Below are 72089 nucleotides of genomic sequence, written 5' to 3'. Positions count from 1 at the left end.
TATTCTATGTAAGCTATATAAGAAAATAAAAATAACATTGCTATTGTGAAAGGCAGTTTTATGCACAAAAGCTTAAACTTTATCACAAGCCTAACGGTTTCCGCTAGGCTACACATATAACTTTATTTGATGGTCAAAGTAAAGTTTCAAAACTCAAATCTGTTGTATATAAAACCATTTGAGACAAAACCTGGTCAAATTCTACTAATTATAGGTTTACTGTGAATTTTTTATGTTTTCATTCTATAATTACGATTCTTGAATGAAAAGATGCACATAATAATGAAGTTGATTTTAAAGCAGACAGATTGAATTGGCATTAAGCCAGCCTACTACTTCACTGTATTATGCTTTTGAGTTCTATTTACTATACTTTAAATAAGAATAGCTTGCTAGTGGTATGATACATACTGCAAGCAAAAATAATTTGTGGGAGGTAAGCAACAAGCACCACATATTGGTACACAAAGTAGGGCAATTTATAAGAACTAAAGTTGGATAAAAACACTAGCAAAACCACAACAATTTCAGTCTGGTTTCCTAAGCTTACTCCAATTGTGTCATTTTGATTTCTTCCTTCTAGCCCATATATATATATATATATTTTTAATTTTAAATTCCAGTTTCAATGATACCTTACAGTGGATGTGAGATCACAAAGACAAATAAGTTTGTATGTGTTTTCTATAATATTGGTGACAATGTAGGCAAGACTGATGTATATGTAAGTATATGTGGAGATAAAAGCTTATAAAAACTCAGATGTTATGAATTTTAAATTATTAAGTCATACATTAACAGAAGATATATATATTTGAAATTCATCATTGAGAGTTTCCAGAGGTCAGAGAGGTGATTATGGAAATTTTAGAACTGTGAAAACAAAAGAGGATAAAAATTTGGTGGGAAAAATCTTTCTTTTCTTAATTAACTTAGAATTTTGGAAACTTTCAAATGCTACTAAATGTCCATTCTAGTTACTTTTGTAAAAACCTTTTTGAGTTGTTCTGGGTCTTGGCCTTTAATGGGTTTTAAAAACTCTATGAAGCCCTACATGGACATTTGCAAGGCAAGATATAGAGGCCTTTTTGTGCACATTGTGGCTTAGGTCAGCCTCTATCAATCAAAAGTTTTTCTCAGAAGCTGGAAATCATATTTCCCATAGGAATGTTGTGATAACAGAATATGGTGTCTGTGCCATAGAGGAGTTCCCAGTTACCCTTTGGAGATATAAAGATGATCTTCTTTAGGAAAAGGTGTCTAAATTCCTGCTATGGCATCTGTAGTCTAGTTTTCCAGAGAATCTCTGTTTTAAAAGCAAAACAAAGCAGATAATGCTTTAGAGGCCCATCATCCTGTGGCAACTTACCCAGAGAGTATATATCAAATAAGTTCTACTGAATTTTCAATTTCAATTTTGTGACCTTTTTTTTTAAAGTACTGCCAGATTTTTTCCACTTTATGAGAAAGAACAGGTTTGAAGTCTGCCTTTGTTTCCAGAAAGCAATTTAGCAAACAACTTTTATCTTTTTGAACAAACACTGAGAACTACCAAAAGCTTTTGGTCCCGAGAACAAAAATGACACAAGTGAGACACTGTCAGATATTTTTGAAGCGAGTTTTCATCTATTACTTTAAATACTTCAGCATAAATTACTGAGCCCAGTGAGCCTCTATCTTTTTTCTTTATAAAGATATTGACCTTAATAGACTACATCCAGACTCATGCTATTGTAAGTGTAAAAAGCAAATAATTAAAATGAAGGGAAACTGAAATGCCTGTATTTTCTGGCTACATAAAATGTTCTAAGAAGAACATTGTTTATAAGGATTTAATATGTAAATTGAAATTACTCCAGATAAACTGAAGAGCTACAGATAAAGTCAAGATGGTGAAATAGTTACAAAGACAGCTATTAAATCTAAGTGTCTGCTTTTAAGGAACCTTCACCTGGAAATCCAGAAACATCCAATGAAAAAATAGTAATAATTAAACCAGAAAAATGTCATCTTCACCCCATGTTACATTCTCAGTATTCTCAATGATAGTGATATATCTTGCAAAAATATGCTTTCTCATTTCTTCTTGGCATGCTTGCATTAAGTATATTGTAGTAAAGAAGAATGATAGAGTGGTAAAATATAGTGGTAAAGAGGAGTGTCAAAACAAAATATTTTGAAAATAACTTCACAGAAGTTATAAAGCAATATTCAAAACCTATGGTATTTGTCATTTTTGTACATACTTTATCTACCTTACTATAATGTTTCTTGTATATAACTCCATGAAGTCTGGACAGAGTGCTTGACATATCTGTTGTGCAGCAAGAGTTCTTTCACCTTTCCCTAAGAGACCCAGAATATGGTTTAATATTTGATAACAAAAAAATATTAATCGTCTTACAAAGCAAACCACTTGAAAATAGAGGGGAAAAAATCAGAATTTTTGCAGAATGTGATAAATGTAATTTATGGTTCTTTGCATGTAATTCCACAAAAGTGAATCTAAAGTGCAATCACACTGTTGTATCCAGTTTCTAGCTTCCTCATATCTCCTGTTCTTCCAATAGCTGAATTTTTCTTAACGCAAGCTTTAAAAAAACTGTTCCACTATTCAAGATCACACCTGTTTCCCTAGAGGAAAGGAGGGCGTGTGTGTGTGTTGGTGGGGGGGGGCGGGGGAGGTAGGGGGGAAGTTCAATAGATTTAGATTACAGAAATTTCCCTTTCCTTCTCCTTAACCTCTTTCTGTCAGTCCTACAAAGCTCCCTTGGGGGTTTTAAAGTTTTGAGATAGAAGTGGATGGAGTTATAAAAAGAATTCAAATGTTCCAGTAAGGTTTCGGCTGTGTTCTGCAGTAGCCTCACAAGCGTCGTACGGGAGCTCCCTTTTCTGCCTATAGAAAATGACTCCCAAAGGCAGCATGCTGGATCTATTTCTCATCTTCTGAATATTTTCATGAACAGATTTCGAAGTCATTCTAAACATTGCCTTTAAACCACTCTTAATATATTTTTGCTTCACTCAAGTGAAATAGAACATGATATAAATAAATATTTTATGTTGCTCCATTTTTCATCATTAAGGTGTCATATCAATAAAAAAACAACCCTCATGCAGAACTCATTTTTGTTATGGAAAGGACTGTTGTGTACTGTCATTCTTTGCTTTCTGTAAGCCCAGGACATAAAGTTTTCAAAACAGAAGAAATCTAGTCCCTTAACAACCTTGTCCTTGAAAATATAAGAATGTAAGACAAAACAGAACTTAAAATAATTTATCCCAATTTCAAAAAAAAGCTGGAGCAGAGGCAAATTCTTGTTCTTTTAGCTACTACAAAAATGAAGAGCAAAAGGGTAAAATGGGACAAAATTCACACTAGAATGTCATATACTAGTGTATTAACTTTCAAACTTCTGAAATGTATTTTGTAAGGGAAACTTTCCTTTGAAAGGTTGAAATTTAACTGCCTCTGGAACACTTAGGGTGAATTTAGCTGTTAAAATTTGCTGATAAATGGTTTGACATGAAATCTGATATCACTTTCCACTAGATTTTGCTGTTATATTGATTTTTTTCTTAGTTATAATAAAGACTTATTACAGTTATAAATAACAGCTCACAGCTTTCTCTACTTGCCACCTAAAAATATGCCACATCTGGAAAGGAATTACACTGAAAGAGCTGATTAAATTTTAATAAAAAGTTTTTGTCAAGATTGCCAATTTATTGAAAGGAAATGTTTCTTGAGATACCATTGTAATTACACAATGCAGACATTGCTGTGATGGAAACGTAACTTATTTGTCCCTGTCAGCCCTTCCAATTACTCAGATGCCTGGTATATGGGTGTCATAAGACATCTGCTGTTTCTTGAGTGAACCATTTCAAAAGCCATAGCGTAAGCATGGCTAGGGAATCATGAACCCAGTTTCAGAAGAGATCAACAACTTCACTGTATGACAATCAGTACATTCAGGAGGTGAAATCACTAAAAAATCAGTCCAACCAGGCTTTGAAAATCCCACAACCACTGTGTGAATTTATGAGTTTTCTTGTTCTGTGTCAGTGAACAGAAGTACTAAAAATTATATAAATAACTGAACTCATTCAGCCATTGCAAGACACACAGAGTGCATTTCATTCCAGAAATAAATATCAACATTTTCAGCACCAGAGGATTTCTGTTTTGTGTTATTTTGGGTGCAGAAGAGCATTGGTCTGAATTAAAATTTCATATTCAAATCCAAGTTCTGAAATAGCAAAAGAACCACAAAACCTAAGTTTCAGCTTTGTCTACTGGCAATAATTATTCCAGAGAATAGAGTAAATAGGAAAGAAGAGAGGCAAAACCTTGTTTAAATTTTCTTTTGTCAAACTCCCGTCAGAACATTTGAGTCAGCCGGTAAAAGCAAAAAATTTTACCAAGGTATCTAAAAGAATTATTTTGAGATCAGCTTTCATAGTTCAGGTAAGTTTCATTTGGTTTAAGAGATATATGAGCTGTATTAAATTTAGTTTAATTCACAACAAAAAATATCCATTCTAAATTGAGTTGTCTCCCATCTGCTATGCTATGGGATATCAACATGCTAAGCACAAAACCTTATATAAAGAATGCAGACTCATTAAATTGCTAGGAAATTTTATCAGCCCTCTAAGTCCTGGAGGTATTTTAAAGCACAGACAGAATACAGATCATATTCTATAAATTAAAATACTTATCAGATAAATGTATTTTTAATATAAAATAAATATCCCTGCTTCAGGAAGGATTTGTCTCTATGATCCTGCCCATATATGAGGCTCCAGTCTTTATTTTTACTGATTATGTGAATAGTTTCTGTTAATATTTCAGGATTTATCCTGTCACACTAGCCAAACAAGTGAACTGTGATGGCACATTTTCAGTCTAGGAAGTGTCTCCAAAATAAAACTGTCTCAGTCCTCTATGATTTATGGATGTTGAATCTCACAAAATTTTGTATTTATCTACAGAGGAAATGCTATTGAAGAAACCTGAACACATTAACTATTGCATATTACTTAGTGGCTACGCCCATAAAGCCAGCTGGCTCTCACCACTAGACACAAAGAAGAAAAGCTTCTTCATTTTGTGTTCATCACTGTGGGATCATATGCCAAACTCCTTAGCTAGTCTTTTGGCCTTTAGTAATCTGCAGGATGTAACAGAATACCAGCTGGAAATGGGACCTAGGATTAAACCCTCAGAAATTCCTACCTGGCACATTTTTCAAGCTGCTATAGCAACAAATAACAGTGCTCCCTGCTAGGATGCTGTTGTAGCAAATAAGCAGCAGTTTGTATTCAGCAGTTTGCTGCCAGCCAGCTCCAGTTGGCTGAATAGTTTGTGCAGCTGTTTTCACAACAGCATCAGCAGTTATGCCACCCCAGCTGCACCAGGAGGAAATGGCAGCAACTTAAATCAGCTGCTACTGAAGGGTCTTAGATGTGCTGTACTTGTTAAAGCACTGTTGATGGACTCACAAAATAATTATCAACATGTCTTCTGGAATCTTCCTTAGCTAGGATGGCCTGGGAAATGGGGTAAAAATAAATAGCCAGAAATACAAGGAGGAAAATGCTGTCTAGTAAACGTAGATATTGGGCCCTGTATAATTATTTTTTTTCAGAATAAGTTGATGTATGAGAAAGTTTTGTAGTCAGATCAGCATGGGTGGATTGCTGTACTGATTTTGGCTGGGGTAGAGTTAAATTTCTTTATAGTTGTTTTTATGGTGTTATGTTTTGGGTTTGTGATGAAATAGTGTTGTTAATGCAGAGACATTTTTGTTATTCCTAAGCAGTGCTTATACAGAGCCAAGGCCTTTTTTCCGTCTTACCCCACTCCACCAGTGAGCAGGCTGGGGGGGCACAAGAAGTTGGGAGGGGACACAGCTGCGACAGCTGACCCCAATGGACCAAAGGAATATTCCATACCATATCATGTCATGCTTTGCAGTAACAGCTGGGTGAGAAGGAAGGTCATTTAAAGTGTTTGTTTTCTCAAGTAACTGTTACATGTGATGGAACCCTGTTTTTTCTGGAGATGGATGAACACCTGCCTGCTGATGGGAAGTGGTGAGTTAATTCCTTGTTTTGCTTTGCTTCTGTACCTGATATTTGTTTTACCGATTAAACTATCTTCATTTCAGCCAATGAATTTTCTCACTTTTACTCTTCTGATTCTCTCTCCTATCCCACTGTAGCAGGGAATGAATGAGAGGTTGTGTGAGGCTGAGCTGCTGGCTGGTGTTAAAACATGACTTATCCAGGAGAAGTTACGGTAGTGGCTCATTAACCAGAGAGGAAAAAACCAAGATCAGAGTATTATCCTTTTCTTTTCTTTTTTTTCCTTCTTTTTTTCCCCTTTTCATCTTCTTTCTTTTCTTTTCCTTTTTGGTTAAGTGTTTCTTGCTGGATTCCTTGAGAATAAAGATAGCTGAAATAATAACAAAGTAATGGCAGTAAGATAGGATGTTCCAGCAGAGATTTAAGGGAGCTTGTAAAAATATGTTTTATGTCTTAATGATATTAGATGGAGATACAAACTACAAATATTTTTTTTAAATAAGATTATGGAAAAAAGTGTATAAAATGTTTGAGGACATTGTTCTTGAACTTTTGTTCACACACTTCTCGCTTTGCTATTCCTGTAGCGTTAAGAATCCTGAACTAGTTTTATCTTATTGTATTGTTTCATTTCATGGTGGAAGAAAATTGTTACATGTTAAATAATAAAAGACTAATTCACTTCTCATTCTGGTTTAATATCTATAAAACATTTATGATTTACTTCAATACTTTTAGTGTCAGAGAAAAGTTATCTAGAAAGACAATAAATCAATTCTGCCTACAAAAGCATCAGCCTCTTGCTCTCATCTTTTTCTAGGAACTACATGTTCTACTCCTAAGCATTTTTAGAAATAACTCCAATGTTTTCTGTTCTGTAGAATAATACTGAACTCATCACTAGGGCCAAAGAGAGCACGTTTACTTCCTGAATGCCTGTCCTTCTATTCCCTGTAAGAACATATCAGGAAGTATTTAGCAGTACATAATTAACATCCTTCATTAATTCTGAAACTGAAGTATACTCCCCCCACTCCCTGCTTTTTGATTGCAACCTGTTCAGGAGATCTTTATATTTCATTTATATATATATATATATATATGTAATCCTTAACAGAAACATTTTTCAAAATATGCCTATAAACCTAGGAAATTTAGAGAGTTAGGACTTCAGAATGCTGATAACGTATCTATATCTATATGTGAGATCATTACAATCTTATGGGATCCGTGCCTTGTGCTGCCTGTTTATAGCACTTTGAAAATAGCATTGAGTATATTTATTGAGCATTGGAAAATTAATAAATAAAGCTATTTTTTAAGAATAGGCTTTAAGCACTTAATTATATTCCAATTCAGTCTAATGCTTCTACTAGTCATCCATTATAAGAATTTTGGTTCATAGCATATAGAATCTCTTGTATCAAGATAAATACCATAGGTCCAGAGGGCTCATTTTTACAAACAGTGGTTAAAACACATACTTTTGTGCAATGGTTATAATTTTAATTCCCACCTCTTCTTAATTGTAAATCTATTGATATTTGCAAGGAATTATTTTTATATATATAGCTATTATAATAATGATTACAAAAATATGCTTCTATACAGTAACATAGTACAAGACATTAATACATGAAGAGATTATAAAGTCTGAAGTTACCAACACAATCGTTTTTACTGAGCTATAATTACTGGTGCTGGTTTTGGCTGGGATAGAGTTAATGTTCTTCATAGCAGCTACTATGAGGCCATGTTTTGGATTTGCGATGAAAACAGTGTTGATAATTCAGAGATGTTTTAGCTGTTGCTGAGCAGCGCTTACACAGAGCCAAGGCCTTTTCTGCTCATCACCCCACCCCACTAGTGAGTAGGCCGGAGGGGGCACAAGTTGGGAGGGGACACAGCTGGGACAGCTGACCCCAATGGACCAAGGGGGTATTCCATGCCATATCATGTCATGAATAGCATATAAAGCTTAGGGAAAAAGAATGAAGTGGGGAGGACAGGTTTGGAGTTAAAGTGTTTGTCTTCCCAAGTCACTGTGTCACGTGATGGAGCCCGGCTTTCCTGGAGGCGGCTGAACACCTCCCTGCTGATGGGAAGTGGTGAGATAATTCCTTGTTTTGCTTTGCTTCAGTACATGATATTTGTTTTGCCTATTAAACTGTATTTATTTCAACCAATGACTTTTTTCACTGTTACTCTTCTGATTCTCTCTCCCATCCCACTGTGGAGGGAGTGAGCAAACAGCTGTGTGGTGCTTAGCTGCTGGCTGGGTTAAACCATGACAATACTATATGAGTCCTTGAAAATTAAGCTCTGTTTGAACTGAAAAAAATCTCAAAATAACTATTTGTGAAGAAATTTTTGTCATCTTTCAAGGTTAATTGTTCTGAAGTGTCTCACCCACAATATGATGGGTGAAAAACTGGCTAAAAAATCAGACTTGGCCCAATTTTAGGGCCAGTTCTTTTCAAAACCAGACAAAGGGATACAGTGCACAAAAAGTTTGCCAGCTGGTAACCAAGTACCACGCAGCCGCTCTCTAAGTCCTCCCATGGCCAGAGGGATGGGGAGGAGAATCGGAAAAGAATGTGAAGCTCAAGGGTTGAGATAAGAGCAATTTAATAACTGAAATGAAATAAAAAAAATCTAATAACTTTTATAATGAAAAGGAGGGAACAGGGAAGAGAAATGAAATCCAAAGGGAAGGATGGAAAGAAAATAGGTGATGCACAATACAGCTCCTCACCACCCACTGACCGATGCCCAGCCAGTCCCTGAGCAACAATCCACAGGCCCCAGCAAACCTATCTCCCAGCTTATGTACTCAGCATGATGTCCTATGGTATGGTATACCTCTTTGGCTAGTGGGGGTCACTGTGTCCTGGCTGTGTCCCCTCACAGTTTCCCATGCCCCTCCAGCCCTCTCGCTGGCAGGGGCCAAGAAACTGAAAAGTCCTTGACTGAGTATGAACATCACCCAGCAACAACCAAACCCATCGGTGTGCTATCAATATTGTTCTCACATCAGAGCCAAAACACAGCACTGCACCAGCTACTAAGAAGAAAATTAACTCTGTCCCAGCTGAAACCAGGTCACCAATAAGTACTAAATTAGGAGGACCTGTTAATTCCCTTAAGTGTGGAGAGGTCTTATACAAAGATCCTGACATGTTAGAGCACTGGACAATTACCACCTGTATGAGATTTAAGAGAGATAAGTGCCAGATTCTGTACCTGGGTCAGTATAATCCTTGATGTACATATAGACTGGGGGACAAGAGGCTAGAATGCAGACCTGCAGAAAGGGATCTGGAGGTTTTGGTTGATTAGAAGCTCAATATGAGTCTGCAATGTACCCTGGCAGCCAATCACATCCTGGGGTACATTAAGCACAATGTGTGTAGCCAACCGGTCTAAAGAATTAATTGTTCCACTATACTGAACATTGGCATGGCCTCAGCTTGGGTACTGTGTGTAGTTTTGGTTTCCACAATATAAGAATAATTTAAAATATTTGAATGTGTCCAAAGGAGGGCAACAAAGATGGTGAACAGGGTAGAGGACGTGACTTATAAGAAGAGACCGAAGATACTAGGTTTGTTTAGCATAGTGGAGAATGAGGGGGTGGCCTTACAGCTGTCTACATCCCCCTCATAAAGGGGGCTGGGGAGTGAGGTGTTGATCTCTTCTTTCTGGTGTTCAGTCATAGGATGTGAGGGAACGGCTTAAGTTCAGATTGGATATTAGGAAAACATTCTTCCCTGACAGGGTAGTCAGCCACTGGAACAAATTTTCCATGGAAGTGATTGTGGCCCCAAGCCTGTTGGCAGGTGTTCAAGAAGCATTTGGACAACATTCTTAGATATATGATTTAACTTTTAGGTTGCCCTGTGTGGAGTCAGGGGTTGGACTCAATGATCCTTGTGGGTCCCTTCCAACTCAGGATGTTCTATGATTAGTATTATTCTGAACAGGTTCAGGTTTAGCTTCAGTTCCATCTGAATTTTTAATACCTTTATCTGATAGGCTAAAGAAGTCTCTGTTATCAGAGTTCAGTTTTCCATGTAGACACTTAAAACTGCTTGAAATTACCCACTAACCTTGTTTTTTATCCAGTTATCAAGCCAATATCTTTGAGCCTTTCATTATGTATTCAGTTTATGCTTTAAATACGGGAATGTTGTAATGGATTGGAAAGTCAAGAATGAGGTGTTAACTTTTCTTATGACAAATTAAATTACATGATGTGATTATTTTGGAGCTTGTTTGTGAACTTTCTGTGCAGGTTTGCTGCACACTGTCAAGAAGTCAAAGTCAGCTCTTCTCTGGAAGCCATGTACCGACCTTGCTAGAGTATCCAGTACTTCTGCAAACATAAAGCAGGTAAACTTGGTCATGAATAAGACTGGTTCATCCTCAGCAGACAATGCAATTGCAACACATTAACTCAAAGATTCACCATGAGTAAAAACAATAGGGAAAAACTACTTATAGAAGAAAGGAGCCATACCACTGTAGATAATCCAAGTGAGATAACAGGCTATAATGATAAAATACCAGATATTTAGTATCAGTACTAAGTATCATTATTAACAACAGTCCCATAATACATTAATGGATTATAGCTTAAATTTTTTATCACGGATTTGGTTTTTTGATGGGATACTGAAATATTCTAGTAAAAGATTACGGATATGAATCCATATTAATCAAAGGCAAGAAATTCGAAGACCTCCTTAAGTCGGCATTTCTGAGTGACTGTACTGCTGAATTAATTAATCTAGCATTGTAAGAATGCAAGATCATGAGATAGATTGTACAGCTTTTCTAATTTATTTCAGCTATTTTTACCCAATACCATAAATGACAATGGCAAGCTTAGGGTTAAATAATTCCTTTCTCATATTTGTGCGTATAAAGGACACATGACAAGCAGTTGTCCAGTTATACGCTACTGGAACAGGAACACTTCAAAAGACTTATTTAAAGGATAGAGGGAAGCTGTATATTACTGCTGCTTTTTTTCCTAGATGCTTCAAGGCTAATGAGTGTGACTGGTAGATAAAGGCATCTTGATGGTTATGATTTTATTTACTCTGTTTTCCTAACAGCAAGAGTATAAGCTATCCATTGTTTTCCTGTTAAGAGATGTCTTTAGAAGCTATGAGTAGATACATTGTAATATTGAACACTGACAACTTCAGTGCCATCATCACATGACATTTTTACCTCCCTTCTTCTGCTGTTTTGTTGCCCCACATCCATACAGTCTGCCATGCTCTGTGCATATTTCTTATTTTTATTGCAAATTCTACAATCTAATTTATGGGATAACTACATTTTCTGATATCTGTAATGCTTTCCTGGCTGTGAGAACTATGTAGTTGAATTCTTAGTTTACATCCAAACTTGCAACCTACACAAGACCAAGACATGGAGTCAGAAGTTTATATGTTATTATGCCAACTCTTTAATAATAACACACCTTAACTTGGTTTTCACCCATGCCAGTTAACTCAAAGACAAAACCTGAGCACTATCCAGAGAATAATATGGCCTGGAGACTTTCCCAATAAGAAAGCAGCCAGTCTGTTCTGGAGGAGAATCCATACATGCTATATAGATGTCAGCTGTGCCATTAATTTTGCCCTCATGTCTGAAGAACACTTATTGCTCATGTCCGTGAACTACCATAGCTGTAGGTTTTACTCTCAGATGAAGTACAGCCCAAAACTCAAGTTTTTCTTTTCCTAAATGAGTTCTCTACTACCAAATGCCTGTGCAATATAACTTTCTGCCTCATAAGATACCCAGTTCAGAAAGAATGCTTGGTAGTGAGAATTAAAAGCAAGGTATTTAGTTTTTCCTATAATTTTGATGTACTAGAGTAATCCTGGAATCAACCATCCTCTCTTCCAGCATAACCTTGAAATACTCAGATTATGGTTAATGAGTTGTTACTCTGTGTGGAAGTTAATATTATTTGGCATACCCCATTTCTCCAGGAATATGAGGTTACAAAATGTTTTTGTGTACAAATTTGATGTAATCCTGAATAAATATGAAGACCTGTACCATACTGAATACTGCATCTCAATAGTTTTCCGCTTATTTTTATTTTGCCCTATACATTTTCTTAGCAATAATCCATGACAAGCAACCCTGAAACTTTGATGACCTGCTTGAATATGACAGAGAAGGCTTACAGAAACAGATGTTGATGTTGTCAATGTGTTGTTAAGGGAATTGCTTAGCACTTAAATCTGGATTGTTTAATTATTTATGATTAAAGAAATTTTATTGTAGATACTGAGTGCTGAGAAAAGAAATAATACTGACTGACCAGTTATTATTGATAGCTATCAGTGCTCCAGAACTCTTCACATAGTGAGCAGAAAAACTGGTGTAAGGTATTTTGATAAAGATCTTTGAAATCTTGTCATACAGGGTATTGGTAATGAGAAGTTCAGAAAACTTATGTTTATGCTCAAAGCCACTGCAGCAGTCCTTATCAGAGGTAGTACATTGATACAAAAGAGTAACTTAAGAGGTGGCTTTAGGAAGGACATGTGAAAATCACACCTAGGGGCTGACGTACAAACAGGAATCAGTGATCATAACATTTTGAACATGTTTTGGTAAATGTTTCTTTACAGTTGTTTGGCAGCCATTCACAGATGTTACTGTATGAGGAAAAGCTTCAGCAGAACTTTGAATGTTCTGTGAAAGACACTGTAAAAGAGTATTAGAAGACAAATGTTAAGAACCATTAAAAAAAAAGCCCTTCTTCCACCCCCTAATCTATGACTTCATATCGTATCTTGGAACCTGAACTCATGAAAACAGAAACTTTTTTGTGGCAAAAGATGACGTGACAGGGAATTGTGTAGCAAAGTGTTACACACATCAATAGACTGTCTTTTTGATGTCTGAACAGATATATTGCTTCTGGTACACTACGTAGTACTAAAAAGAAATCACCATTAATGATTATTTCAAGTTAAAAATAGCTGCTATTCAAGATTTTATGTAGACTTTTCCATACATGTTGTCTATTTTTATTTTCTTGCTTGATATAGCATTTTTAAGTTTACCTATATAAATCACATACTGACATTTGAGACATCCTGTCATGTAAAAACCCATATTGAACCATATCACTTTTAGCTACACATTTTTCAAAAACATGAAGTCTTTCAGTTGGTATAAAACATTCTAGGTCTACCAGGTACAAATCTGACCCAGGGTGTGAATATCTAAATGTTTAATGTTAAAAATGTTGTCTTGTTAATAGGAAATTTAGATAAGATTTTTAACAGTGTAAATAAAAGTGATTACATGATTTGAAAAAAAAAAATCTAAAGTATTTTGGGCAATTGGACATAAATCTACTTCTTACCAATGCCTTTTTGGAATCTAGATAGTTATATTTCATTGTACTTTCATTGTACCATTTCACAAAATGCCTAATATTTAGGCATAGATTAGGTGGCCAGAACCTCACTGTACAGAATAGAAAGGCTGAGCTGTAAGCCTTAAAAGATCATATTGGAATTCCTGGACAAGTGCATCATAAATTGTTCTATATGTAATTATATACAATATAAATAATTTTAACTATATAGAATATACACTTAAAATTCCTTGTAATACAAAATAAGAATGGAGTAAAGATGGTCCTATTACAACAATCCTGTGTGTGTATATGTGTGTGTGTGTATATGTATGTATATGTGTGTATTTGTGTATATATATATCTCCCCCTCAGGGATAGGGGAAGGAAGGAAGAAGAGGAGTTGGGAATGAAGAAATGAAGTTGAGCCTAGGAAAAGGGGGAAGGTGCAGGGAAGGTGACTCTAGTTTTGCCTTTGTTTCTCAATATACAAAACTATTTAAAGTGGGGAAAAAATTAAACTAAGTCAACTTTGCTTTGCCCATGATGGCAACTGATAATTGATCTCCCTGTCTTCACCTATCTGGACCCTTGAGCTTTCTCATGTTATTTTCTTCCCCTGTCCTGTTGGGGAGGGAGTATGAGAGTGACTGGGTCAGTATTTAGCAGCCAGTCAAGATCAATCCACTATACCTTAACAAAAAATAGTTATACAGAGTAAACTATAAAGTACATTATATAAAGGGCAAACAAATTTGTGCTCTACTATAAGCAAAATTATTCACAATAAATAGACTATATTTGAATTACAGGAAAATATTAATAAGGTTTTCTAAAAGAAATAATACATGCATTTAAAATAAACTATTATAATAATAAAATTAAAAATGAGAAAAACAGCTATTTTATGTGCAAATTATTAATCAGGCAAAACATTATATATATTATTATATATATAGTAAGAGGAAACATTTCTGGGGTATTAAAATCTTCAGGCAAAAATTTAATTCAGGATGCAAATATTGTGGGTTTTTTCCTTTCTTTCTTTGCTTTCCCTTGCCTTCAATTCATTATTGATGCTTTGATGGCAGCTGTTTGGGAGATAGAATTAATATAATTTTAATGCAATACTACTCCAGCACTCCTTTCCTTTTACTAGCAATTTAGATTTAAATGATCCTTTAAAAAATAAATGGAATCCTTTAAAGATCTATTTTTCTTCAATATACTTGAACAGTTTTCATTAGTGTTGACAGTAGGAGTATCAGAGAAATGTTTTAGTCTTAAATATCAAAGAGGAAACATCTCCAAGTTTGTATATAAGATGCTGTTGAGTGCACTGTCCAGGGCTTGTTCTTGCATGTCTGTTTTGCTGCCTTAGCTATTTTAATTGCTGTACTTCATCTATATTGTCATTTTAAGACCACCACGATTAGAGATCACTACTTTGAATTTTTCTTTCTATTTCATATATGTTATATCTTTCAGATCAAACTTCACTGTACCTGTATGTACATTCATAAATCATACCAGGATATATACCATGGAATTTACTACCAGTGGTGCAAGATCCTAGACAAGAGTCAGGGCAATCGTAATTGTCAGTACAGACTGGGGGATGAATGGATTGAAAGCATCCTTGTGGAGAATGAAGTGGGGATATTGGTGGATGAAAAATTGGACATAAGAGGCAATGTGTGCTCACAGCCATAAAAGGCAGTTGTATCCCTGTCTGCCTAAGAACCGTTGTGGCCAACAGGTCTAGGGAGGTGCTTCTGCCCTTCTACTGCACTCTGGTGAGACCCCATCTGGATTACTGCATCCAGCTCTGGGGTCTACAGCACAGGACAGACATGGACCTGTTAGAATGAGTCCAGAGGAGGGCCACAGAAATGGTCAAAGGGCTGGAACACCTCTCCTGTGAAGAAAGGCTGAAAGTTTGGGTTGTTCAGCCTAGAGAAGAGAAGGTTCTGGGGAGACCTTATCGCTGCCTTTCAATAATTAAAGGATGTTTATAAGAACGATGGGGACATACTTTCTATTAGGCCCTGTAGCAATAGGACAAGAGGTCATGGTTTTAAACTGAAAGTGGGTGGATTTAGGTTGGACATAATTATGAGGGGGTGGTGAGAGGTGGTGGAAGAGGTTTCTCAGAGATGGATGCTTCATTGTTGGATGTGTTCAAGGTCAGGTTGGATGGTGCTTTGAGCAACCTGATCTAGTGAAAGATGTCCTTGCCCATGGCAGGGGGTAAAGATCCCTTCCATCCCAAACCATTCTACGACTATGAGTCTACAGTTCTAATTTCAGGAAATCATCTCAAAACAAGTCTTAAGTTATTATAAGTGTCAAATTTATTGGTTTAAAAATTTATTCCTGCTGGGAATGTTCTGGTGGTTAGGAAATGGTGGTCTTAAATTAAGGATCGAAACTCCTGATAACAATGAAATTATAAAGTTCCAGGGGAAATAGAAAGTGCTGGGGGAAACTGACTTGCTAAATGTCTGTGCCTACACTCCTTTTATCTTTTTTGTCCCTCACTGAGCCGTTAAAGTCCTGAAAAGCCTTGAATGTCAACATTTGAGAAAGATGTAAAAAGTTATGTTCTTAATAACTTATAACTTGATATCTTAATCAGTTAAGATTGATAAACAGAGAAGTAAGTAGGGCTGTGAACATGGCTGAGTGTACCAGTGAAGGTGCAAATGAGACAAGACTGGCCAGACTTGCTGCCCTGGCTGTGTACAAGGCAGTGGAAAGCTCTTGAGGTATCAGCATTCTCACTGAAACATTTTGGACTGTATAACTGCTGGAGCTCCTGATGCCAGTTGCTTCCCCATGCAACATCCTGAAAGTTCTAATGCTTAATAGATGAACTAGACTTTTACTTCTAGTATCCTGACTTATACCTGTAGTTAGGCTGCATAAGAGTAGGCTGAACAATCCAGACTGAATATTCCAGGTATGTGAGCACCAATACTGTGAGCTCACCAAGCGTTTCCAAGAAGGATTACAGTTAAAAAGTGCAAACATGTCTACTTGGGCCAATTCTGGGACAAGTGAAGATTTCTGTGCTCATTGAAGAAGCCCATCAACTTCAATGAATTTTGTATTACACCCTTTTATGTAACCTTAGGCTTGCTTTAAATAGGGTTAATGATCACAGATGAAACAGTTAATTTGGGCTTCTGGTATTCGTAGATGGATAAGCAGTTACACATTCTTTAGTGTAGCTAATTCATTAAACATACTGCAAGGCAATAATTTTCATTTGAATGATGCTGAATAGTGTCTGATAATTGACTAAAAGGTCTTTTATTAAAATACCCTTCAGGTACACTTTAATTTTCTTAAATGAGCCTGAAAAATTATTCTGGGTAAGAACATGCTAAAAAAAAAAAAAATAATCCTGCTTGCTCTTTTTAATGAACTCTAAATGAACTAACTTAAAATTCATTTGTTTTCATTTTAAGACTGCATAGCAAAATAACAGGCAAAGGTGCTTGCCATTTGTATATATCGTCAGCCATAAAATTAAACTGTAACAAAGTTGAGTACATGCTGAGAAGCTATGGAATTTTACAGTGAATAACCAAAAACTGTTCTCTATCAAGTCAAAGATATCTCTAATTAAGATACTTCTGTGTTCTCTGATAACAGCTATAACTCTTCAATGTCTTTAATTATGACCAATGCCATGTGAGACAAATGTTAAACAGATTTTGTTACGTGTTTAGTGTAAGGACATTGCACTTCATCCTTATGTTTTACCACTTTCTGGATGAACAAAAAGAGAAGGTTTGGCTGCTGTGGTATTCAGGAGTAATAGATCTCTTAGGCTGACATGACACTGATGTTTTGCTGCTTTTCAAGAAATTTTTCATTCAATGGAATTATTTCAGTGATGTCACAATGTGTGATGCAACAGCAGTAGATGCACTGAAGCAACACCAAAATCAGGTATGTTTCTCTGCTCCTGGATCAGGGTACTCTGTTCAGTTGTTCAAGTAATGGCTATGCTTGATCTTATGTAAGTGTACAAAACTCAAGTAGAATCTAGTTCTTGGCCTGCACCAAAGGCCAAATATCTTTTCATCAATTTTATCAGGATGCGAAGTATCTCCAGAGGGTATTAAAACTTGAAGTTTGCAATGAGTTCTGGAGTTACCCCCTTTCTTTTTTAATAGCAGCACATCTTATAGTGACAAGAAGAAATGACTCATTATTTAACTTCCATAATCTTGGAAAGAATACGTTTAAGCTGGTGTTTATATTCCTTCAATAAACAAAAGAAGGAAAGCCCTTCCTTTTCGGATGACGATTCCTATCCAAATGCATTCTATGATATTACTGAGTGAGGAGATGGTAGATAGGCGAAAATCAGCATATGTGTATGAACTATGAATACATAGTTTGGCAAAGAATGCTGTAATGAAAATCCAAAAGTTCACAGAAGTTCCTTAAGCATATTATACCTTAGGTTAGTTAAAATTGCAATACTTTCATTGGAAAGCTGTGCTTAAATAGAGTAATTAATTGATTTATTTTTTTTAATCCATGTTAATCACTGCTAACAATTGGTTAGGAGATGTGTTAATGAATTTCATCATATTGGATAAATGTAAAAAGTTTATCATGACTATCAACATTCTACTGCTAGTTGTCATTTTTGTGTACCTTCCTTTTGTGTACACTAGATAGTAGCAGCTTTAGTAGAAATGAAAATATGTTCAGAGTACTTTTGAATTCTAAATGGTCCATTGGCTAATATTTAAAGGTATAAGTAGACACCTCTTCCTGTAGTCAAAAGAGGTGCCATATAAAGTTAAATGCCTTCCATGAGCTGGGTTATAACCAAACCAGCATTGTCAATTTATAACTTGTGTATCTAGGATACTCTGTGCTTATCCAAATTGTGTGATTTTATTAGTCAAATATTTTACTCAGGGTAATGTAGCTTTAGAATTATTACTTCTTAGTACAAAGCTGCACTTCAAATAAATGATCTAATACCTGCCAAAATACTTTTTGTGCCATGATAAAAGGTGTGTATGATTTGCCACGGTGTATTGCTCTCTGATTTGAATGGCAAGTCTTTGAGTTTGGCTGAGTGTGGCATCTGAACAATCAAAGAAAACATGTGTGTAATTTCTTTTGGATGTAAATTATGTTTCTGGATGAGGATTTGATTAACAGAAACAAAATAATGATAAGTATAATAAGTAACGGAAGAATAACAGCAAGACTATCCTCTGTGATCTAGAATCTCACTCATCAGAATTAACAGAAGAAAAGAAAGTTTCAAGGATGTCTAATCAATTACAGGAAGGATATATGTAAAAGTAAAGGGTGATCCTAGTGTGTGTCACTGAAAGCATACATAGTAAAAGTATAAATTTCAGTCTATAAAGCCTTGATAGAAGCTTATTATGCTTTGTTTTGATTACCTCTATTTAACTAGATTAAATTTAATTTTTAACAGATGTAAAGGGAAGCTGCAAATATAAATAAAGATAGCTTAATATAAACAAACAAAAACACTTCAGAAAAGCAAAATTAAAGATTAAGCTCAAGTCCAATGCCAGCAAAAAAATAAACAGGTGTAAAACATCTGTAAATAAGTTTGGGCTGAAAATTTAGAAAGGATTCCAATCAGCAAAACAATGAGAGGCTGATAATATTTTCCTGTTAGAAAACCAAGGATGAAAACAAAAGCCCTGTTCTAAAAGTAAGTTTTCTGAATCTCTGAAGAAGAATATGAGGTAGTAACCTGTTCTCAATGACCCTGGAAACTACTATGAGTTATAATTCATTCTTTTTCAGTAAACACAGCTGTGCTTCGAAATACAATTTTTTGTACTTCAGGATCTCCAAAGCTTTCATGACGATGAATTCAAGATAAAAATAATTCAAAAAAGAACAGAAAGTTATTTTTAGTCTTTTAGACTCCTTGGAGCTGTCAAAAGTTGTTTTTAAGAGGAATATTTCAATGAGGATTTTAAAATGTATCCTGATTTATTTTCATAATGTTATTTATAATTAACTTTTTGATGGCTGCACCTATTAATTGACAAGTTTTTTTAGATCAGCAAGTAGAAATGTTTCCTAATGTCCAGTCTGAACCTCCCCTTATGCAAATTTGAAGTATTCCCACACATCCTGTCACTGGATACCAGGGAGAAGAGCTCAGTACCTCCCTCCCCACTCCCCCTCCTCAGGAAGCTGCAGAGAGCAATGAGGTCACCCCTCGGACTCCTTTTCTCCAAACTAGACAAGCCCAAAGTCCTTAGCCACTCCCCATGGGACATGCCTTCCAGCCCTTCACCAGCTTTGTTGCTCTCTCTGGACACATTCAAGGACCTTCACATCCTTCTTAAATTGTGGGGCCCAGAAATGCGCATAGGACTCATGGTGAGGCCACACCAGCGCTGAACACAGCAGGATAATCACCTCTCTGACCGGCTGGTTGTGCTGTGTTTGATGCACCCCAGGATGCGGGTTGCCCCCTTGGCTGCCAGGGCACACTGCTGGCTCGCACTGAGCCTGCTGTTGACCCCTTTCTGCAGGGCTGCTCTCCAGCCCCCTCTCCTCCAGTTTATACTTGTGCCCAGCATTACTCCATCCCAGGTACAGAATCCAGCATATGGACATGTTAGATTTCATCCCATTAATCATTACCCAGTGTTCCAATCTATCTAGATCCCTCTGCAAGGCCTCTCATCCCTCAGGGCAGTCAACAGCACCTCCCAGTTTGGTATCATCAACAAATTTGCTAATGGTGCCTTCAACTCCTGCGTCTAGCTCATTGATAAATATATTGAACAGAACCAGTCCTACAATTGAGCCCTAAGGAACACTGCTGGTAATCGCTCAGTCGTTCCCCTCAAGAAGCTAAATCTGGAACTTGCCAGTGATAATCAAAACAGAAACAGAAACTTGTCATAAGTATTAACATATTTATTATTTTAAAACTAAGAGTTATTTGTTAGAATACACTAGAGGAGGGACTCTTCCTCCTATTAGCCTTTTAGTCAAGGACTTTATGAGGCTATTGCTAGTAGATATTGACTTCTGGTCAGTTACTTACCATTTCTTCCCCCGCCCTGAGTTAGTGAGGTTTTTTAGGCGGCTTTTTTTTTTGACCTAATGTAATTTATTTGAAGGAGTTGAACCCTTTCTCTCTAGCTTACACGTTATACATGTCAGTGCTCTCGAAGTGCCTCACTGCTATTCATGTTTATAGTATCACTTTCTGCAGTGAGTCTGCTTTAAAGTCAGCCTTTCCTTTTATCTTTTCTAAGCTTGGAAGTAGTTAGTATCTTCAAGGACCTTATCTTCATTCCCTCTGCTCTTACTGTCTCCTGTTCAGGTCGATTACTTTTTCTTTCTTTTTCTTTTTCTTTCTCTAGTTTTTTTTTTTTTTTTTTTTTTTTTTTTTTTTAAGTATGTGTCCTCTAGAGACCGGGAGAGCTATCCACACTGAATTTTTGAACTTTGCTTCTTCTAAATTGAGTGAATTTTATCTGTAAGCTTCAAGGATTTCTTTTTATTTGAAACAGATTGTATAGATATAGACTCTACCAGAGGTCCATTCCATGCAGCTTGCGTCTGTCTAAGAGGCATGGGGAGATGAAGGGAGCAATAACCATCTTTATACTGTACCCGCCAAGCAGCAGGTGAGCAGTGTCAGCCAGGAATGTGTCAGTGAGCAATGATTCTTGCCTGCTTCTCTTATCCTCATCCATTAGCATTCAAAATCTTTTTCTTATCACTCATTACGTTATTACCCCTTCCCTAGTAGCCACCCAACATAAAACATCAATGTAAGAAGTCTTACTTAAAGGTCATTTCACAGCAATCACAAACTAGATATAGGAACAGATGTTCCAGCACCAGCACTTCTATCCAAGCAGGCTACTTTGGGCCTTGGGGTGAAAAAGAGGAAGACAAGGACCAGGGCAAGGGAGTACTGAGATGACACCAGCAATTACCTGTGAGTTAAGCTGTGTCTACCTGCCTTGTATAGGCTTATACTGCATCCTTAGGTGACTCTATAAGAAAGACTTTTAGGAATTCCTTCTCTACAATTCTTGGGATAGAAATGCCTAGAGACTAGGAAAGCATAGGAAAATAACTTTGTCACAATATAGTACTGAAATAGCAGGACTGAAGGTGTTGAAAGTGAAAATTTTGGAAATAGAGTTGAAGTATGACGTGATGTCATATCTTCCTACCTAGAGATTGTCACCAGATGTGCTGATCCATTGGGCCTCCTCAGGTCTGTGCGATCATACATACTCCTCAGGGTGAACTGCTTCTATGCTTCGGTCAGTGCTTGAACATGTATTTGAGTTACTAGAGTTGCTGCTGGTACTAATTACTACTAGTTGCTGCTTAGTACTAATCTTTCAGTGAATAATCTATAGGCCTTGAATTCTTTTTTCTCTTTATTGCTGTAATTCATTTCTCAGCACAGCACCTCTTTTCCCCTTTCCCAGTCTCTCTTCCAGTATCATGCTGATTCCTGGGATAGCACAGTATCTTAATCGCATTCTATTGACAGAAATTAACAAATCTGTGGTTTACACTTCCAGGAATATATGGTAGCAAAGCAGTAAGAAGCAAAGATGCATTCTAGTTAGATATATGATTTGTCCTTGGTCAAAAGAAGTACATAAATATGATGTGTATATTTCCCTGTTGTACTTTCTTACAACACTTTCTGGGACTTCTTCAGAGTTAATAACCTAGTTTTCAAGTCAATAAAAAGAAAGGATCCAGTTGGTTTTCAGCTCTTGTCTTTTGGCAATAACGCTAAATAAAAATGTGGCTTGGGTAAAGCTGTGCTCCATTAAGTTAACCTGTAATGTAACAATTTTATGAGATGCACCTTAATTCATTTATATTTTGTTACTTTCCAGATTGCAATTAAGAATTATATCTCTGCACACAATGACTTATAATCCCCTAAAGTAATGATCTAAACTATGTTTTCTCTCAAAAACAGGAACCCATTTTGCAGTTCTAGCAGTAAATTAAACATGGTTCTGGCATAGCTTTGATAGTAGTCTTCAGTAATTCCCTGCAATGATTAAGGTCATCTTTCCAGTTGTTTTTTATTTACAGAGTGGACAATAGCTCAAGGAACTAATTAGAAATGTGTGATAAAGAGAACCAAAACCTTGGCTATAAAGTCATTCCTATTCTAATAAATCGTGCTGGTATATGGAAAGGATTGGCCTAACCTCTACACTAAAATTATTATCATGTGTACAACAACATTCAGCTTGGTCCAAAATCTGCTTTGTATGTTATAAGTATTGCTAAATATATTAGGTTTAGAGAGTTCCTGATCTGCTTGTTACGTTGTGGAGACTGGTACGTGTCCATATTGCTCATGTGGACACTTCTAGAGTGGACTGTCTTCATCACAGCACTTGTCCACAGGTCCCATACCGAGCTCCTGAATTTCTGTGTCTTAATTACTACTTTTGTGAGTTGTTCACTTAGGAGTATTTAAATACTTTGAAGCTGTCACAGCCCAGCTGAGTGTGGCTTTTATGAAATTACATTGAGGGCATGTTGTTTATGGATGTGTCATGAGAGCAAGAGGGTGCAAAGTCTGCTGGAATAGTGCTGGACGACTGTGGAAAGAAAGTGAAAACACTTCCTTCTGGGAGCAGCTTCTGGTATGAAGCATTGCCAGAATCACACAAACTGGACATTGTCTCGAAGAGAACTAACTAGAATGAGACAAAACTAGAAGATGGAGCTATCTAAAAATTAAGCAGTGTGTATGCTCACAGAACTCAATTTTCAAAACTGCTTCCTTGTCCTATCTTGTAAATCAATGCCTTCAAAGTCTGAACAATATCTTCAAGCCAGTATTAACTGTATTAACAGTATTGAAAGAAACCTAATCTGTTTTCTTAGAATTCTAAAACTGTTTCTGTGAAATTCTGATATTTGCATTATTAGCTCTCCTATAAACATTACTGCTTTTGAAGAAAAATGGCTTCAGGACATGGCACCACATGATTTATATCCTCAAAAGTACAATTTTGCTTCATGGGCTGTAGTTCTAAAGACAACTCACAAAGTCTTCTAATGCTTACCCAAAGCAAAAATAAAAACACCGTATGAATCATGTAAATGGAACTGCATTAACGTGACTACAAAATAGAACAACATATTTTACAACTTTGATTATAATTTCTTGAAATTATTCTGAGACTATTCTGAGATTAATTATACTTTCTTCATGGTATCAAAGTCCAGATAAAATTTGGCTATTGACTTAGGAGAAGAAATAAAGATGTATACTGATTAAGAATCATGTAATTTTTGTTGGCATAAGTGTTTGAAAACACATTCCTAATGGAACTCAGTTTTCACACCTCTGTCACTATTCATGTTTCCTGAGAGGAGAATGTGATGTGTGATTGATATTCTGGACAGACATATAACCATTCTCTTTGGTTATTTCACTGTGTCCAAATTACTTAATAGTTTTTTTACTGCCAGACCATAGGTTTTTCTGGTGCTGATTTGCAACAATTTATTCTTCTTGAGAGGAAAGAGACATGCATTTTAAAAATACTTTATATGAAAATTGCACAATGTTTCTTGTCCATACCATCTCTGATTAGGGATGAGTGGACAAATGTATTATGGAAGATTTTGTCTAGTTTGTTTTCCTGTTTCTTAGACAGTGAATTCCAACATTCATTTAGAAAGTCTGTAGTTTCATTAAGACATGTACACTAATAGTTCTGTGTTCCTTAGAGGCAAATATAAAACCCCAGAAGCAGTAAATATGAGAGGGTATATCTTCCTTTCAATCGTTGCTAGGTGAAGGCCCACCAAGATCTTTCTCTGGGGATTATAATTAATTTAGTGATATTTTTTACACATTTACAAAGCTCTATTTCTTCTTGCATATTACCTTACCAATCTTTAATAATGAACTTGAGATTTTACACATAATATGATAAATGTAGGCAATCAAGTGTGGAAATATTCTGCAAAAAATAAATCACTAATTTTAGAGAATGTAGCTAAAAGAAGGTATGCGGGTTTGCTATTGAAAAAAACCCCTACACACACACACTTTTAATGATAGCTTTGCTTCTGAAGTACTAATAGTTCTTTACTTTGGGGTAAGGGCATTGGAATTTCTGGGAAAAATAGTGAAGTGTTGAAATTAAAGACTGCATTATAACATCTGTGAACACATAAGCCAATCTACTTTGTACAGAAATACTTAGTTTTTAAACTATGATTTCTGAGTGCTTTGTAACATTGTTTTTCTCATGGTTCTAATGAGGCTCCCATTGAAGACATGAAGTTGTCTTCATTTGAAATTGCAATACAAATTCTTACAAATGTTATTCTAACAATGAAAAATCTGAAAACATTTAATTCTGAAACAGACATACCATAAGATTCCACAAACTGTGCTCTCAGCTTAAACTTCGACATCTATAGTACCAGAGAAGCAATACAGCAGTGTTTTCCTTTATGACTATTTAAAAGGTTATCTATAAAATCAAAGGCAGGGGGAGAAGCTAGATTCTGCTGAACTGAAATGCTAAGCAGGAAACATATTAATCAAACAGGGCAGATCAAAGTCAGAAGTTGTTTAGCATCTTTTTTTCTGATAGCTGATGTGAAGGCAGGAGAAAATAATGGCTCATAAGCTCATGAGCATACTCAAAATCAAATTTAAGGAGGAAGAAACTCAGGAAGAAACTAAGAAAAATGTTTTGAATGAAGAATTAGAAGTATCCTTTATTTGTTTGATTTTTCACCCGAAGATAAGTACTTCCTATAACACTTTGGTTGGTCTTAGTCTACTACAGTTGACTACCAGGAAAATTAATATTCTTAGCTGTATACAATGCTTCATAATGTTGAGTATAGTATAATAATCCAAGTATGTAGCTTATTAATACAGTGCTAAAAATTAGAATAACATACCATACATATATAAAGAATTATTATGGAGTATGAATCGTTTGTGTAATTTATTAAAATTAAAACTGAAAATATAATTTCAAATGTATATTGCTCTTGCTTGCTCTAACAAACCATATGTTACACTCACGTGATCACAGTACTTTTATAAGGGTTGTTTAACCCTAGTCAGTGAGGCTAGGCACAGACTGAAGTCTTTTCACATGTATGTACATACAAGAGCTTGCTGAAAAATTTAGCATTGCAGAAAGTGACAATTGAACAATAAACATGATGAAGCCTTTACTCAATCATAATTCTTACAAATGCTTAGTTTGGTGGGACACCTCTTTCTTACCATGTTGCCTCACTTTTGAGCCATAAGTGCATTTCCAGGAAGTATGACAGAACCCACAAGTATAGATACATTTTACCACACAATTAATTTGTTAAATGGCAAAATTCTTTAAATAAATTGCTATGTTTCTAAATTCACATGTCTTGTCAAGTGGGGGCTTGCAGTGTATTTTATGTATTATTAGAGCTAGTTACTTGGTGATAAATACAGAGTCACAACAGCTTTAAATAGACATTTAACTTGTAATTGAGAATATAATAATGAAATGCAATGCTTGACAGAGTTTATTTAAATAATTAGAATCTTCTGGGTCAAGTGTGTATTACAGGAAATGTGATTGTTTTTACAAACGTCTAAATTTGCTCAAAACCGTCATTATCTTTTGGTTGTATTTTGACAACAACAATCAATGGACAAGTACATCTCAGGCCATGTCTCATTCAAAGTCACAATTATAATGATGTGATTGTTATTGACTCCTGTGCCTGAAGTTTTTCATGCAATAATGAGAAGTTAGAAAGGAAATCTGAGCTTCTGTGTCCAAGTAAATCCATGCTTCAGAGCTCAGGTGAGAGTATGATCAGACCCAGGCTGTTTGGCACGGAGTTTATAGGCACTTGTATTTGTAGGAGTATAACTGAATTTTGAAACTTTCACAGAATCTAGATACCTGCAAGTAGACTGGTTGACTTACTCAACACCTAACTACATAGGGGATCAGATTGTTTCCCTTCCAATACTTTCTAACCCTTCGTGTTGCTCTAAACTTACCCTAGATATTTAAGGCAAGCTGTTAAATATTACTGAAATACAATGACCAGTAAGAACTTCCAGAAAAAGGAGAAAGCCTTATATTCTACTGCATGGACATTCTGGGATGCACAGGAGGAAGAAGGTGAGGAATTCGGTGCATTTCCCAGTGAAGCTACACTGCTGTGCAATCAAGAACACAAAAGAAGAATCATGGGGACCAAAATAATCAGGCAAAAAATATTACTTTTAGTTAGTGGCTACATAACTCAACTAGAAAGGAGAAGAAAACAGAGGATTGCAGTGTCTCTATGGATTGTTTTGGTCTGCCCAAAGGTAGATTAGAATGAAATGCACAAACAAGCTGTTGAGAGATCAAATAGACAAGTTGTCTCGGAGTCATCTGCATGCCTTATTTTATGCTAATTTGCCATTATAAAATCATCCTCTCACCTAGAATATGTGTTTGAGACTCATGAGCTTCATGAAGGTTTGAAACCTACTTTTTAGCTTTTCCTGGGTAAGTGCCTAATGGTTAAGTTACTGTGCAAAGAGCAGTTACTACTGACTTCTCTTTCTTCATCTCTTATCTTTTATTGATATATTTAAAAGCGGTTCTACTTAAGTAAGTGGGTAAAACTGCTTAAAATGTACCTCTGATTCAACTCAGAGGTTGAGAGATCCTCTTAAGTATGAGATGAGACTTGCCTTTGCACTTCGCAATTTTCACTCATCAGCTGGACAGGTCTGCATGAAGAGTCTCTAAACTTTTTAACTGACCTGTTAATCTTTAGGGGGTCCTTGACTAGAAACCTATTGAAGGCCATTTTTATGTCCCCATTAGAGCTTGAAATCTAAACTTTGTATCGAAGAGTTGAATCAAAATGATTTTAATGATCAATCTCACTTGATTAGATGTGTGTGTGAAACTTTTCAGTTGAATGAAGATATAAAAGCCCTTTGAGAGAAGCTAAAGTAGCAAATGTCCATTTTAAAAATAAATGAATTGTACACCAGAAGTGTCTTCTGTTAAAGTAAATAGTGCCAAGGGTGGCATGGATGTCTACACGTGTATCTAAAGTTATGGAAAGTTAAATTAGCCATTACACCTTGACCTTAATTTTTATTTAAATTCTTTTAAACGGCATAGGTTTTAGCACTATTAACATGAAGGAAAATGCATTTCTTTAATTATCTCCTTTATAAGAGCATAGTTCCATTTGTTTTTCACAATCAGTACTGATTTTCTCTAATAAAATGTTATTTTTTCATGCATTTGCATGCTTATGCATTTTTGATTTTTCTTTTTCTTTGTTGTTTGTTTTTTTTTTTCTTCTTAATTTCATTTTTGCTTTAGCTCAATTTTATAAAGAAATTACTTAGTCTAGGAGAAATACAAATAAATATCACGAGGAGGGAACCGGTTACTGACTAAATTGGAAATTTTTATTGGCTAAAATGTTTGGCAAATTATTATGTAATTCTTTGGTAATATTTCCTTTATCTACTTTAGATGCTTTACATTCTTTTATCATTGTTCTTAGGTAATGCAAATAAATGAGAAAATAAAAGAAAAAAAGTCTCAGTAGAACAACTAAAAGACTGCCTGATTTTGAAAATTTAAGACATGCTGCTTCTTTTCTGGCTAGTGCTCAGGGATGTCAGAGAAATGACATATTATGTTGAGGGAGAGTACACAAGGAAAATTAAAAAGGAAGACCAATTAAAAGGATTTGGAAAAGCGCTGAGAATGTTGCAAACTGAGAATGTTATGGACTACAGGAATTATGACAGAAAACAATGGAAAATGCTCCATGTTTTCATTAGTTTCCTCTGATTATTAAATAAAACATTTATTTTTATTTCTAGTTTTCCCCAATTATTAATTTTGCATAATTTAATCTGATAAAAAACCACTTGATTGACAGTCTTGATAATCAAAGTCATTACAAAAGTTATACAAAACTGAGACTGTCCTAGTTTCAACCTTTCCTCCTTCCAATGATCTAAAATATGATCTGAGGAAACACTACAGGAGGTGAGAAGTCAATTTGTGCCTTCACCCTGTGGAAATTTGTTTCTGTACCGTGATTACAGAGGTTGGTTTATGCTATACTTGATGGTAGGCTTTTATCATTGACACTTCTGCATCAGAAACTGGAATGAGACTAGCAGCTTGTTTTGCATAAGCCACCCAATGATCTGGACAGTTTCCTAAACAAGGATGCATCTGAACAAATGACCTATAGCCTGAAATAAATGGTACTCATTTGTCATCTAAGCTACAGTATTCCTGCTGAAGGTCCTTTTTATTATCAGCACTATTATATTTCCAGTGATTTAGGTAAGTAGTGAATAAACTAGTTAAATACCTGAGTGCACTAAAGTATTAAGACAATACATAAAATCCTATCTCTACTGAAATTGATAATTTTTTTGGTCAAATCAACAAAAAAGCTGACAATAAGTCAACTGATATCTTTTTAAAGGGCATCCTGAAATTTTAAAATGAAACTATTAAAAATTAAAACCAATTGTGCTTATACTCACAAAACAAAAATGCTAGTGTTGTTCATATTACGGTTGATGGGGTTTTTTTGTTATTCCATTTCATGAAATGTGCAAAGTAGTAAGAACAAAACAAAAAAAACCACTTTGTTGTGAGTTTAAAACCTGTAAATTTATCCCTTAACATTTAATGCACAAAGATTTCCTGTGGATTTGTAGCTTATTTTGAAACCTATAGAAAATGACTGTGAAGAATAAAACCCACATTGCTCAGTTTTTCTAAATGTCTATTAATAAACAAAAAATGTTGGGAAACTCAGAGTGTTGTGTCCTGAAATCTTGAATAAAAATTTCAGGTGTATTTTATAGTTTTTATCCACAACTAAATCATGTATATTGTTGTTTAGTTAGTTGAAGTATATCTCAGTTGTGCTTCCTACCAACTGAAATATGGAACGTAACACAAGCTGAAAACTATTGGTGTATTACAAAAGAAGGTTTATAATATTGCATATAAATTAATGCATGCTTATGTATATGTATACCCACACACATGTTCATATAAGCACATGCCTGAATTTTTTTCTAAATGTTTTATTTTCCCCCCTTCATTTAACAACTAATACAAGCTATTTTCTCAGTAAGGGTTATGCAGAGCTGATCGGCCGGTATGAGCTAACCCACAGCTGGAAGCCTGAGGAAGGTGGACCAGATATTTGCAAGTTACTCTGCTCTCGCCAGGTTAGGTAGTAGCATTAATGCTGGATCAGAAGAATTTCTGAGAGATCCAGCTGAGTATGTGTGGATAGTATCTGTATACTTTTGACACCTTTGCTGTCAGATTTTTTTTTTTCCCACTTTCTCAGTTGTTCCAGTGATCCCGTTTTATTGATCTGTCCCATGAACAGTTGTCCAGAAGAAAGAATAGGTCCTCAAGTATAGAAAACTGATCAGCTTTGATATCAACTAGCTTACTGAATTCTTTGGAAGATGCCTCTGGACACCTAGTTTCAGAGGAAAACTCCACACTGTACCTTATATACTAGGAAACTATTGTCTTTGCCTTTGAATTGTTGCCTTGTCCATGAGGTGAAAAAGGAAAGGGAGAAGACAAATACCAGTATCTCAGTATTTTTGTTGCTTGTATTCTGATGCCTTCCTGCTGAGCATATGGGCTTCCTGAAAAAAACATTTTGGATGGATCTATGTTTGTTTATAAATTGTATAATAATTATTTTTTAAATATATTTCTAGAGGGCAGAACTAAAACGTTTCAGAAATGAACTGGTAGGAATTCATGTATCTTACTGAATCAAACTCTGCAATTTCTCTCAATATACTTGTTTTATAAACTAATTACCAATATAAAAATTGCCTGAGAATTTGAAATTATTACTATTTTTAGCCCGGAAAATAGCCAGACTGGATTCTTTTAGGACTGTTGCAATTAGGAGAAGTTGTTATTGATGGGGTCATGCATTTATTTGACACAGCTATTTTCATTCACTAAAAATAAATAAAGTGCTGTTTCTTTTAGGAATAAACAAATTACAGGAGTTCCTTTCTTACATCCTGAAGGGGTTTTCAGGCAGAAGCTGACCTAAAACCTCTTAACATCTTCTCTGGGTTCTGTTGAGGACAATGAATATTCTCCTTCCCCTAGCTGTGTTCAGACTATCTTGTTCTGTTTCTCACTACCACTTTCATTCACAACATGCACAAACACACCCATACATTGCTATTCAGCAATGTCTAACAGGAAAAAAAAAAAACCAAAAACACCAGCTTTAATTACGGAATTGACTTCCATATTTGTTTTTTAATAATTGTACGTTTCCCTTTTGGTTTGGGGGCCATCTATTGTTTCTTTCAATTAAACTGAACAAAAGGCAATTACTAATCTTAAGAGCTTCACAAGTTTTGCTTCCAAAGTACATATTAGTGCATTCATAAGTGGAGAATAGAGGCTAAATAAACAGCAGTCTTGTTTCTTACTTGCTTACTTTCTGATTTCATGCTTCTAATAGAGAAAAAGAGATGTGCTAATTTTAGACTTGTAAACAGTTAGTATAACATATCAGGTTATAAATTTCTGATCACCTACTGCCAGGTTTTTTTCTGCTTTATGACTGAATTTTACTTATGTAAAAAAAAAAAGAAGAAAAAGCATAATACTAAATAAGTCAAAACAGGATTCTTCATCTGTACTTAAAATTAATAATCTGCCTTTAGCATGGTTAGCACATAATGCAATCTGAAATATAGTAACAAAAATGAGCTATAAATTATCAAAGCTTCAGGGAAGAGTTTTCTATTAGTTTATTATCCCATTAAAAGGATGCACAAATGGGACATCCCGTTTAGTAATGGCTCATTAACTCTTTTCTGTGTTAATAATATTATGAAAAAAGGGGCTTAGAATACAAAATCTGTTAATAATATTGGGCTGCTACAGAAGGACACCCCCCCCCTTCATTCTGACAACCATATTTTTTAGTAGGGATGGGGCTATTCTCTAAGCAGTGATCTGTGCAATGCCTGTGACAGCATCAGTAATTACCTCCATCCAGTTGTGCTGGGAATTAAGCTGTCATTTGTCTCCATTATGGCTGAACATTGAAGCTACCTTACACTTTATTCAGCAAATGAAATGCTTTAACATCTGACTGTGAAATACTACTGGGGAAAAGGAAAAAAAGAGCATAAAGAAAAGGAAGTTATCACAAAACAAAGATAAGAAACAATGCGTATTCTTAATAAAAAATTCTATCATAATGAATTTTCTGTTAGAAAAATCAAAGGTTCACACAGCAGACAGATACTGGTATATGAATACTCTACAGGCATTTTTGTTGATTATTATTTAAAATTTTTCTTGATATGGTATATGAATGTAGTCTATCTCACACTATTTTTTTCTAGATATATATTCTCTATCCTTGCATCCTTGTTTGTGATGGTGAAGCAATTGATGCAAACTGTTTGCTGGGTGCAGACCAATTGTAATTTTACCTTCTGTTATTTTGAACAATTATCCTCCCATGGTAGCATGAAGTTAGAATGAGGCCACAGAAATTATTTCCCCCCCTCCCAGTCACAATATTAGAAGCTCGTTTCTGAAATAAATAAACAAACAAATAAATAAATAAAATGAAGAAATATTACTCATTTCTGTTCATTACAGTTAAGACATTATGGTGCTGTCTTTGTATATACATGTACCACCTTAAGTACTGATTGGGAGTACACCCATGAATCATGATTCTATGTCAATCGGTTTCATGGAAGGATATTAATTCATTTCAGTAAATACTGGATGAATCGCCTAGTGAGAAACTGACATACCATGTACAAAGGATAACTCATTAGTAAGTGCAATAGTTGTTATTTCAGAGACACACACATTGTAAGGGAAAGCTGAAATTAATCCCTTGTGGAATTCTTTGTTATTCTAACTCTTTCTATGTCTACTTTATAATGACTACTACAAGTAGCTAGTTAGATTATAATAATGACTAGCTTGGAAAAGTGTACCCTGTGTAGATCTTATAATTTTTGTTCATCCTACTGGGACATGACCAGACAACAGTTTTTCTGCTTTCTTTTTCTGTCTTATATATTGTTGCATTTTTTACAGTTAACCATTTATTATCTGTCAGAATGAGGACAGAGTAGCTGAGAAAGAAAACAAACTGTCGTAATTTAACCACAGCCAGTAACTAAGTACCACGCAGTCGCTTGCTTACTCCCCGCTGGTGGGATGGGGAAGAGAATTGGAAAGGAAAAGTATTTAGCAGATATCAAAACATTTCATTCCTATCATGTGTGAGATTCTGGAAGATACAGAAGCAACATCTGTAAATTTTTTCTTTACAAAAGCATTCCTGGAAGCTTTTAAGTACTTCATTACTTCAAAGTATCTCAAACTTCATAACTGTGAAAAGTATCTTTCAGCACTACTGTCTCATATACAAAACCAAACAGCTCACTTTGCAGAAGACAGTGTGAGACTTTATGGTATGTCTCAGAACACACTGACATCAGAGCATTTGTTTCAATCTGTGAATGTATGTGCTTAGAGTAGTATCAGTGGAAGTAAAATAGCTTTTTCTTCTGGATAATACAATCATTGAAAAAACCCTGTACTAATGCATTCTAAGGAGAGTTCAACTTACAATGATTTCTTTCATTTTTATGTCCATTTATTTTGTGCTCATCTGACCTAACTACTTCTGTTCTGTCTTAATCTAAGTTATAATATAAAGCTGGAATCTGGTTCAACTAAATTTAGACACATAGATAAAAGGCATCGATGGTGATGACCTCCCTCTGACAATTCTATTTGCCTTGACAGAATAACTTAGGTGCTTCAGGGATCTTTTACTTGGACCCTAAGACAGGAGAAAGCTAGGTACTGAAATTAAGTCCTCTGTTCCAATTGTGTTGAGTTTGCTCCTGTATGTGTATACAGGCACATATGACTTGCATATCTAAGGCTGTACAATTTGAATTAGTCACTTAACTTTTCCTGTTCCCCTGTTTTGGTTTTTTTTTGGTTTGGTTGTCTTGTTTTGTTTGTATGTCACCTATAACAAAAGCAATGCTCTGGAACCTTCTCTAAGTACTTGTATTAAAAGGTTTCTGTCTTGTCAAGCATAAGGCAGAAGAATTTATTAATAATACATTTTTAAATAGCATCATGACCCAGTTCTGAAAAAAACCCCAACAAAACCCCAACAGCTCTCTAGGCATTATCATACACAATGGGACAATTCTTCTCATTATATGAACTGTTCTAAGTGAAGTTTTAACCTCACTTCTAAATTTTCACTTCTAGATCCTCAGGCTCTGATCATTCCAGAAACCACACCGTATTGTTCAATTTTATTGTTTCCTGAAAAGTACTGTTCCTCAGGATCCCTTCTTATCATCTTGAACAATGGTGCAAATATTTCCCTGTTTGTACTGGAAATGCTTAAACTGTCTTAAAAGTCTTTATTTATATTTATTTATATTTATTTCATTCTGGTGCCATATAGTCATTCAACAATGAGATAAAATGTAGTTTTCTCTTACTCTGAAATTTCAAATCACAATTTATTGGTTTCCAAGAAGAACCTGTTATTTTAAAACAAATGTTATTTCACTTTGTAATATTAGATTTAATTTCATTCCCGTCATCAGCCCTGCATCTCCAAAACAGATTAACTAACGAATGCCAGACCACTAAGTAAAATGGTTTTGGCTGTATTGTGTTCTTGGAAGAAAAAACATAAAAATTCAATTTACTCAAATAATATATAATTAATTGTGTTTCATGTGAATATGATGTGACATTTTTCTTCAAGAAGGCCACTTGCTGTTCTTCTAGGACTGCTAATAATTAGCTGTTTTAAGGTAATTTTGGTAATATACCACTTATACTATTGTATCTAGTAGATAGTAATAACAAGCAGTCATCCAAACATCATATCTGTCTGTCTGTAGATAGAGATATTTCTTCTAAATTATCCTTATTCTTGTAAAATATTCAATGGCCTTTGAACAGGTATGTGTCTGAGATTAGGCTGTGCTAATAAAACATGTTATAGAGATACCAGAACTTGCAGGTCATTGAGGAAAACCAAGAGATTGTAACAACAACCCCTGCCAAAATAAAATCAACAGATTATGGCAGAGGCCTTGAAAAAACAAGCACAGCACCTGTACCGATCACTAAAAGGATGCCATCTCATAACCCAGACAAAAGCAGTTTTAGGGGTAACAGGTGAAGAAAAAGTAAGTGAACACTAGTAAAAAACATCTGACCCCAAGCATACCCTAGAAGGAGGGGGAAGAAACTACCTCCACGCTTTGTCTTAACTCATTCTGGTAAGAAAGTGGAAGGGAAGTTATTAGCAAAGACTGTCCCTTTTCCATTATTTTTCTTGAGCAAAACTAGAAATATCAGCTGTAGTATGATGAGGAGGAAAGGAAGGGTATGAACAACACAAGGTAGAAGGGAAAGATACAAAAAAATCTGTGTGTACCAGTATAGTGGGGTTTGCATGGAAATATTTTGGTAGTGGGGGGCCTACAGGGGTGGCTTCTGTAAGAAGATAACAGAAGCTTCACCCATGGCCAATGGAGCCAATGCCAGCCAGCTTGGAGACAGACCTGCTGCTGGCCAAGGCTGAGCTAATCAGCAACAGTGGTAGCACCTCTATGATAGCATATTAAGAAGGGGGGAAAACCACATAATAATCTGCACCACTGGAGGAAAGAAGTGAGACTATGTGAGAGCAGCAACTCTGCAGACACCCAGGTCAGTGCTGAAGGAGGGGCAGGAGGTGCTTCAGGCTCCAGAGCAGAGATTCCTCTGCAGCCCATGGTGAAGTAGGTTGTGCCCTGCAGCCCATGGAGGTTAGCAGTGGAGCAAATACCTATCTGCAGCCTGTGGAGGACCCCACACTGGAGCAGATGGATGGCCAAAGGAGGCTGTGACCTGTAGAAAGCTTGTGTTGAAGCAGGTTTGCTGGCAGGACTTGTGGACCCATGGGGGGACCCATGCTGGAGCAGTCCATTTTTGAAGGACTGCATCCCATGGAAGGGACCCAGGCTGGAACAGTTTGTGAAGTACTGCAGCCCATAGGAAGGACTCATGTTGGAGAAGTTCATGGAGATCTGCCTCCTGTGGGAGAGACCCCATGCTGGAGCAGGGGAAGAGTGTGAGGAGGAAGGAGCATTCTGAAGAACTGACTGTAACTCCTGTTCTCCTACACTGGTCAGGGGAAGGCAGAGAAATCTGGAATTAAGTTAAGTTGGGAAGAAGAGAGGGGTGGGGTGAAGGTGTTTTTCTGATTTAGAATGGTAATTAGACTAATTTCCCAAAGCTGAACTTGTTTCGCCTGTGACAGTAATTGCTGAGTGATCTCCCTGTCCTTATCTCAATCCATGTGCTTTTCGTTGTATTTTCTCTTCCCTGCCCAACTGAGGGACTAAGTGACAGAGCAGCTTTGGTAGGCACCTGGCATCTAGCCAGGGTCAAACCACCACAATCAGTTCTAATGGTATCATCATTGGCAATGACTGTAATAACTGAGTGATTTCAAATAGAAGTATTAGTATTATTCTGAGTAGGCTAGTAATAATTCTTTAAATAGATTTTTAGGATTGTAATTAGGCTCCCCATTTTTTTTTCCTTTCTTTGTACATAAGGTTGTTTTTACTGTAGCCCACTTAAAAGCTATGGTGGTTTGGTTTGGTTTTTTTGTTTTGTTTTGTTTTGTTTTTTCTGGTACCCTGCCTTTGAGAACTGGCTCTTAAAAAATAAGAAACAACTTGGCTACTGAATCATACTCTCTTAAACTATGCATATTTGACTTTAGCTAGATCTTAAACATAAAAAAAAAATTAAAAATTAAATAACTTGCCTACCTAAATAAAACATATAAAAATATTTCCTTGGTATTGAAAAGTGTGTGTATCTTTCTTTTGCTTTTTTTTTTTTTTTTTTTTAATCTAAGACATATGTGAAAGGAATATTGAAATTTATTCAAGCACAAAGAGGTTTCTTGCTATTTTTTTTCTTTATACTACAATGCCATTAGGAAAAGTGAAACTGTGACACCATCTTCATTTCCAAAGAGCTGTAACCCATCAAAGTAAGGCTCACAGATAGTCAGCACAGGTACATAGCATCCATACTGAGTCATTTCTTCAGGAGAAAAAATGTAATGGGTTATCACTGCATTGAATGTATGTTGAAAATATTTTGTTAGATCTGTAAAAATTATGGATACATTTACAAATTATGGATAAGTATTCTTAACATTGAGTTGAATAGATGTCGTGTATTATCATATTTAGTCCCCATTTACCTTTGTGCACCATAGTATATATTCCTGTCACACAGTCTCATTACGAAACCAGGTAGGGATATCTTAATTCAATAAATTCATAATGATTTACACCTGCTGTGTATCTGGCTCAAACCATGTTGAAAAGATTCATTTTTTAGCAGCTTTACAGCATGGGAGTCCTGTGAAGAATTTAACATTACATACTTTATGACAGGAACACTTATGTGTCTGAGTACTGATCTTTACTTTGAGTTAACAGAAAATCTTTTTTAAAAAAAGTCACACTTTTGCACAGCTCACTACATAGCCAAAGAAGCTCAACAGGTTAAATTGCTATAACAAGTTAGAATTATATTGAAGAAATTTGATCCACTTTTTGATGTAATGCTGTAGAGAGAATTATTGCCATACCCAGTTGTTCTCTTTCTGAGGTGTTCACACTCGTTCTTGATACTATCAAATGTAAAAAGTAGTATCCAGTAGACAGACAGACCTTACTCTGATGAATAATGAAAAAAAGTGGTCTGCCATTTTTTATCGGGCACTCCATACAGACCTTTAATTAATAAATTGTTTCATCTAACGTAATATTGCATACATAGATCTCTGGGATAACGAAAAAATGTATATGCAAATTTATGTTACAATTTTAAAGCAGTTGAAGTGTTTTGTCTTGAAATATGTAAAGCATTGCAGAAAGATGTATAAATGGGGTGGAATTAGTAGCTAATAATTCCATGGGGGCAAAACTGCATCTGCTGTTTTGGAAGTAGAGCTTGCTTTCAATGGGGAGAAGGCTGTTGTTTCTTTCTAGCAGAAGCTGATGAATCATATATAGGAACTAGAAATTTTATTTTGTTCAAGGTAAATGTGTTCAGAAATATATGAGAAAATATTAGCATGGTAATGGAAGAAGAAACTGAAAGATGGATGATTGTAACACTGAAATCCTTATAAGTCACAACTATAACCCTAAATTATTTTCAAGGGTTTGAAGCTGCAAATCTAGATTTCTATTCCCACAATATTTATGAAGTTTTTACTACATTCATTGTGCTTAAATGGTAGAAAAGCAGAGAAGTAATAGCCACAGGCTGTAGGATTCTCATATCCAGAATTTTCTCAGTGTTAATAGGTTTATGCCCTTGCCCAGTCAGCTGAATATCAGCTGTGCTGTGCTTACGTGTGCATGTGTACATGGGAAGTTTAAGCTCTCTGCAATTAGTCTGGCTGAAAAATAACCGCAGAAAAATGGTGGGGGTTGGGGGGGGGGGGGGGGGGGGGATGGCGAAAGCACTGAAATTTGCAAGTCCAAGCACAAGTACAAAAGACTGAAATTAAGTACTAGGGAACTTGGCTCTGACATATGCATTCTTAAAAAACTGTACTTTACTATTAATATGATTTTACATAGGGCTATAATATAGCTTTAAAGAGACAAAAAATGCAAGTATTAAGAAGTAAATCACAAGAGATTTCTGTTTCATTATGTTGTCATGAACTACTTCACTCTGTTGCTAAGCAGGTTGATAACATGTTTTCTTTTGGTCTGGTTTTCCTCACAAGACAAAGAAAAATAAGATTGTGGTTCAGATTATTATTTTTTTAAAATTATATAACTTAAAATTATAGCATACTAAACCGTCATGTTCTTTCATCTTTCCATAATCTTAGAATGACTGTCACTACAAAGTATTGTGGGTTCTTTTTTGTATAATACTGATTCTCTGTAACCAAAGATGAACTTTATCAGGGACAAAAGGAAATGGCACTAAGAAAAAAGAAAGACCACCTTTTTTTCCTCAGGATCCCTTATGCTTCACAGAAACAATATTAAACACTGAGAAACGTGGCATATTTAGCTATATTTCTGGCATGGAAGGCTACAGATAGTAATCACCACAAAAAAATCTCTGCAAAGCTTTACTACCAGTGTAAATATATGACTATACAGGAACACTCCAGAAAGGTTAACTCAGCACACAGCTGAAAGGGAAAGCTGGTTGTCAGTTTTAATCACAGTTAAGCCCATACAGCCTTCAGAAAAGGTAGCAATCTCAGTTTCTCTAGGCCTTGCATAAAAATGTGCTATTGGATGACTTTTTTTATGAAAGGTAGATTGAATTACAGCTTTGGGCCAAAATTCTGGGTGTAGTAACTTGCCTTGGTGATGCATCTGCTCATTAATTATGGGTACTTCTAGAAGTATGCTTCATCTCCGTTCTCCAGCTGATAGCTCGTTCTAATAAATCCTAATGATGCTACGTAAACAACAAAATAAAGTCCTGAATGTAGTAAGTACTTCTTTTTTCCTCTTAATTTGATAGGTTCCTATGTATACAAATTCCCAGGAGAGTTTTCCAGAAAACCCAAAAAGTGCTTTGAGAGAGATCGTCAAAAGACAAAACCTGGCATGGTTTTGATAATATCAACAATTTCACCCTTAATTTTGACTCACATTCCTCTTTTTCATTTTCTGCCTGCACTACTCTACCTTCATTTATTTTTGATAGTCTGGGTTTATGTATTTTTATGTAGATTTAAAAGATTAAAGGACTTTTTTTTTAAAGTAGTTTTCAATGTTTATACTTACTTGAGAAAAAGAAAGCCTAGGTAATTTATTCTGACGAGAAAACAATTGGGTTTTATTATAAAATCTAAATGTTACCTGCAAAATCAACATTCTCAGTAATTTGCTACATTCTTACATTCCTTAAATGACCTTCTGAAACAAAGGGAATAGATTACAGTTTTCTCTTCCTAATCATAACAAAACTAGAAACCTTCTCTTTCAGTTTTAATAATCAATATTTAGAAAATAAACAAAAAGTAGGAGCCTATATATTTATTAATGTATTTTTTAAAGTATTCAGCTCAGAATTTTTGTGTAGTGTTTCAAAAATCTAGGGAAGAATTATGTTTACTAATGCTGATGTGTTTAAAATTTCTTGCTTCTCCATCTTAATACTTCTTTACTTCTAAGTTTAGTTATTATGACAAAAGTCTTTTTTTTTTTTTTTAAAGCAAATTGTTCCCAATAATTTTAACAAGAATTTCAAGAGGTGTTTTATTGTTGTGTCTTTTCTAAATACAGCTTTTTTTCTCTTCAGTGTTTAACAACAAAATTATCTCTTGCTACATAGAGCTATGTGTATCTTTGTACTTTTGGTGGTCACAAACTGAAATAAAATGCTTTTAGATTGTTCCTAACTTTGACTTCACAATGTTACAAGTTACATATATTGTTATACAGTGCATACACAATGTAGTGTTGCTAATGCTATTTTAGTATGCTTGTATTTGGGATCAGGTCCTCCTTTATGGATGTTACAAGCCCCTGCTTCCCCTAAAATACACTGCTGAAAAGGTAGTAATGGTGCTTACAAATGATACTTGATCTAAATAGTAGTACCCAAACTTTACCTTGGTCTTGCAACTTTAAAATACACATTCTAAAGACAAATCATTTTTAAGGACTGTCAAAAAGCATGAGGGTCACAACATTGTTTTCCCATTACAGCAACTGAATTTCATCTTTCATCTCTCACCTCCCTACAATTGTGCAGCTGCAAGTCACTGTATTATATGCAAAACTTTTGTTAGCAGGTAGGTGCAAGAAAGCTAGGGGAGTTACTGCCTTAAGGCATGTGGGACTTACTGTGGGATGCCAGGAAAGATGATTTTGGAATAAAGCAGCGAGTCTGGGGATTGTACATCAATTCTTATGGAATGGTGGAGGGATCAAGACCAACCAGGAAAGAACAAACTTGGGAAAAAGGAGATAAAAAAGACAGATAACGTATTAGCAGAAGCTGGTCATTATATTTGTTGGACTGAGTGCTAGTGTGATCATCACAGTCTGTCCTACATTCTTACTAAATCCTGTTTCTGTCTTCTATGTGAATGCCCTCCCCATTTTGAGCCTCTGTGTGTGAACATCATGTTGGAACAACCAGTAAGTATGACAAGAACTCTGCGTGCCATATACTGGGGAATGTGATACTCTGTATGAGTATTTGTGTGAAACTCCTAGGGGACTTTCAGCTGGTGAACTTCATGGGTATGGAATAAAAATCACACAAAGTGATGGGAGAAAAAAAGACAGGGAAGAAAAATTAAAGCATAGTTCAGTAGAAAACAAATCTTTTCTTTCAACTTCCAGGAATTTTTATTGGGAAAAAAAAAAAAAAAACCCTGTCTGATTCAAATTTCTACTTCATAAAATAAATAAATGTCTTGCAAAGATTGAAATGGCTTGCAGTGGCAAAATGTCTTTTCTGAATAAGAAAACCACATTTTGACCTAATCATATCTGGACTCTTTCCATAAATACTCAATGGAGTAATGATAATGTTGAAGTTAACTGCAATTCCTACTGACTTCAACTGTGTTAGAATTTCCCTTCAGGAGTCCTCATTCAGAAAGTAATTGTTCTAATATTCCCATTGAAGAAGGCTCACATGTTTATATGAAATCTGTTTAAAGAAGAATTTATACAAGAAAAGAATCTATTGTTTCTTGGTCAGCTAATTGTGTCAGATCTTTGTATTCATGTCATGGATCACAGAATCACAGAATGGTTGAGGTTAGAAGGGACCTCTGGAGGTCATCTGGTCCAGCCCTGCGGCGAATGAAGAGACGGGACACAGCTTGATGCAAGCAAATTGTCCCTTTATTAGTGATTTTCTTACAATTATATACGTTTCTACCTTCTACATATTACACACTGATTGGTTAAATCTTAAGCGTAAAAAACACTGATTGGTTGATATTTAAGGCACACCGTTAGAACAATAGGAACTTACTAGTTTATCTTGACATAGCAATAATTTCTATTCCAAGGTTAGGGAGTTTCTTTCTACGCGGCTTTCTTGATTACATATCGGCGCCATCCGTTCCCTTATCTGGCTACTTGTTTCTCTGTCCGTCTGGTTGCCTCCTCAACTGTGACGGCTCAGGGGTCTGCAGCTAGCTTGTTCCTTTGCTCCCAGGGCTTGTGCCCTACAAGTTCTAACAAGTCTCTATTCATCAGGCTATCAGTACTTGGACTCTTGTCCTTGAGGCCTTGTCCTACACAGCCCCACCTTGCTCAAGCAGGGCCATCTAGAGCCAGTTGCCCAGGACTGTCCCCAGATGTCTTTTAAATATTTCCAAGGATGGAGACTTCACAACCTCCCTGGGCAACCTGTGCCTGTTCTTGATCACCCTCATAATAAAAATATAAAAAAAATAAAATCCTGAAGTCTTTTACTGTGAGGATGACTAAGCACTAGAACAGGTTGAATTTAGGTGTTATAATGTATGTATAGTATAGATGTAGAGGTTATATATATGTTATAGAGGTAGAAGTTATCTCTGTATATATGTACAGGTTATCGTGTGTATAGAAAAGCTGCATATGAGTCACACTGATGCACAATTTAAACAAGCACCTTTTTAAAATTATAAATTGCCTACAGTATGTTAAAAAAATCTGTTTTCAATAATCACATTGATATTGAGATTTTCTAAACTAAAAAATTGCAGTTTCACAGTTTTCCTTTTACCAGTCTTCTCTAAAAGAAAGTAAATTTTGTGACCAGTGATATAACATAAACACACTCATTGATTATTTTTTTAAAGAGTAAAATACAAATATCAGAATGCTAGCAGCTACAAGTATGAAACTGTTATAGTCTACACCCAAATACAATAAGAGCTAAGTGTCTATAAAGCCTACACACCACTTAGTAACTAATGTTTTGGAAAAAAAAACTAGTTTCAGAGGGTCCATCAGACACAAATATGTTGTTCTTTTCCATTAGGCAGACCAAAAGATCATTATTGAGTATTAAAATACTGTTGATCAAACAGCTTTAGAGTTTCAAACAAGTCTGTTTTCACTATAAACTATGTCTCAAAACTTTCTCAAATATTTAGCCAACAAAAAAAATTAAGTCCCTTTGTAAAACAAAAAATATGTTGAACTTTATATAAACTGTATCCTGTCATCAATAATTCTAGAATAAATTTTTGTGTATTTAATGATCAATATCATTAGACTATATTACTGCTGATTTCTTTGCCTACTAATATTATTCCAAAAAGAGACTTCTAAATTTCTTTTTATTTGTTTTGTGGGCTTTTTTCCCCCTTTTCTCTTTTGTCTTAAATATAAATATAAAATTTTCTTCTCTGAGTGTAAAATCAAACTGAACTTTTAGAAACACTATTGACTCATGACTTTGATATATTACTTCCCCAAAATGTAACATATATACAGTTACATGTAATTTAAAATTGTGTGAGGGTGTGTGAGGGTGTCTGTGTGTGCTCCAGTAAAATTCCTAGATAATACAGTTTCATTTCTGGCTAGTTAAATACATAGTGTAAAATGAAAGGACTGTTAGCAGTATGTGAAGAACAAATAGCCAAATTGCTCTAACTTACAGCTCTCTGAATAAATAAAATATGATTATTCAATTATTCATAATGCTTATAAAGGATATGTGTATGATTTTTGTGTATGTATGTGTGTATGTCCATGTACACACAGTTATACACTTGTAGTACTGTTGATTAGGTGTCATAGAAGATTCTTGATTACTGAAATGTGAAAGGAAAACCTGATGGAATTTGCATACAAATGTAGAATAAAAAGGAAAAAAAGCCCCACCAAACCAAACAACAACAAAACCCAAAACTGAATGACCAGCTTAGACTCAGTATTAAAATAAATTACTAATGAACTGTGCCTGAGTGTTTGAAGTTTTCATGTTCTATTATAAATTCAGTTGTTCATGACTCTAATGCTTGCTTGTTTTTTAAGAGTCAATGCTTCTCAGATATTGCAGTATGATATACACTACAAAGTATCTTAAGATTTTTATGCATTTCAAGGATATATTTTGGGGAAAAAATGCATTAACATATTTATAAAGTGTATGCATCTGGGTAAAGTTTAAAAGAATACTAACAATGAACAAAAAGTTTTCTATCTACCTATTTTCAGATAATTTTATAATACATCGTATAATAGCAATTATACAATTACACATTGTTTAATAAAAATTTACAGTTTCATGGTGAAACAAATGGACTAAATCAGAGTCAGTCTTCTAAGAATATAAATTTTTTTCCTAACAAAAATGGGGGGTTGGCATTTGTGGTGTTTTGTTGAGAAAACTCTTAAGTGTTCATTCTTCGTGTAACCAGGGTTAAGTTGCTCACCAGATCTGGTAAGAAGAAGGAATCTTTTTCCAAACAGGTTATCAGGGACTAAATACTTTTCTGTGTTTTCCCCTAAAGCTTCCAGTCTAGTAGCATTCTAAGATTATCTGACATTTTCAGTTAGTAAATTCTCCATTATTAATGACAACAGTTTCTCCTGTTTCATTCTGATGGTACTCTGTAGCTTTAAGTGTTTGGCTAACTTCTACTAAAGCTCTGAAGTTTGCTGGAGATTGGGTATGTTTAAGTTTCATGAATGTGGAGGCATAAGTCTGTTGCCAGAAGTGGGAAGAGATTGATTTACCAGATGCAATTTCTGAATATTTGTGAAGGCTGTTGAGAAGTATGGCTTAGTGCACACAGTTGGCATGATGGTTCAAATCTGTGTGGTCAGGAGCTGCACAGTATGCTCTAGAGTAGCATATAAATACTTAGTCCTCAGCTGTTCCATCAAGTATTCCACAAAAATAAGACATTGCTTTTAAAATAACTTTTAAGTTGTGGACTAGTTAAAAACAACAACAACAAAAGATCTGTGTTAAAACAATGCCAACTCAAATACCTAAAGATTTTCTGATAAATCCATGAATTATAATGATATACCTTTAAAATTCTTTCTTACAGAAAATCTAAGCTTGATCTCCCAGAAGGTGCAAAAACTAAAGAAGAGATGGCACATTGATCTCCTAATTCCCATTATTTTAAATACAGGTATTTTTACTCTGTAATATGAATTAAAACAAATTGTTGTGATAGTATCTAAAAGAGTATTCTATTTCACTGATGACTTCTAGAATGTGAAGTCAAATGCACTGAATTACTTCAACAAAAGCAATTCAAATCAATTCCCTGTTCTATATATCTATCAAAAGGTAAAAGAAATTTAGGTCTACATATTATTAATTCCTTATCTCTATAATGAGATAGATTAACATTTAATTGCAAATATTAAAATGAACTTTTTATGAATAAGAGGTCTTACACCCAGATCTGCATCTCAATTTCCTTTCCAAACAGAAATTAGACTTGAACATAACACATGTAAAGTAGAAATGGCTATATGACCTTTAAGTGTTCTAAGAATTCTAATTGTCTAGGTGTGATACTTTCATATTACTCTTATATTGAGACTGTAAGACACATAGTGTCTTTCATATGAGTTGTAACAATAGAAAAAAACAAAACTGAAACATAATAAAAATTAAGGTGAAGACCCAATAAAACAGCATGTTTTCAAAATCTTATTCTAATGACCTACATTCTTGACTTTTCATACTTAAGTAATTGAAAAGTTCAACATAATTTGAACTTACTCAGCAAATACCTCTACTGCTTTATGAAGGAATTAAAAGTTTGCTTCAGTTATAAGAGGTAGCTAACAAAAAAAGGCTAAAACTAACCAAGTTTTAGTTCCACACAGGGAAACTTTATAAGCTTATTCAAAATGCAAGGTTTTGGGGAGACAGCATGTAACATCAAACCAGTTTTCAAATTTAATTCAAAAAAAGTGTATCTGAGAAGCGTTTTGAATGCTGTTATGAACAACCCTTACATTTCTCCTCCTCCATTTGTAGCTTACAACCTTTTCCCTCTCTGTTTCCCCACTTGCAGCTGTAAAGAACTCACAAGAGGACTTGTGGCTTCTGTCAAGAAGAGGAGGCTTTTTTATCCTTCAGCATGTTTTCAGAGAGGAGTCATCTGTGCTAGGGAAGGCATTTGGGCCAGCCATGCCTGACTGGAAGCTTAAGCAGAAAGAGGAAATGATGGGCAAAAGTAGTGGTGGGTTCCCTTCTGAAAGACCTGTTATATTTAGAGGTTTGCTGCATCTTTTGGACCTAGGGCACCACAGACACATTAGCAAAGCTTGTCCATCTCTGCAACTTATCATACTTTGCAACAAGTATAATGATAAGGAAAATCATGAGCAAATCAAAGGTAATCAGAGATCCCTATGGCACAGGATGAACGAAATTGGGACTTGCTGGTATATTTTTTTTAAACAGCTAGAAGAAATGTCTTGATCACAGAAAATTACTCTTATGGGAGACTCTAACAACTCCAGATTTCATAGCAGGCACCATGGTGGGCACAAAAAAGGCAGGTGCTTTCCAGTGCCTGGGAGACAAATATAGGATACAGATGGACCAAAAAGAGAAAGTGTTTTCACTGTGTCTACTAATCACAAAAGGAAAAAAAAAACCAAAACCAGCCAAGGATGTGGTGGTCAATGGAAGCCTTGGCGGCTGTGACCATGATAGAGTAGAGTTTAATGTTCTGAGGAGAGCAAAAGGCAGACCAAAGACCCTGGGCTACAAGAAAATAGATACTGGTTTGCTCAAGGCCTGAAAAGCTCCCTTCCTTGCCAGGTTGCCCTGAGGGGCAAAGGAGCCCATTAGAGCTGGCCTGTCTTCAAGGGACAGCTTCCTCAATACACAAGACCAACCAATCCTCAATTACAAGAAAACAAGAAGTAATAGGAAAAGGTCAGCTTGGCCCAGTCGGTAGTACTTGAGTCAAGCTAAGGGAAAAAAGGAAGAGGGTGGGAGGTGGAAATGGGAGAGATTACAGAGGAAGAGCCTAAGTGCAACACATGACGATGCACAAGGGGAATTAGGAGGACCAAAGTTCAGCTGGAGTTGAAACTGATGAAGGGTATGAAAGGAAATGCGAAATACCTGAGCAGACCCAGAGACAGTGAAAGCAAGCCAATGAGCATACCAGCCCTCTGACAAATAGGAAAAGAAAGCTAGTCATGGAGCATAGGGAGAAGGCTGAGGTACTCAGGTCCTTCTTTTCCTCGCCCTCTGCTGAGCCTGGTCTGCAGTCCCGGGTTTTCATGTTGAGCTGCCAAGCCTGCAGGAGAGAAGTACCTCCCTCCTAATACAGGCTTGAAATAGAAGCTACTCAGGAAAGCCAGAAATATACGAGTTCACAGCCCCTGGGGAAAGGCAAATGCCATTTCTATATTCAAAACCAGCAAGAAGATGATTTGGGAGCACTACAGCCTCCCTGCGGTCTTTGGGAAGATTACAGAGCAAATACACCTGAAGGCTATATTGAGGCACATGAAGAACAGGAAGGCAACCGGGAACACCAGCATGTATTTACAAAGGGCAAATTGTGTGTGACCAACCAAACCATTCTGTATGATGAGATGACGGATGTATTGGCTAAGGGCAGAACAGTAGATGTTACTTAGTTTCACTTTAGTAAGTCTTTTGATATGGTCTCCTATAGCTAATGGAAACCTTGTGAAATACAATAAAGGCAAATACAAAATCCTACACCTCTGGCAGAACAACTTACTTTCAGTACGGTCTGGGGACTAACTGGCTAGGTAGTAGTTCTAGGTAGCAGAAAATAAGCTGGAGATCTTGGTTTACAGCTAGGTCACTGAAAGTCAGCAGCACCCCCATGCAGCACATACCATGCTGTTTTAGTGAAAGTACAGCCAGCATGTAAAGGGTAGGTTATTCCCCTCTATTTGACATTTGTGAGACCACAACTTGATGACAGTTTTGTGCTCTGAAGTACCAAAAAACTCCCAAAACATATTGGCATACTGAAGTACATCACGTTGTGGATCTCCCAGAGCCCATTATGGTTAAGGAAAGACTGAGAGATCTGAGTTTCTTTATTCTTTAAAAAAAAAAAAAAAAAAAAAAAAAAGTAGGGTTATGGCAGTTACCTTTTTCTGTCTTCAGCTACCTAATGGAAAACTGTAGAGAAGAAGCAGCATGACTTTCCTTGGAGTGATATTACAAAAGGCAACAGACAAAAATTGCAATACAGGAAATTTTTCACAGGAGGGAGGTCAGGCTTCAGAACAGGTTTCCCTGAAAGATTGATAGAATCTCCACCCTAGAACACATTTAAAGTAAAACTAGAGATGACCCTGGGGAACCTAATTTTAGTGCTACATCTGACTTCAAATTTGGCCCTGATTTGGGAGAGTGTTTGATCCAGCTGATGTCTCTTCCAACATAAACTGTTTTGTGATTCTAAGTCTCATCTTCCCAGACCAATCCTTTTCAAGATAAATTCACTAAATAATCATTCCCTAATACACAATTATCAGTCCCTTCAGTTTATATTGTTGCTTGAATCAAAATATGTCTGATATCTAAATACATACTTTTTCAATGTTTTGGGGTTTTTTTTGCATGCTTCATGTTTGTCCTGGTTTCAGCTGGGACAGAGCTAATTTTCTTCTTAGTAGCTGGTGCAGTGCTGTGTTTTGGCTTTGATGTGAGAATAATGTTGATAGCACACCGATGGGTTTGGTTGTTGCTGGGTGACGTTTATACTCAGTCAAGGACTTTTCAGTTTCTTGGCCCCTGCCAGCGAGAGGGCTGGAGGGGCATGGGAAACTGTGAGGGGACACAGCCAGGACAGGTGACCCCCACTAGCCAAAGAGGTATTCCATACCATAGGACATCATGCTAAGTATATAAACTGGGGGAAGAAGAAGGAAGGTGGGGACATCCGACATTATGGTGTTTGTCTTCCTGAGTAACAGTTACACGTGATGGAGCCCTGCTTTCCTGGGGATGGCTGAACACTGGCCTGCCCATGGGAAGTGGTGAATTAATCCCTTGCTTTGCTTTGCTTTGCTTGCATGCGTGGCTTTTGTTTTACTTATTAAATTCTTCTTATCTCAATCCGCAAGTTTTTCATTCCTTTCTGATTCTCCTCCCCATACCTCTGGGTGGGTGGGGGGGAGTGAGAAAGTGGCTGCGTAGTGCTTGGTTGCCGGCTGGGGTTAAACTACAACAATGTTAAAAATACAAATGCTGTTAATGGTCAGCTCTACATACCAACAAAGAAATTCAGTTTTGCTCTGAGGTATACTCCCTTGCATAGTCTGTCTTATTCCCTGTAAGTAATTTTCCCCTTGTTACTTGGTTTTATAAATCACTTGACTATGAGCAGCTATCTGACAGTTTGTAACAATGAGGAAGATGCTTCTGGAAAATTGGATACCATTAAGCAATGAATTGTAGGTCACAGAGTGTTTTCAGTATTTTCTGTTTGAAATACAGTTGCAATGTCCCTCACAGACAATTGGGAAATATTATGAAGTAGTTAAGCAAAACACACCACAACATGAGTTGGTTACAATGATTTTACATAAGTAAAATTACATACACTTAAACATAACAGAATTTACCTATCTTTCTCATTTTTTTTCAGTCATGAATTATTTAAGAGCCTAATGACTGAATGAAACATTAAACATTTATTAATAGGTCCATTGGACAGACGCTGAATGGAAAAAACTGTATTAAGAAACAGTGTCAAGTACATAACACTGAACAACTTGATAATCAAGATTCATTTTAATACTTAAGAGGTTTCCTCTTGATTAAAATTTCTATCATATGTGAAAGGAAATGTGGGCAGAATAACATAGAAGCACATGAGCACACTAGAAGACATACAACAGTATAGATTATTGCTAAACAGATTTCTATATTGATTTTGTGTTAGAATATTAGACACCTCTTTTCTAACAGGAAGCTCTGAGGCTTAAGTCTCATGATATCTACTTTCCGTCCTTACTTTGACTGACAATTGCTTGGCAGCTGAATTTGCTTAGCAGATACCTGTATGATCAACACTGGAAGTTAAGTATGTGCAATAAAGCCTTGTTAATTTTTTCCACTTGTACAAGCATCCAGTAAGAAAGAAAGAGTATATAACCTATTCTTCCCCTCTTCCACCCTCCCCCCCCCCGCCCCCTCCCCCGCCCTTTTTTTAAAAAAAAAAGTTTAGCATGTCTTCTCTTTCTTCTCTTTTAAGTGCAGGTCTGCTGTTTTTCTTTAGAATTTGGGAATGTAAATTTTATGCATGATCAATCACACTACAATTCCATCTGCTCCTTTAGATATATGTCTAATGAGTGAAAATCTTCCTTTGTCGCAGGTATTAAAATGTTGTGAACTTTTTAATTAGAATGGAGGGGAAAAAACATTTTAATGTCTGATTACTTAAGTGATATCTTTATAAAAGGCAAGAAATAAAAATGGGAAAATACAGTAAGAAAGAACTTCATACCTCAGACTTAGGCAAAAAAAAGTCTCCATTGAAATTTTTGAGGGAATGGTTAGGAAAATGTTATTGACGTAGCAATGGCTGGCTTGAAAACTAAAATCTCCAAAATCAGGCTTTTATTCTTTTTTCATTTTATTTGAATTTTTAAATTACAAAAGAAAATAGGCACATATTTGTTTATATACTCTGAAATGTAAACCAAATCATAATGAAATTACCCTGTACAGATATTTTTTTTTTTTTTTTAAGAAAAAGAATGGTTTGAAGATAAAGAACATTTAACCAGGTCTACAGAATGTTATTAGTAGGAAACACAGGTGTTAGTGTTTTTGTTTGGAAAAAACCCAAACACTGAACCAAAACAAAACAACAAAAACACCACAACCCAGTCTTTTGCTTCTCCATGTTTGCTTCCCAGTTCCACTTCACTAAGCATGCCTGCTGTACCTTACCAGAAAAAATGGTGCCCTGGTTCATATCCATCTATGTATTTTTTATATAAGTATATGTATTCTAGTTTTTAAGAGACTATTTTTTCTGAAATGCCATGGATCTTGCAATGTCTTTGCAAATAGTGAATGATATTTATCTCTCAGAGATATCTGTTCAGTTTTCAAAAGTAATTTCTGATAAAATAATTAGAAAGTCTACCAGATTCATTTTAACACCTATGGAGTATTATTTTCTAGATTATAATGTGTATTGAGCTTTATTTCTTTTAAATAAAAATTAGAACATCTGTAGCATGAGGTTTTCTCAGAGTTATATTACTTTATTCTAAAAAAAAAGTTGTATTCAAAAGAAAAGAGTATTTCTTTGGTATCTGTCTTCTCACATAAGTTTTGTTAATTCTATGTATCAATTTTTCATACCACTGTTACACATTCTTCTGCTTCTTCCTCTTGTAACTGTTTTCTCTTTTCTCTGATTTTACATTATTTTTAATCCATTTTAATGGCCACATTCATTTAAACTAATATAATGATTAAAGCAAATTAGAAACTTCTAGATCCTTTTAAATTCCAGGGCAGTACGCTTTAATATAGCTGGCTCATATCACCTCAGCAGAAATATCCCTCCTTAGACTACCCAGACTATTTTTTCTTCACTGTCTTGATTTCTCATTGCTCTACTGCAATGTGAAAACTTACATATAAACAAATGATATTGTGAAATCTAGATACTACAAAGTGACGTATATTGTAGACAGCCTTATTGCATTTGAAAGATTGCATGTATACACAGCCTTTTCTTCACAGAAGAAAGATAGTCTTATTCCCTCTTGCTAAAAAGAATGGTGGAGAGTGTTGGAAAAAGCATCTGGACATTTTTTTTTTCATTTCAGTTATGCTCAGGGTCTTTGACAGATATGAAACAGTAATAAGAATCTCAAAATATTTAAAGTGAATTTCGATGAGAATTAGTTTTTCACTATAAATTCATAAACCCAGTAAATTTACCCGATCCGTTTCACAAGACTTCAGTCTTTAGGCTTTTCCACTCATAAACAGGTCTTAATAAATCTGGCTTCACACAAATGCCATCTCCTCGCTGTATTCAATTCCAGTCTGCCTCTCAAGCACACATTTATATATGCATATGTGCCAATTGGTATTGTCACTGCTAAGCATCACATCAGTGAAAGTGTTGGCAGCAGCAAAATCATGACTGAAATAGAAAGAGGAAAGAGGGTTTAATAAATTATTTTAGCAGCTGTGAATTGTTCTGCTCCTTGTATTCAGACTTGTTCCACAGCTAGTCACAGCACAACCAGGGATGAAATTATTTTCTGAACATGTATTTAATAGAAGGTAGATAATTTTTTTTGTAATGGAAAGAACTATATTGGAATATAGTGTTGGTGCTTTCTGTTTTGTTCAGAAAAATGAAAGCTATATCTATATTTCACCTTTCCATTATCTCTTTGTTGACTGTGTAGTTGCAATTGGCACATCTGGCTGACTGGATTTATTTCTGGAGTTTGACATAAAATCATTAGTAAAGTGTAGCTTTATAGTGACATTAACTTTGGGGATTTTTTTGCATAAAAGAAATGAAGATTACTTTTCTGTAACTAGTTACCTAACACAGGTGTTTAATAGCCGACTTTACCTAGACTATCCAGAAATATGCCTTGTGAATGGACTGTTTTCTTTCACAGTACATAATGTGTTTATTCCTAAATATTAACCTGTAATGCAAAAAATAAACTTATAGTAACTCAAGTATAATATTCTTAAGTATCCAAAAAGCGAACTATTACTTATATCTTGTCATATAACATGGCTAAAACCACTGATAAAAGGAGATTATTCTCTATTTAGTGCTATGGGATTTACAGTACTTTATGTATTATTCCAATTATTTCATTCCTTTTAAACTGATTAAATTAACTAGGATTTTTTTCTGACATTTTATTACTGGAATAAATACAGAAGAAGCAAAGGCTGAGGACTAATATCTGATGTCTCTTTAACTTTTCAGCATCTCTTCAGCCTCCTTTACTTTGGCTGTCCTAAAACAAGTAAAGATGACTAGCAATAGTATTTGGAATATTAGCTGGTTTTAAACTTCGGTAAACTGCAAAAGATATTGGCAGCTTTAAAACATATTTCATAAAATCATAGAATAGATTGGAAGAGATTTCTGAATGCAACCTAGTTCTACCTCCTACTCAAAGCAGTGCCAACTTCCAAGTCAGATCAGGCTGCTCCTGGCCCTGTCTGGTCGTTTCAAACATTCCCAAGAAAGCAGATTCCAGACCTCTTAGGTCACATGTTCCAGTGCTTAACCTGTTCTGCTGTGGCAATTTTTCCTCTTCAGTTGTTTCCAGTGGCAGAATAAAAATTAATGGATACCAATAAATTATGTTTAAGCATTTTTTTCTTCTCTTTTTAAATTGTGATGGTGATCAAACCCTGGAGCAGGTTTTTCAGAGAAGCTGGGAAGTCTCCATCTTGAGAAATATTAAGAACCTCTAAATAAGTCTCTCTACTTAGTCCTGGTCAGAGCAGGCCAATTGGACCAGAAAATCTTCAGAGATCCTTTCCCACTTCATTAATTTTGATTTTGTGATAAGTTTCTGTAAAACTGCAATGGAAGTTGAAGGCTCAATATGACTTTACAGGAGTGAGCCACATGTAAGACAGGACCAATTTCTGTTCCAGTTGAAGGCACTGGCAAAAGACTAATGACTATAGTGAGAGAATCAGGTGTACAAATATACTGTATTAGATTATTATATGGCATATTATTTGCATAAAATACAACTTCTTTGTTACAGGTTTTCAGTGACTGAAAACAAATTAATCTGGCAAAGCTACACAAAATTATAATAATCAGTATCATGAGAAACTTCTGACAGCTAAAGAAATATGTTAATTTTTAGCTTTTAACCTCTCATAAAAGTTGCTTGCTAACAATAAGACTGCAATTTCACTTTGACAATGACATTCAGGAAGACAGGATTCCATTAAGCAGTAGATATTTGTTGTTATTGATAACATAATGAAGGATGATTTAATGCAAAAACATCTACCTACATTAAGGAACATGATTTACTTACAGGCACATTAGGAAACTGGTGCAATGGTTCACTATTTTGTACTTCAAATATTTCTGAAGGAAGGGACAGACGGTTCTACTTTGTCAAATGCTGTAATTCCATAGTTTTGGTAGCCTTCACATATCTAGGGCATAATCTGTTCCAAATGAACTCAGTAGGAAAGCTACAGGCAACACGTGAGATTCAAAAGCATGGGAATTCTGATTACATTAATAGGATACTCCATTCATCCTTAATGCTTCTCTCTGCTTATATTTCCATTCAGAATTTCTGCACAGTATTATTGTTTTAATTTGGAAGTGATAAAACAGCAAATTATAAAGGAAAGACTGATAAGTAACTACTATGATGAGTATTGCAATGTGTTGTCTATTATCCACACCAACAGCCACAGGAAAATCCATACTCATAGGACACATGCATACAACATATTCTTCATGCTGAGGAGCACTGTGTGTTCAGGAAATGCCCACAAAAGCCTTTGCACTAAGGAAAAAGCAGAAAAACAATGCAGCAAACATGAGTCTTTTTTTTTGTTTTTGTTTTTTGTTTTTTTTTTTTTTTGTATGGAGACGGAAGCTCTGGATAAATTCTTAGTGTGAAGGTGAGCACATTTCATCCAAAGTCAGTTTTTAAAAACTGAGATGCTTGGCAGTCTTGATTTTCAAAGATGATAAAGGACTAGGCAGTAATGAAGACTTGCATTTTAAAGACCTAAGAAAATTAAGTTTAAAATCAATTTTCTATATAGTAATAGCTTCATGTAAGCAGTAGACTCCTAATAAAATGCAGAAAAATAGAATCACAGTCAGCTACTGTCATGTAAGTAGTAAAAACCAGCCAAGGTAACCTACATCTGATCATTACTTGGTCTTCAAAAAAGTGTCTGTTTCCCAAGAAACAGGAAAAGAGCAAGGGGTCATAGAATTCAGGGACTGCAACATCTGTGTATAAAAACCAGGGACTTAGAGAAGTGAATTTTTAAATAACTTGTCACTTCTGGAAGTTATACTATCAAGAACTGGGTTTGCAGAAGTGTCTATATCCACACAGAACCTGGAATGACTCAGTCTGCTCTCCTGAGATCCCACCTGGAATGCTGCATCCATCTGGGGTCCCCAGAACAAGATAGACATGGACCTATTAGAGCAGATTCAGAGGAGGGCCACAGAAATGGTCAGAGGGCTGGTACACCTCTTACATGAAGCAAGGCTGAGAGAGTTGCGGTTGCTCAGCCTGGAGAAGAGAAAGTTAGAGCTTTTTATCTCTCAATATTTAAAGTGGGGTTAAAAGACGGTTGAGAGAGACTTTTACCCAGGCCTGTAGCGACAGGATAATGGAAAATGTTTTTGAACTGGAAAAGTGTAGATATAGATTAGATATTAGGAAGACATTTTTTACAGTGAGGTTGGTTAAAACACTGCAACAGGTTGCCCAGAGAAGTTGTGGATGCCCCATCCATGCAAGTGTTCAAGGCCAGGCTGGATGGTGCTTTGGGCAACCTGGTCTAGTGGAAGATTTCCCTGACCATGGCAGGGGGGTTGGAACTAGATGATCTTTAAAGGTCCTTTCCAACCCAAACCATTCTATGATTTTCCGCTTAGATGCCTCAAATACCTAATGTTATAGGAAGGGCAAACCTTCATCTCTTCTATGTATCAAGCTAAAATTTAGAATCTCAAAAAGCTAGACACCAAAAAGTAAAAAAAAAATTTAGATTATTAGTTACATATCTGTATGTGCCTATTGATTAGCTGCATACCAGGCTAAACATGAATCAAATAATTAATAATCTGCAAGCAGTTTTAACTAAATAAGTTATTTTTTCCTTGTAGTAAAGCTCTGGAAATTGTGAGATTCACTAAGCAGAAACTTGTATTTTTAATAACTGAATTTCCATTTCCTTATGCACCTGATATCTTAATTCAGTAGGACCTTTATTGTACCAAGCACTTAAGAAAATTAGCTCAAACTTTTCCTAGACATAGAATTATAAACCTAGGGGGCTTTTTTATAACCTTAACCTTAGACTAACTATAAAGTTACTCTCATTAAGACTGACCTAATTAACATCTATAGAAGCGGTCTTGGAAATATTTTTTTTCCCCAAGTATTTTTCCCATAGTTTTATTCTAACCTGATAGTATACAATACAAAGATACACTTTTCTATTAATAACAATAATTTTTACAGAAGGTTCCACAAAGGTGGTCTGTATACTTCATGAATATTTTCATTGATCCCTCTTACTTTTTCCATAGCAGCTGATGTGAACATTGCCAATAGGTAAATCTTTCAAAGATAGGTGTAAGTAATTATGTATTTTACTCATTCATATTTCTTTCTGATCTCCTACAGAGATTAGACAGTACACACTAACACATTAGCACAATATGTGTTATCCTTACTTTAAAACAAAATTTAAAATGCAGTGTTCTACAGAACTCACTAATTTTGTCATAGCTGTGCTTTGCCTTTTAAGTACTACTATAATACAGGGTAATTGCATGTGCTATACAGGAAACACTTCAGTATTTCTGGTTCAAGACTAAAATCACAACAAATTACCAAAAAATGAAGGCAATTTTCAGGTAAGAAATATTGGTACATGTGCATACAGAGTTTAAAAGTAAAGGAAGGCACAGTAAATTACTAGATAAACAGATACAGCGATTTCGAGCTATACTGTGTTAGGATAGAATATGCTCTGAATTTAAAGCCAAGTTCAAAAAAACCCTGAGAGGTATTGGTCAGAATTTCTTGCATTTGAACTGTTAGGATTTTTCTATCAGATTGGATGATGGACAATTATGTTTCTCAGTTAAATGTTAACAGAGAAAAAAAAAAGTGGGGTTTTTTCTTTTTATTTTAAAATAAATTCTCCTTATCCTTCATTAATTTTAAAGTTTGTTTTAGAATAAAATTCCTGCTAGTTCATGTCACAGATTTCAGTGTGCCCCCATAAAGATTTGAAATTCCAAAATCAGAATGAAGAAGTATGTTCAGCTCTTATTTCCTATTGTCCTCAATTTGAAATCAATTTCATAAGGAAAAGATTAATTACATGATGATAACAAATTTTTGTCAACTGCACTGAAACTTCAGCCTTTCACAAATCTTGATACATGACAAAAATTTTGATGCATGTGTATTCCAGGTGATTATTTTTTGTAGATCTGTGTCCTAACTATTGAAACAGGGTTTTTTTGTTGTTTTGTTTTTCTCATGGACACATACTTGTTACAACACTTGTATAATTGACTTTTTTCTCATAACTTTTTTTGTGTGCTACTAAGCAGATTGCACTGCAAAAGAAATTGAGTCATTTTTGGCACCTAATTCTTTTATCAGTTGCTAATTTCATTGGGATTACAAGATAACAGCAATAAAGTGCTTAAATACCTTTAAGCATCTCTGTTTAGATAATTACAGTCCAAAACAATTACATTCCTGAAGTTTACATTGGGAAGCATTAAGCCAATGGTTCACAAAATAAATGCAGTCCCTAAATACCTACCTGCACTGCTATTTTATTGTTGGAAAATGTAGGGAACCCCTGTTACATGGGCTTGTCAGGTGATAACACCATCAGTATCTATGGTCATTACACATGGACATAGCCATGTGAAGGAGGTGGGCAGAAATAACTCTTTCTACTATGTTGAAGTCAACGTTGAAAACTGTAGATGCTGCTATAATAACTCTCCTGCATCCTTGCATGCAGTAATATAACACTTTTCTTAATGTTTCTTCTTAAAAACAGTTGGACTAGATAGAACACAGAAATCTGACTGAGTTTTGTTTAAGTGCCACTGTTTTTCAAAGGAGAAAGCTGAACAGGCATAATTAAATATAGTTCAATTTCTATGTAAACAAAAAAATGAACTTATACATCCATAGAAGACTGGGGTGGGGAATAACAGAGGGACATATTTACATCATTTAGGGTATAATTTACTTTGGTTTATGCCAGTGATTATAATGAAATCCTACTTTACATATGACTTTCCAGTGTAAGAAAAATATCATCACTTTTCAGCTGTTCATGTGAAAAAAAAATAAATATCAAAGTCCTCTATTAAGTATCTTAAATATGTCAATCTAGTCATGGACAACATTACAGTTCAGAGAGGAGAAATTACATTGGTCATGGAATAAACTTGCCTGCAGCTGGTAAAATCTTCTGAAAATTCTAGAACTGACAGCTATCCAAGGATATTTTTTTTCCAAATATTATTCTCTAACTTTTTGATGTAGTATCTCTTTGCTTTCTAATTGAATTAATAATTAACACCTTAAGTCTTCATCTTCTGCTCTGAACATTGAGATTTTGCATCTTTCTCTAGTTTGTTGGTTTTCCCACTTAATATACATGCTTTTAAGTAATCTAACCAACCATTTGGCCGTAGAAAGAAGATAATAATAATTATTATTTACATTAATTTGAACATTCACTACTGTATCTTGTTTATTTGACATTGCTTATTCTTTACCCCCTCATCTCCTTTTTTATTTTGATCATGGTGTGCTTTGATGATCCTTTTAATTCTGGAAAAAACAATGCAGTCCATTTTTACATTATCAAAATAAAAAGCTTTAGAGATACAGAAATAAGATATTACAATTTTTTATTACTGCTTACAGTGGCTAATGACACACTTCTTTATTGTTCCTATGCATTCTCTTACTGAATCTCAGTTTAACACAGTAAGAATAAATGCAAAGAATAAACAATAACTAAAACTTTTATTGAATCAATTTATCTCCTGATGCATAGTATGTACTAGTACTGACAATATCTTGGTTTACAGCTACAGTGGGTTAACCTTGGCCAACTGCCAGATGCCCGCCCAGATGCTCTTTAATTCCCGTGCTCCAAAGAACAGGTAGAAAAAAAAAAGATTTAAAAGCTCATGGGAGATCACTTACCTTCACAAGCAAAATAGACTCAGCTTGGGGAGATTTTTTTTTTTTCCTAATTGAAGTAGATTTGGGTACAGAGAAACAAAGACAAATAATTTTTCCTCCACATCACCCCTTCTTCCTAGACTGAACTTTACTTCTTCATTCATAACTCCCCAACCTCCTCCCTGCCCTGATGAGGGGCACAGTGAACAGGGAATGGGAGGTGTGTGTGCACACACACAGAGTCAGTTGGTGTCAGTTCCTTTCTGACACTCCTTCCTCTTCACCCTTCACCCCTGCTCCAACATGGGTCCTCCATGGGCTGTAGTTCCTTCAGGAAATATTTACCTGCTCCACCTGTCTTCTCCACAGGCTGCTGAAGAATCACTGCTCCATCACCTAAAGCTCCTCCCCCCCCCCCCCCCCCCCCCATATTCTCTCACCTTACTACTTACAAGATTGCATCTCACACTTTCCTTTCTCCCTCCATAAGGCAATATTTTGCCCTTTCTTAAATACAGTTTACTTGAGGTGCGAACATCATGGCTGAGGGGCTTAGCTCACCCTGCAAAGGGCCTGTGGAGCCCACTAGAACCAGCTGCACCCAGCACAGGGCAGCCTCAGCCTCTCCGCACAGAGGTACCCTCCTCCCCCCACCTCACCCTCCCACAGCACCTCCCACCAACACATTGAGACATATACCAAATAAAAGGGTCAATATATGAGTTCACTTGTCTTTCCATGTACCTATAATTCTCTTGTTTCAACGTTATTAGTTCTGTAAAGTGAAATTTTATGTGTTAAATAGTAGGAAGAACACAAAAATTAATGGAGTTACTAGCAGTTATTTATAGACTATTAGGTTTGGGATTTTTTTCCCCCAAGTATATTTGGAAAGTTAACTATAAAAGTTCTTTTTTCATCTTGCAACTTTTCAAGGTTAATCAAGCTGTCAGGAAGAAATTGCAAATACATGTGCCTGCACTCAAGAGTACAAATGTGCAATCACAGCAGGAAAAGGAGTATGTTTTCCACTTGGTTGCAATGCATTTGTCGGGAGAGTCCTCAAGGAAAATGGTCTGTAACTTAGATGTAGTTTAAAGTTATTTTTACAAATATCTTCTAAGTTGATGTTGTTAATGCTGTTTCAAAATACTGCTTTGTAAAGGCATAAACTAGGAATGAACTTGTAAAAAAGAGAAATATATAGCTAAATTGTATTTCTCTGTTGTGTTTTATTTTGTCTTAAACTTATCCTTAGCACTACACTTTCAAAAGGATGAGATTACCATAGCCACCACTGACAATTGCTTATCAAATTAGGCATGCAATCAAATTGCATGCAATTTAACTTTTCAACAGGTAGCAAGATGGGATGTGGGCTTGGCCTAATATATATGGTTAGTAAGTCATAAAAAAAGAAAAACACACACATTTTTTTTATTTCTTCTCTTTTCCTCTTGAAAGCAAGTTAAGATCAACATTATTTAAACAACCTTCTATACTTTTGCATGGGTGGCAAAACAAGCTAGTATTTTTAAAAATGAACTCTTTCTTTACTGCTTTTATTGCTAGTCTCTTAAAATTAGCTTCTTTCTCTGGATTGATCAGCTAAACTGTTAATCAATGGGGAAGGTATAAGTCAGTTGTATTGCTATTGGAGACACTATTAAAAGAAGAAACTCCTTGTTTTAAAACTGTATGAGTTTTACTGAGGTAGCAGTGAAGGAAGAGTTCCTTAGCATAAGAACAGATACACTAGTCGAATTGGAGATATATCTAGCCAGGTAACTGATCATGTTAGTGACCTGTAGTGGACAGTTAAGTAAAAAGCAGACATTAACACATCTTTATTTTGTACACCCTTCCAAATATCAGTTATGGCTAGCAATTAAGCTTTCAAGTAATTTATAGCTAATATATGTCTTTTCCTGGAGCTCTTTTCCGCCACTACAGTTGTATGATCATTTGAATACAGCACCAAAATTCAAGCACTGAAGTTTGTAGGCTACAGATTTTATGTCCTGGGGAAAAAAAAAAAAAAAAAAGAAAAAAAAAAAAGAAGGAAAAAAGCAACAGTAACAAAACAAAAATCTTATTTTGAGTGACATACAAATGACATTTCTTATTAGCACATTTATTTTTCTTCATAGCACTGGCATTCATCATTTTCAACAAGAGTAATGTGGTAAAGGTGTTCTTAGCTGCTCTAAGTCAAGCAGCGTTTCGGTGGGTTTCTGGGGGCTATTTTAGGCTGTCTGTCATCTCTGAACAGTGGTTATGGTTGCACCCTGCTTTTCTCAGCATTGTCTCAGTTTGCTCTGTATTGTGCCACTCTTTTTTCCCCTGTCCCCGGATTTGTCTCAGCCTGCCCTCTGCTTGGTGCTGACTGAGGAGGCACAGTTCTTCTGGAAGGTTCTGATCCTCTCAGCTTAGAGCTGACAATCAGACAAGGCAAACAGGTTTCTTTCTTCCTCCATGCTTAGAAAGACATGTGTCTTCTTACCACAAGTTTTAATTTCTCTCTTGCCGGCACTTTGGGATGCAGGTGAACTTAATTTTCTCCCTAAATTGCAGATTATGAATTTCCTTTGGTGGCCTTCACACTTTTCTACATTGACTTTGAGTACATGAATAAGATGTTGACAAATATGAGATGGCAGACCCTGTTTAACATATAGCTAACAGCACAACACCAGCTATGGACGGACCCCCCAAGGTGTCAGTACTTTTGTCACTAGTCAGATAGGACCAGTATCTTAGGCTGCTCTGAGCTGTCAGGTACTGCTGCATGTGAATGCCTAACTGACTGATAACTGTGGAAGCAAGAAAAGGAATTCTGTACTTTTTGTCTAGCTAAATTTGTCCCTAATGTTAAACAATAAAAAAAAAAAAAAAAAAAAAAAAAAAAAGAATTCTGCATACTTTACTGAAACTAGCTGAATGAGTAAGGGTTAAAAAATGTGAATGAATGTTCCAAAGAGTTTGTCACCAGGGTTATAGGATTAACAAAGTAATAGGATACTTTCATAAAATGTCTCTGAGCTTTCACATTGATTTTTTGTTGATCTATGTTGAATGCATTTTTCTTCACTTCCAATGATCTAAACTACAGAATCATTTTGTCACATTTTGTATATCCTTATATTCAGGATATCACACTTTTCCTCTCCATTTCTTATTCTAACACTGCTTTTCAAAGCCAGCCTTTGTCACCTGTAGCCCCACAGGTTCTTGTCTGCCCCCCATATGAAAGACAGCAATATTTACAGTCACAGCATTCTTCTTTTCTCATCTCTATGATCAAGTCCCTTCTCTCCACATCCTCTCCTTAAGCTTTTTTCAGTGTTTCTTCTCTTCCTTAATTCCAACTTCAGTTTTCTCAGTGGAACAAATAATTCCTAGCTTCTTCCATGTATCTGATTTTTCACCAGATGTCTCTGTGACTTGAATACTCTGCACATCCTTTTAGTCTTCTCCTTCCACTGTTACTGTCAAGCTCCCCTTTCTCCTTCTCATGGACTGCACTGTAGTGTCCTTCTTCAAAACCAGTTCTTCTGTTATTGGTTCCTCATTTTCTTACACATAATTCCTCAAAGAAGAGTAGTAGGACATTCTTCTAATAAAGTAATATAATATTTCATCATTTTTATTTCTCTAGGCCTCCATCTATTTCCCTTTTCTCCTTATCTGTGTCACTTTAAAGGACTCAGCAAGCTCTTGGAGGCATAGGTGAAGAATCCCTATAAAACACTGCATGACACTTGTGAAAATTATAAAATTTTCAAAACAATAAAGATCTAAATTAGAAATACTTTCTTTACATTAATTGCCAGTCTCAGGCTTATGATGAAAGAAGCACAGCTACTAAATCAGGTCTACTGTTATCAAGGACAGAATCAAATGGAAGATACAAAATATATAAACCATCTCCTTAGAACTTTCTCAATTTCATTTTTACATAATCCTTTTTATCCTACAAAATGTTTTTAATTATTTTTTAGGTAACTTAAGAATGATAATAAGCCCTAACCATTTTCAAATTTTCTTTGAAAAGCACTGAATATGTTGTCTTGTGCATTGAAATTATTTTTCAAAATAGTTCTCAGTATTGTGGACACAAAGCATGCTAAAATTGATTGTTTAAATACAGTGTCTACAAAAATCGCTACTTTCATGATGAGTAACTGGCTCCCATTGGCTGTTAACTGCAAATATGGTTGCTGGCTAATTGCTTGTCATTTTCTCCTGAGCTATGCTTTTCACAAATCAGATCAGCAAACTGACACCTTGTAAGAATAAGAATAATGCAAAAGTCTTTAATTTTTATGTTTCTTTAGAACAGTGAAAGTTTTGAAAAATACCGTCATCTTTTTCTGCTTTGCAAAGTAAATTGTCTTCACTCATGAAACAAGACTGTATTTTTAATCTCAGGCATTTGTTTTGTATGGACTGCTTTCCCCCTCACCCTCTCCTCCATATATTTTATATTACCACTACACCATTTGTCCTGTTATGTTTTAGGGTTTTGGGGGGTTGAATGTTTGGATTTTGGGTTGGGTTTTTTTTTTTTTGGTTGGTTTGGGTTTTTTTGGTTTTTTGGGGCATGTGTGTGTGTTTGGTTGTTGGGGTTTTTTGTTAGACAAGTTTTTCAGTGCCATGAATGAGATGTCATCCCAGAGAGTACACACACAACATGTAGCTGATGTTAATATTCACCAAAAGTAAACTCCAATTGTAATATGAGGAGCCATTTCTTTGTTGAAGAAAAGATAATTAAAATCAGATATTTCTAATAAATAAAAGACAGGGGAAAATAAAAACCTTAAATGTTTAATATTATATATGCATAACTATTTGTACTTCCATATGAGTCAGATTTTTTTCAAAGTTTTTTACAAATACCTCAACAAAATATTGACGTTCTTACTCTTAAGTAATATTCACTCACTAAACCAGTCTCACTGATGCATATGCCCATAACAGACACAAATAGACTGAAATTAAGGGCATAGTGGGTAGTTTAATTTTCCCTTAGTTGGAGGCTGTCATGCATTTCAACAGGTCCCTGATCTGAACAATTAGAGTACCAGTTACTGAATTCCAAAGAACAGTACTATATCCCAGCAAGGAAGACTAGATATATTCTTATGTTTTATTCCTAATATTCATTTTCCACTATTCTAGGGACCAAATCAGCTTCACCTCAGTCTTTTAATCTGTAAAACATGAATGAACCCTTGTATGCATACAATATTTTTACATGTTCAAGCTATTACAGAACTTGAGATAAAAAGTATGTCTAATAATATTATACTACATGTTATTGCATTTGTATCTTGAGCAGAAAGGACACTCAAATCAGGACTATGTAAAACTGTTGTCATAGTTATGATGAGGATTAATGCTCTGATATTCATATTTTTAAGCTGTTCATCTCATTAAAATGTTGTTCCCTTTCCCACAGCTAATTTCTCTGTAGTCCTGAGTCACACATACCTTAATAGCTAATTTACCTCTCTCTTTGGAGTTCTAGCAGATGTGAAGTGAGTAGTGAGCTATGATATCTGTACCATCCTCTTAAACCCTTCTATCAAAAATAAATTGAAGCTTCATAAAGAAACCAGAATTGTCATATTAGCAAATAAGAGCTAGGTGAGTAAATTATTTTTTAACATAACATGAAGCTTCCTCTACTAAAGTCCACTAGTTTATCTAACTCAAAAATATATGTAATTCTTTTACTTGTCCTACCCGCTTAAAAAAAACAAGTAACAATATTTTACACCAAGTAGAATGTTATATTTCATGTTGGACATTATTAACGAAGTTAAGGAAAATATAGGACTAAGCTTACACACCCCTCTCAAAATGAAGATTGTGCTAATGGGACACAGTATTAAGTCCTCTGACACTGAATGAACCCTTTTTTCCCAACAGTTCAACCAAACTGCCTGAAAACATGCTAGAGGGAGGTGGAATTCTAGAGGGTTTAAATGCCTACTTTTTTGGTTGCCAAACTTTGCACATATTTCTAAATAATAAAGTGTTGAGTGTTATGAAAGATAACAAAGGTAGTAGAAAAAGCCTGTGGTTTAGACTAGTTACCTAAAAACAGAGGGTTGAGGATGTCTTGACGCAGGCAATGAAAAGGCACAGAAAATTGTTTTATCTTTCCCAGATACTCCACAGATTGGTATTTAAGAAAATCATCTAGCAAATTGCAGTCTTTAGTCTCCTGAGGCAGCCGAATAAATTGAATCAGGTTTTCTTAAATTATGTGTGAACGGTCTAAGCACTGGACTCTTCATTAAATCTGTGATTTTAGCTGTCATACATGTAATTTTTTCAAACAATACTATTTGGCCAGTTCAAGATAAGTCCTCAAATACTTGTAAAATGATCGACACCTTTTTTCTTTCTTTTTTTTTTTTTTTTTTTTTTTCCAGTGAACTGTCTTCATAAACAAGTCACCAGGTTTTAGAGTACACATGCCAAATCTATCTTTACACAAATAACTAGTAAGGGCCAATTGGAAACTGAAGAAATCAAGCAAATCCTAACCAAACTGCATGTTAGCATGTTACAGCAATAAATAAATTGTATTCATAAAGGATACCACGAATTCCAGTTGAATCAACCTCTTCATAAACAAAAAATATGTTTTTTGCTATAGTTTCTAACACTTTTGGGTGGAGAATTAAACGTAATTACATTTATCCTTTAAATTATTACTTTTGTGCTGATTTTTTTTTTCAGTTGGACTGAGCCAAAACCCCGAAACACTCAAAAGAAGAACTTTAAATTTGAAGTATTCAAGGTGAGCACCATGCTTACATATGTTAAAACATACTTATCACTTAGTGAAGCCTATATTCCCCTTCAATATCCAAATTCTTGAAAAATAAAGGATGCAGTTCAGTTGCCTAAATTAAGGCATTCAGTCTTGCTTTACCTCACACTAGGATACCTTCCCTGGCCTCCAGGTCTTGCTCCAGAAACACATCAGTTTCTTGTAGGTCTTCCATCTGTGTATGTCAGGCAGCCCTATGTGGATGTCACTGTGGGGAGTACATGGCCCTGTGGAACAGGAGTAGGTTCTCTAATTCCTGTAAGAATAGGGAACATTTCTAAGGTTGCATCTAATGTGATGGCTTCTGGATCGAACAGGACAGTATAAGTAGCCAGTAATGAGTTTTCCCAAGGTGAATATCATGCTTGGGAACTTTGTCCCTCCTTTCATCCAAATCAAATAGCAGTTAATTGGGCTTTATAAAAAAATTGTTGCACAATCCCCATTGATATCCTTTTTCAGAGAGTCCTACATGTACTCTAAAAGGAGGTCACAGTATTACAGGCCCATAGCCTGATACTCTGAAACATTGCATATTACGAAACAGAATGCTTCTTCAAGAATAACTGCGCATTCCCAGGTAACAGACTTTAACAAATTATATAAGGGTCGAGCAATTATACCAAATCTTGGAATATGTGCTCGTTGAAATCCTAAAGTACCTAAGGATTGTTGGAGCTCCTTATTAAAGGGTCAATACAATTCCAGTATTTGCTGGAAAGTATCAGAGGGAATACACTTTGCCACGTCATGCCTAAAAATCTATTTGACTAAGTCCTTGTTTAGTTTCAGGGACAATAATTCAAAATAAGATTTCTAATGGAATGGACAGCAACATGTAGTGAGAAAACATACAATCGCTGTTAGAGGTATACAAGGTGTCAATCAATTAATTAAATCATATAAATAATAATTAAAAAAATTGGCCACTTAGAAGGGGTTGTTGCAAGTTCCTCTGTTCATATTCTAGTAATAGGATTGGGGAAGCAGATGGGACAATACTGCCAGCATCCAGTCTGTCAGTGCAACCTTTTTCATAATTAATCCTGTAGTTTCTGTAACTCACTTGTTGTACTCCCCAATCTTTGATGGAGATTTTATGAGCATCTCCATTCTAAAACTCCCTTCTGTTTGTCAGGGAGTTCTTTTGTGTCAGATGGATTACTTTTAACAGGGAATTTTTTTAATATTTTGTCCCTTATGAAATTAATATTTCCCTTTGGTATCTGAGCAATCTTGACCCAATCTTCTCTTTTACAGACTGTTGTTCTGGGGGTAGTTCCCTGTCCTTGATGTCTTCCATAGGGCTATCTAACTTTGCAGCCTGTGAGCCACTACAGTCTTCCAGTCAGTGTTCCTACTGTGTAATATTAAGTCTTTAGCCCTTCATCCCCCCAAGCACTGCATTTTGCAGTAGTCTTGTTTTCCCTTGCGGTTGCTTGTCAATATGTCCCAAGCTGTAGCACCTTCTCTGTCAAGGACATCCGGAACGATCAGTCTCATTGCCCATTCTGAAAATGTGTCTGGAGTATTTCAGGGAGGGGCAGGGGTTTATTCCCATATCCTGGTATTTGTCTAAAAGAAAGTATCACCAAAGATAATAAAGAGAAGATATAAAGACCAACCCCTGCAACAGGGTTATGAAGAATTATTCCTCCTCCCAGCAATATTTATTTGGCCTCATTCTGATTAAGAATAATGGTTCCAGCTTCTGTTTGATAACACTACACCACCCACCTAGATGCTCATTTTTTTGCTATATTTTAAGAACTTTGCACTAGTACAGTATAGATTGTAGTGGTCATCGTGACCTGGAGTGGCAGGGAAGTGCCTTTGTTTCTGACAGGAGCCAGGAGTTGTACCATGGAAGTTTGAACAGGGTGCAAAGGGGCTGTCCTATTTGGATCAGATTCAGGTAATGAAACAGGGGTAGGAGGCCTGTTGCTAAAACCAGACTCAAGAGGCAGGGGTAAAAGGCCAGAATCACACTCCTCACTATCAGTTTCGAGTGTATGTTTTCAATGGTCTCACTCTCTGAGATTGTGTGTGTATGCTCTCCCCTTGGCTGTTGTAAAGCCGGAGATCTGAAATTAGTTTTTAATTCCTAAAATAGTGTCTTTTAACAGGACTACAAGATTCAAGGGGCAGTTAGAGCAACTGTAAAACATCTTGAGCTTCCTGCTTAACAGCTTTCGGCAAAGTCTTTGCAGTTGCATATGTCTCTGTGAGAAGCCAAATATTTTCCTGCCACTCCTGAAATTCTGCTCACAGGGCTTCCTGCAATTTTCCATGTTCATCTACTGCCTTTCAATGCTATTAAAAAGTACTATCAGTGATCAATAATATAGTATCAATCAATAATATGGCAGCAGTCAATAATAGTAGCAATTATTCATATAGCGAAACCCACATAGATATATAGTATTACAGGTGGCTACAAACTTCTAATTAGTGAAGCATCTTATCAACAATATAACAACAGATATACTTATGATAGATTACTTATATGTGTATATAATACCAGTATTGAGTGAATTAGAAAGATTTCAGAAGGGGCCAAACCATTGCAAAGAAGAGGACAAACTGATCCCACAAGGGGACCCAACCATCCCAGATGTGGGACAACAAACTGAACCAACCGCAGAAGCAGGACTAGAGCAGGAATCAATAAAGTAACAGACAGGCTGACTTCAAAGTTGATCCACATCATGGAGTCTGGAGTCAGCCAGGTGTCCCTTGTGAGAGTCCGAGATCTTGTAGAAAGTGTGTGTGAAGAGTTCAGCATGCTTAGGAAAGGGAAGGTACATGCAACACAAAAAGTTCTCAGAGAGAGGGGGCCCATTTTGGGTAAAAATTAAGTCCTTTTTATATCATAGAGACATAAGAGGGCTCAGGGTATCACCACTTTGAACAGCCAATAGATGCTGTTAATTTATATTTCTCACATGTAACAGCCAATACATGATGATTTTTTCTGGGTTTTTTCAGACCAGTTTTATTTTCCCAGACTATGTCCATGTTTTCAGGTGATAGGTTGCAGGTTCTTTGGGTTTGCACTTACCAATAATATCTCAGGATGTCTAAATTTTCTAGGTACCCAGCTGTACTTCAAAGATGTCAGCTATGCTTTTCAAGGATGTTTCTGGTTCGTAGGCCTAATTCCCAGGCTCACAGCTCCCAAGCTGGCAGGCAATTTCTCCGTCAATATTATTCAGCAGACATTTTCTTCTGTTCAGTAATTTTCCCCTTCTAACCAGGCCACCTTTATGGCTGCTCACATCAAGAGTAAAGTCCTCCATCTCTACTGACAATAACAACTGGAGTTTTGACCTACACTGTGCACATCAAATGCAGTTGTTTGTGGACCTGGACCTGGACTTACTTGAAAGTAAAACTATTCCTATGCATCAAAAGTATTTGAAATCACTTCCATTCAAATATGGGGAAAAGCCCAACCAACCAACCAACCAAGATCCCCAAAGTTATGCATTAGTGAACTGTCATGGTTTAACCCCAGCCAATAATTAAGTACCACACAGCTGCTTGCTCACTGCTCCCTCACTCAGAAGGAGAACTGGAATGTAAAACACAAGGGTTGAAATAAGAACAATTTAATAAATAAAATATAATAAAAATGAAAGAACAATATTAATGATAGCAATAACAGTTATAATGAAAAGGAGGGAGAAGGGGAGAGGAATGAAATCCAAAGGGAAGGGAGAAAAGAAAACAAGTGATGCACAATACAACTGCTCACCCCGTGCTGATCAATGCCCAGCCAGTCCTCCTGCAGCAATCAGCAGCTCTTGCCAGCCCCCACCACTTTCTCTCTGGCTGGTTCAGGTCAGCTGTCCTGGCTGTGTCCCCTCCCATTTCCCAGTGCCCCTCCAGCCCTCCCACCGGCAAGGTCTGGGAAACCAAAAGTCCCCAACCACACTGTTCCCACACCAAATCCAAAACACAGCACTGCACTAGCCATCAAGAAAATCAACTCTATCACAGCCAAAACCAGGACACAAAATGAGTATTTTCATCTGGTTTGTGGAAAGTATTATCTCTGCCATTATGCACTATTATGGTACATGTGCTTATTCTGTCCATGAGCACTATCTCTTCAGACTAGAACAGTTGAGGGTATTTTTACTGTCAGCTCTAACAGCTCTAACAGGCTATTATATAATATCAAGAATTAGAATCATAGAATCATAGAATATCTGTTTGGAAGGGACCCATAAGGATCATTGAATCCAACTCCCTGCTCCTCACAGGACCACCTAAAACTAAATTGTATGACTAAAAGCATCATCCAGATGTTCCTTGAACAGAAAAGGGGAAACTTATTTTAACCATTTTCTATTCAAATACTATTATTTATGGTTTTGTTCAGAAGTCATAAACTTAAATGACATTTTTAGGTGACTTAGGTGCATAGTATTAGAGGGTCCAAGGTGGTGACAGATAGGTGGTTTCAGGACCATTTACCTGTAGTGGACACCACAGAGAATGACCCACCTTGGACCCTATTGACCCATAAAAAAAGGACTCTGCTTCAGTCCTACACCTGGACAGGCTGGAGAGCTGAGCAGAGAGGAACCTAATGACGTTCAACAAAGGCAAGGGTAAGGTCCTGCACCCAGGGAAGAACAACCTCATGCACCAGGACAGACTGGGGCTGACCTGCTGGAAGGCATCTCTGCAGAGAAGGACCTGGGAGTTCTGGTGAACACCAAGTTGCCCATGAGTCAGCAGTGTGACCTGGTGGCCCAGACGGCCAGTGGGATCCTGGGGTGCATTAGGAAGATTGTAGCTAGCAGGTGGAGGGAGGTGATCTTCCCCCTCTACTCTGCCCTGGTGAGGCCGCATCTGGAGTATTGTGTCCAGTTCTGGGCTCCCCCGTTTAAGAGAGACAGGGAACTACGGGAGAGGGTCCAGTAGAGGGCTGCAAAGATCATGAGGAGACTGGAGCATCTCCCTTTTCAGGAAAGGATGAGAGAGCTGGGCCTGTTTAGCCTGGAGAAGACTGAGAGGGGATCTTATGAATGCGTACAAGTATCTTAATGGTGAGTGTCAAAAGGATGGGGTCAGGCTTTTTTCAGTGGTGTTCAGACACAGGACAAGGGACAGTGGGCACAAACTGCAACACAAGAAGCTCCATCTGAATATGAGGTAGGAATTATTTACTTTGAGAGTGACAGAGCACTGGAACAGGCTGCCCAGAGAGGTTGTGGAGTCTCCTCTGTAGACATTAAAAAGCTGCCTGGCTGGGATGCTGTGAACCTGCTGTAGGTGACCCTGCTTTAACAGGGGATTGGACTAGGTAATCTCCAGAGGTCCTGTCCAACTCCAACCATTCTGTGATTCTGTGATTCTGTGATTCTGTGATTCTGTGATTCTGTGACTGATTGTATGTTCTCACATGTTCAAGGTTTGATATTAAGACAGAAGATTTATCTAAGTCAGGCTGTCAGTGCCTTTGTGTTGTCCTTGTTTTCTTTCTGTGGTAAGGCATGTGTAGCATGAAGTGTGTTTGACTACACTTAGCGTGCTTGGAATTGTAAGTTGCACGCTAACTCAAGGCAGGTGCAGTCATGATTCCCTGTCAGTTCAGTTCTTTGATTGTTCACTAAGATTTCTTAAATGCACTATTCAAATTCACAAATCCCTTCCCTCACTGATTATAAACCAATCTGTTCTTCCAGAAGAAACAAGGAGATAGATACCTCATATCTATAAGGTTTCATCCTAACTGGCAGCCTTGAGGTGCTGTGGAAATTTGAAGCTGACCAGACATGTGCTTTGCCATCTCCTGGTAAGCCACCATGGCTAAATAAGGCTAGGGAATGATCTCTGGCCTGAAGAACATGTAGCGTGCATAGTTTCTTGTAAAAAGTGATATGAGCTAATCCACTATATACCAAATACATTTTAGAGTGAGATTGTCAGAGCAGCTAATGATTCTAGCATATAATAATTTAATAATTTATAATTCACAATTATAATACAGTTTATATCTACATATAAAATTATATCTATATTTACTAGCATCATTGCTATATTATTTCACAGAAAAAAGACATTCATAAAGGCACAAAAAGAAACCATAGTGTATTTTTTAGAAACAGACAGCATACTGCTAAGAACTTTCAGGGCCATGGATTCTGAAATTACAGTACGCATAAAGAAACAAAAGGTTAAATAGTTAGATGTCACAGTCTATTAATATATATGCAAATAGTAGACCAATTCTTGAACAGTCAATCTATTTTGTTAATATTTTACAAACAAGTTGTGTAACATTAGGTTGAACAATATTTAGCAATATGTGAGACAGAAATGCACATTCTCTTCATTAACAGTTTTTTAAAGTAATTTGTCATGTTTTTTCTTTCATGTAAAATTATCCAGGTGTGCTTTAAAGGTGTCATCTTTATTTTATTTAGACATATATTTATGTCTTTTATGATTGATGCAATTAATGATAGTTATCGCTATTATGGTTGTTTGCAAGTTTAATTTATATGTAAATTTAATTCTGAATTATTCATCTCGTTAAATTTGATCGTCCTGATAACCATGAGACAATTAGTGTCTTATGA

The sequence above is a fragment of the Falco biarmicus genome, chromosome 2, assembly GCF_023638135.1.
Source record: "Falco biarmicus isolate bFalBia1 chromosome 2, bFalBia1.pri, whole genome shotgun sequence".
NCBI lineage: Eukaryota > Metazoa > Chordata > Aves > Falconiformes > Falconidae > Falco > Falco biarmicus.
Note: the sequence above shows the minus strand (reverse complement) of the source record.